The 72,089-nt window shown below is 41.5% G+C and overlaps 2 long non-coding RNA genes across 2 annotated transcripts; both read right to left on the reverse strand.

Moving 5' to 3' along the window:
- Window positions 1-47,067: 47,067 nt before the first annotated feature.
- LOC117546841 lies at window positions 47,068-47,644 on the reverse strand. Its single transcript, XR_004569080.1, has 3 exons — window positions 47,621-47,644; window positions 47,419-47,516; window positions 47,068-47,328 (listed from the first exon to the last, which is right to left on the reverse strand). It is a non-coding gene; the product is annotated as an uncharacterized LOC117546841 (long non-coding RNA).
- A 3,770-nt stretch (window positions 47,645-51,414) lies between these two features.
- On the reverse strand, window positions 51,415-52,062 carry LOC117546844. Its single transcript, XR_004569082.1, has 3 exons — window positions 52,002-52,062; window positions 51,578-51,740; window positions 51,415-51,478 (listed from the first exon to the last, which is right to left on the reverse strand). It is a non-coding gene; the product is annotated as an uncharacterized LOC117546844 (long non-coding RNA).
- Between the last annotated feature and the right edge of the window lie 20,027 nt (window positions 52,063-72,089).

Raw genomic sequence — 72,089 nt, forward strand, 5'->3', positions numbered from 1 at the left:
TGTACATTTCATGACAAGAATCTGTCTAGTTATCAATCTAGCTTTTTGCACATGTATGCATCAGTTTTTGCACTAGCATACCATTTTCTAAGGGTTTGTTGTACAAAAACACCAAGGTGCATTACACCCATGTGCATTCACACATTTCATGCCCTCTGAGGTCTTCCCGTGTGTGTATCGTGTTTCTTTGTAGCTTGCCAGCTGTCAAATGCGAGGCAAAGATTCAATACACCTCTTTATTTTACCCCCCCCCCCCCCCCCCGCAGCTCTCTTACACTGCTGGCCCAGTGTCTTCCTCTCCAGCTCTCTGAACCCAGATCCCCTCTCTGGGGCTGGGCTGTCAAGGTGAACTGAGCCTGGCTCCACTTCTCTCTGCCTGAAGAAGCTGGAAGTTCCCTGAACACGGAAAGCAGGGTTAGAAAGGCTGAAAAATTATTTCAAAAGCAACTTGGGTATAAGTAGCATAAATAAGATGCTACCTCTCCTAACCTACATGTTTTCTCCCTCTTTCTCTTAATTACAGGTCTTGGCTAGGTTAGGAGAAATAAGTTAGAATACGCAGGAATGTTATTAGTTGGTTTGTCAGTGGTATATTAAAGTTCTGGGACAAGTTTTATGAAACGTTTATTTTCGAGATTTGAAGTTCATTGGATTTCTTTGTGGAGAGTCCACATGTTTCAAAACAACAAAGTTACTGTTGAAAATACTATAAATGTATATCTGTCAAACTCTGCTCCAAACTGCAGTCCAATAGGTGGCATATGCCCTCCAGCTGAGGAAGATACCACATTGTTGATTGGAGAGGTTAAATGGAGAAAAACGAGTATGACAGTTATGTCAAATACCAACCCAGTCTCACGGCATTTCGTGTAATAGTCACAAAATTTATTTAATCTATTGATTCGTGTTCACCATCACCATTTTCCCATTTTTTTCGTGTCACACAGAACGACATTAAAAGCAATGTATTTCTAATAATATAATAGTATTATAATATAATACATTGGTTAGGAATACATATTTGGCCTCACATTTTACCTTGTAGTTTTACACAATCTTAAACAAAACACAGTTATATGAATGTTTTAAATGTGAGTGGTCTTGTGGTGTGCACATGCAGGGTGGTCTGAGCTAGAGAAATCCCAGATTGAAGAGCATAAATGTCCGTGTTTTTTTGTTTTTTTTGCATGTGAAGCAATGGCGTGAAAGAAAGGTAATATTGGTTCAGTCAGTCTGTTTATCTAGCGGTCTCTTAAATGGGGAGTAGTGCTATAAATGTAAACATATATCTTACATTTCTCAGTAAGGTCCAACTCTCCACGTCTGTGTGTAGCCTACTGTATGAAAATATGAAGGATAACAGCATTTTGCAGAGGTTGCATTGACTAGCAGTAATGACAACTACCCACAATAAAACATGGAATTGAGAGTGAACTGACTATATCTGCAGCTCACTCTGTAAACTAGCTGGAGTGCTTACTTTTCAAGAAGATCTTCTTAAAAATATACTGTGATAATGTGTAATTATGACAGCGTTTCAAATTAGAATGGTTAAAATGTGAGTCACAATGTGAGTCACAATATGATATATTATTATAATAATAGTATAATAAGTTTAGTCAGAGATGTCTATGTATTGTGCTGCAGAGATCTACTGATTTGATCATGCTAGCGGACTGTCTTGTAATACCAAGTGTTCTCTAGAACAGTGGTTCTCAACTGGTGGGTCGCGACCCAAAAGCGGGTCGCGGACCTGTTTCGAGTGGGTCGCAGATGTGTGAGTGGAAAAAAGTCAAACTTTTATTTTGAAGGCCCGATTGTCTAACGCTGTGCATGCAGTAGGCGTTGTACTGGAAGTACCGGAGACCATAAACAGTTTTGAAAACTTCTGTCACGTAGTGAACATCTTCTCAATAAAACATCTTTGCTGATGTTTTTTCGAGTCTTCTGGCCAATCAGAATCAAGATTGTTGCCGGAAGTCCCCACGGAGAATAACTTTCCGGTAGAACTATTCTTTATACACCCATGGGTACAACTTCAGATCAAAATGAACACATAATGAAATATGCCCCCCGGTTTGATGATTGACAGGTCACAGAACAATGGGAGCTATCTACCCTAACCCACAATGTAAAGTAATTCACACAGACTCTCTCCTCTTTGCTCTTCTCTCTGTGAGGAGCAGCAAGCTGTCAGAACAAAGTGAAAAACAAACAATGGCATAAAATATTATTAATATGTCGGGTAGTAATAGATTTATTTATTTTCTTCTCAGAGTGTACCAGAATGCGTAGTTTATATGTTAGTATTTCTAAAAATCTCCGGGGGAGAATCCCCCCAGACCCCCCTTCTGGGGTTGGGTTTTCAGCATGTGTGCCTTTTTATGTTATACAGTTCAGCTTTCATTCCATCATCTCATTAAACCTTTTTTAAAGTATACTTTAGTTCTGCTAAGGGATATAAGGGATCTATGCACTGTACTTCACTTTAATTAATATTGTATGCTGAAAAGCGTATATATGACAGTAAGATTTTTTTGTTGAATAGATTTGAGTGTTTCAAAATGTCGGGTCGCGATTTAGTGACAAAGGAAAAAAGTGGGTCCCGAGGCCTAACCACTTGAGAACCACTGCTCTAGATGTGATAGTAAGTCATTCTGGAACCAGTCGGTGTCTGATTAATACTGATAACTGGAATTAAGGAGGGTGGGGCTAAGAGGCGGGCAGCATTTAGTTTCTGCCACTTTGAATTCAGTCCAATAAACACATTGTAAAAATATAAAAGAACTGTTCAGCCCACAAATGTAAACTTGAGTCAATTAGTCTTTTAAAAATGTTTGTTTAGGTACATGAAACAAGGTCTGTGGTTAACACCAGCTAAGGAGATTAAAAGTGTTTTATTTTGTAACATAACATACATAATTACACGTGGCACACTTTTAGCAAATTGCAGAATAAAATTAATTGAAATGACTAACAACCAACTACTTTTTTTCAAGAAAAATAGCTAATTAGCAATTGACTAATAATGCAATAATTTGCTTTATAGAGTAGCATTTAGCTAGTATTGGGTTCAAAGTTTACCTAACAACATTGACTATGTCAAGGGTGTCATTTACCTATGCTGACGGCGAGCTTGTTACAAAATTATAATATGCATACTCCCCAATCACAGAGGTATAGCTTGAAATACAAGCAACATTTGCACATTTACACGAATGATACAGAAATCCCAGCTACCTCCACTGCATTAGGCTTCTGATGGGAGCCGTCAGAGAGACACAGTGTGTGAGTGTGTGTTGCTTCACATTTCAGTATTAGCACCATATCCCCATGTCTGCTCATTAGCAGGCTGTTAGAGCACTCCCAGCCAGCGCTCACATAAACAAAGTTGAAGGGGTTCCAAGAAGTGTGTAATTGCATGCAGAGCGAGGGACTGCGATGATCCTGTCAACACACTCCACTGAGTATATGTGTGTAAGACATACCATTGACTCTCAAGATGTTAAAGATGTAGAAAAAGACTGTGTTCCTGCTCAACAAAGCTGTGGCCGGCCACTGTGACTGCTGTTGAATAAATAGTTGCTCCCACTGTTTCATCCAGGAAGCTGAACTGTAACAGCATTTGATAACACTCAAATCAGTACATCCAGTTAAACTCTGCAGTTAGACTGGGGAAACTGTAACGAGATTTGTGAATTGCCAGAAACGTCAAATTAATGTCAAATGCGTTCTTCAAAGCCATATCTTGCAGTCTGCCCTGCTAATAATCTTTATTTGTGACATGAAAAAATGCAAATAATGCCAATTTTTATAGAAATGGTCTTGTTTGTTTACACTATAGACAGTTAACAGAGTACACAAAGGATGTTACTTTATATGAGAAAAGAGAAAAGTATGAAAATAGGGCATGTTCTGTTGGAAAAGAAAATATCAACTCAAGGTCCACTTATCAAATAAGTCGAGCTGTAGTTGATCACTTCAGCAAACATTGGGTTTGTTTGAAGCCAAGCTAACTAATGCCCCTTTCACACCAACGCGGTTCCATGGCCGGTTCGGAGCTAGAGCCTGATAAGCACCGGTTTTTCCTGTTCACACTGCAGCGGAGCCAGCTCTTTTCCCCGAAAACCGGTTCCTACCAAGCTCCAAAAAAATGGTCGGTCTAGAAGCAAGAACCGCATATGTCACGCTTACGTGGGAGGCGGGGGCAGCAACAGTTTATGGCGAGTACGGCAAATGAAAGTTGTAACAAGCAGTAGCGTTGAGCAAAGTAACTAGAACGCAACCACACACTTTATAAAGTCAGGCAACACTAACCATGCTTCGTGTGATTCTGTTTATTTGTGCCTTACTTTGACCATCCGTTCTCTGTTATTGATCATTGTGGAGAGCAGGCAGACGTTTTGTTTTAGCAGCTATCGGATGGAATCAATACATGGGCTGCACAGGTTGTCATGTCCGAAGGGTTGAGAAGTAGTTATTTAATTTAATCTAGCTTCGTATGATTAAAAGTAACACGATCATCGACCCGACGCAGTCCCCCATTGTTGTTGTTGTGAGCGCCGTTGGGGGGGAAATCAGCAGTGTTGTGCTAGTTACTGAAAACCAGTAACTAGTTACCATTACTAGTTACTTCATTTCAAAAGTAACTCAGTTACTTTACTGATTACTTACACAAAAAAGTAATGCGTTACTGTGAAAAGTAACGTTTTCGTTACTTAAAAAAAGGGCTCCCATTAATGCCCTTATAGCCTTCATTTCAGTACTGTTATTGCATTGGAGAATAATACAATCTGTTGATCAACTTGACATGCATTATATGCAATCTGGATTGCATCGATGTTAGCTGGCTTTCCATTTTTGTATATTCTTTCTCCAGGTAGTTGGAAAAAGTTTTCCGTCCCATATGCCGTGTGCCGCCCGGACATGGTATCATGCTAACTAGCTCCCTGAAAGCGGGTGACTCCACTGTAGCAATAGCCTGCATGTGTTCTACAACATACCGTGCAATGGCTTTATCGACTTTTCCCTGGCTAGCAGTCCCTCGGTTAAAATCCAGCCGCTGTTGCTTAGGTCGAGGTGGAGTGGCGTCGGCTGAGTCTCTGTGGTCTTAGCTACTAGCTTCGTCCCAGCATGTTGTTTTTGCAGATGTTTTAAGAGATTTGAATGACTGGTTTGGGCAGTAGATAGGATCTTTGACCCGCCAAGACACAACTTACATTTAACTAAAACGTTATTTTCTTTGTGCTTGACAAAAGTGAAATAGTGAGAATATCTCCAGGTGGAGAAACTAGACTTGAGCTCCGCCGCCGCCATGATAGCCTTGTTAGTAAACAACATAAACACGCCCACAGCGCGTCTCCGCATGTGACACAGGAAGTATCTAAGTACATTTACTCAAGTACTGTACTTAAGTACAGTTCTCATCTCTGTTCGCCTGGCTGTTGACTATATAAAAAAAATTAACGGAGTAACGCACCATGTAGTAACGGTAACTGAGTTACTGAATTTAAAAAGTAATGCGTTAGAGTACTAGTTACTGCCAAAAATAACGGCGTTACAGTAACTTTGTAACGCGTTAGTCCTAACACCGAAAATCAGCAACGTAAACGGTTACGTCATCACGCAGCCGCGGCAGCACCAGTCGGGCTCTGGGCGGTGTGAACAAAAGGGGGGCTGAAAAGAAAAAACGGTTCTTAACCAGAAGAGCGCAAGCACGGAGCTAGAACGGGAACCACGTTGGTGTGAAAGAGGCTTTACAATAGTCATTGCTAAAACATGTGTAGTTTATCTTGATGTATCTGCTTGGTTAACTTTAAAATATACAAATGTTTTTATTCATTTGCATATTTTAAAGTTAACAGATATACCCTAATGTTATAGATGTCTCAATTTGCTACAGTATATTAGGCAGCACTTCATATACACATTGTATGGCTCATGCCGCATATACAGTACATTCTCAACTTTAAAGGGTCTGAAACAATGTGCACCTTTGAGTTGAATCACTCTGAATGTGAAATGTTTTACTATCTGTTTAGGAGAAATGTAAAGACAGAAACGACTTGTCTGAGGAGCCCGCTGAATCTAACTCTTCTCATATGAAATATTAGTCTTTGACATTGAGCTGAAACAGATATGAGTTGCCTCCGCACATCCAGTTGAAGCAGCTCTCTTTTGACAGCAGTAAGAAGTTAAAGACAAGGAAATGGTAATATGATATGCAGACTCTCAGGCCCAGTAATCCCAGCTGACTGCCCCCCCAGGGCGTTTCTATCTGAGTGTCACTTTCAGATCAGGCTTTGTGTAACTCAGGACCTTCAGGGTTGCAACAACTTTGGTTGGCATTGAGGGCACTAAGGCCACGTTTACACGGAGACGAACCTTAGTCGATATCAAAAAAGTATTTTTTTGTTAAATATTTGGGGGTCTGGGTCCCCCTCGCAGTGATGGAGTAGCAAGCCGATTGGCTGACGCAGAGTGAAGATCATGTGCTGGAGTGTGTGGTTGAAGCAAGGCCTGGATGTAGGAAGGAGCTGTTCCCTTCACAGCTCGGTGGGCCAGCTCCACCAGTGGAGGGAGTGAAGGAGGGGTGTAGTGAGGGAGAACCGGGGAGGTTGAAGACCAGTCTGGCTGCAGCATTCTGAATTAGCTGTAGTGGTCTGATGGCATTTGCAGGGAGACCAGCCAGTAGGGAGTTGCAGTAGTCCAGGCACGAGATGACCAGAGCCTGGACCAGGGCCTGCGTTGCCTCCTGGGACTGTAGGGGACGTATCCTCCTGAATGTACTATTAAAGGCGACCTTTAACAAGAAACATAGAGGCAGCACACACAGGCTTGCCATGGGATTACTGTGTATAGAACTTGGTACCATGTAGTCTGTATTTGTCCCTGATGGCTCCCATATGAGCACGCTGGTGATGAAAGATTGAAGGTAACTCAGTTGTGACAGCGCAGTGGCTCAGGGGAACTTTTGATTGGTTTAGCTTCCACTAAATACCCGTTCATTTTTACGTTCATTAATAGATTATGGCAAATACAGTAAGTTCAACAACATTGACATTTTAAACCGGTCTACTACTCATTTGCACTCCCTACAGCAAAACTGCATTTTAAATCACGTTTCCAGCGAATGTCCCAGATTATGGTTGCAGTTTTAAATACGTGGTGCACACGCAACAAAACTACTTGGTTAGGTTAAGGAGGAATATCCTAGTTTGCTTAAAACAAGATTTTTTGTTACAACATTGGAGTGACATAAGTGAAGTTAAAAAGTAAACAATGACTTCTGATGTTTGTTACTGCAGGGGCATTTTATACTGTACCACAAAAAATGTAATTCAAGTTGCAGAGAGGGGCGGGCCCTCGCACCGCTGTGCAGCTCTGTGTTTGGTGCAACTGTTGGTCCATCAACGCAGATCTGAATTTTCCTGATTATTGGACTTTGTTACACATGAGCATGAGACCCTTATCTGAAATTCATTTTTGCCAATTCTAAAGCTTATGCCAACATTTTAAAAAGCCCAAACAACCCCCCTTTGTTTAAAAAAACATACATACATAATCATATTAAACAATAACAAATACATAGACTCAGGGAATTAATGTCATCACACACACCCACACATACACACATAAATATATATATTTATATGTATTGTATAGGTATGTCCATGTATACAATTACATACAGTATGATGTAATTGTGGCCCATGTGAATTACTACATGCTGCGATGAGGTACAACACAGACTGGAAAAACTCAGACACTCTAATGTGGAAACTCCTTTCACACACACACACACACACACACACACACACACACACACACACACACACACACACACACACACACACACACACACACAACACACACACACACACACACACACACACACACACACACACACACACACACACACACACACACACACACACACACACACACACACACACACACACACACACACACACACACATCCCTAGATGCAGCTTTAATCCCTACAAGATCATGAACTCATGATTTCCCTCTCCACAGGCCGACCGCAGCCGGACCTTAGTCTCCGGGCTAATTATGTACATACTGTATTTGACACTCAGATGCCAAACCCAACATTACATTAAAATATGATCTGTTCCTAATCATACAGGGATATCAAAATAGCAGTGGAAGACCAAATATCCTATTGTGTATATAGTGTACTTTACATGTGGGACAGGCCAAAGGGGAAAGGCAGAAATGTACTGGGAAATAAGGAATGTCTTGTTATAAAAGCCTCCTCATTTCGTAATTAATAACAGCATAACTTTATACTTTTGATTTTGGTACTTCTTTTCCTGTGTGAGGGATGGCTATCATGCCTGACAACATACTAGTCTGTGCATGTTATCAGGTTGCAGAGATGTTATGGGACAAAAACAATCATGCCTTGTATTAGCACAATAGTTCCCAACGTGGGCCTTGAGGGAAGTAAACAGATCTTGAAGATCTGTTTACTTCCATCTTTTTTTATTGTAGGCCCAGATTTATAATCACATCATGAACAGGTCAACATTTATACTATCACCATTTCTTAATAAAAATGGAGACTGAAATTAAAATGCAATCTGCAGCACAATCTGTGCTGTTGTATTTGCTGTAAAGTGTCTCTACTGTAGGCTATTTTTTATTATATGTACAGCACTTTGGCTCGACCAAAAATCGTTTATAAATGTGCTATATAAATAAAACTTGATTTGATAAAATAATATATCATCAAATATAGCAGATATTAGACTGTACACTTGAAGTAACTTGGTATACAGCTTTTCATGAATTGAAGTAAAGATCGCTGTCTCACAACACAATCATTAAAGATCAAAAAAGATGATAAATCCGTAGCTTTGTTAAGCCCCAAGCCTGTTTTTGAGGTCTCAGGCTCGAAAATGACATTCCCAGAACAAATGACCATATCTTCTCTTCTAAAAGGGGTAAATGAATAATCTTTTTTCTCAAAGCAATGATAAACCTGTGAGTTGGATGTAGAAAAGTCAGAATCTATTTAGATTTTTTTTTATTTTAAAGTATATTCAGATTGAACATGGTAAAAAACGTTTAATTAAAGTGTCTGTCCAAAAATAAAACATTACTTATAGTGAAAACCACCCTTGAATGATGGGATAGTAGACTACAAGCTTTAGGAATCCAAACTATAACACATAATAAGTACCCTGTATCAGGATTGATGCAAAACAAGTGACATTTGACCTTTTAATACGGCTTTCACACCAGCGCTTTTCCCTTTCTAGCTCAGAGCGGGAGCTTTTCTGGTTCAGCTCCGGTTTCCCTTTTCTGCTCCCGCTCTGTTCACACCGCCCAGAGCAGCCGCTGCTGCGTCATGACGTCACCGTTTACGTGCCTGCTTCATAAAATCCAAACCGTGCGGAAATCCCTCACATCGAACAGTTTTCCATCGTTGTGTACAAACTGGATAAAACGCAGGCATTTTGTTGTTGTTCAGGAGGTTGATGCCCATGTCCCTGCCCATGCCCCTGCCCCCACCTCGACGTAAGAGAGACGTAAGCAACACCGCCTCTTAGCTCCGAAGCTCTTGCCTCTAGACCGACAATTTTGAAAACGCGTTGGTGTGAAAAGGGGCATTAGAGAGCTTTAGCAACAACAAAAAAACACTTCTGGCCCCTCTTGGTCGATTTTGATGATTGACACCTCTTTTTAACCGTTAGAGCCAATAGAATCGAGGGGAAGTTCCTAAAATTCATCTAAACATTACCCATTGGTGAATGAGTGATGCGTAGCCAGAATGCCCAAAACCGGAAGCTGTCATGCACTCTAGTAGCTATCATAGCAGCTATGAAAACTCCGTTATTGACATAAAAATGGAATGATGGATTATCAGTAATCATTTCAAAGTGACACAGACACATTGGATTAACCTTCAGCCGCGGGGGCATGGGGCTTAACAGGTTGGCACAGGGGTGCTTTATTAAGCTACATGCTAATTTCAGCAAGCTAACATGCTCACAATGACAAACATGCTGCTCACAATGACAACGCTGATATGCCATTAATTGTTTACTAGTGCGCGTGTACCAACCAAACACGCAGCCTGTTGCTTCTGTTAGACCGAACTATTTTCAACTTTACGCATATCTTTTATCATGCTTATTTTTTATCTTGCTTATTTTTTATTCTATTATTAACTTAACGCTGTTGAGTTGCTGCTGTTGTACATTCCCACAACTCATGCGCAGGCCATGACTGACTTACAGCAGGGATCGGAACAACGGCTATCCCCACTAAACATCTGGTGAAGGACACAAAGAGAATACTGGGTAAATATTTGTAGATCATATTTCATCATGGGCAACATAAGATCACTGGTTAATGGGAATGGACGAGCTAACGCTAGCAAGAAATCAGACGGAATATCTGAGTGTAGTTTAACGTGCTTTACAGAAACATGACTGCACCTGCTGACAACAGCGTTTCCTTTGATGGATTTCGTGCTGTTTGGGCTGACAAGGATTGCACCGATAGCTTCTCCATGTCTTAACCATGCGTCTTCAGAGGGTCTCTGTGCTGTGGAGAACGTCCTGCCTCGTTCCTTTGCCAAAGAAGCTGTGTCCCAGTGGCTAGAAGAACTTTGATTGCACATTTTTACTTCCACTCATGTTTATATAAAATATGTATTTTTATTTTATTCGTATATAAAACATGAAACATTATCCTCCTGGTACTAAAAATCTATTTTGATTGATTGATTTACCATCCCTTAGCTTGCCATCTAGCAGAAAACACAATGTACAGCTGAGGCTGATGTTAAGTTTGCAGATCATAAGGTCATAAATCTAAGTTTTGAACAAATAAATATACGTCAAAGAACTGAGCAACTCTTTTCTAGCTTTATTCGAATCAACAGCAGCACTTCGGCATCTTGCGACCAACATTTTTGAAATTGAATTCCCCCATTAAGCCATTAGCCGCTATTTACTTGTCTTTGCACTTGCTCCCAGTTTCATTAAAACAGCCGTAAGTCTGAATACCACTCAATATTTTATTCTCCACTCCTTTGTTCCAGCTTTCTCTTTCTAGGTCAGTTTGATGTTGCCTGTGGGTGATGGTGTGTCAATAAGAGCCATTGCAGTTGTCTGTTTAGAAATTGACCTGCGTGGGAGCTTCTCTGTTCTTTACTGAGATCCCAGGTGACTCAATCATGTGTCTCCTCTCTGGAGCTGCAGGGGCTGTGCTTGTTGTTCAAATGGAGATGAAGATGCTGTATGTGACTCGGCCCAAAAGAGTTGATTCTGATTAACCATAGCCGTGTGTTGAAAAGCCCACCCTGCTTCTTCTCATGTAGCCACAGATCATGTCCAACAACCTAGAGAATGTAGAGCCAGGTGCCAGGACTGGAGGGCATCAGAGAGTCTCATATCAGACTTAGCCAGTCAATATGTTGCCTTTGGTTTAGCAGAGTTGTGTTAGCAAGAGCTGCGTGTTCATTGACGCAGATAGAACTGCACGTGTAGAGGTTTGAATGTATTTGAAGTGGAATTAAGGGTTTAATGGAAAGGAAGTTATATTATACTTTTTAAAGGCATAGGTTTTAAAAAAAAGCTTTAGTCATACAGATTAATGGTACAGGGAAGTTTTTCCCCAGCCTGGAAATATCTGGTGCCAGGCGCTAGGTCAGGGTTGCCAACTCTCACGCATCTGGCGTGTGACACACACTTTCACTCTCAATCTCACGCTCTCACGCTGCCCAAACTATTCTCACGCCAAAAACAAGATGAATCGGCGATCGTTTTTGGTTGGTTATTTACAATGTTGAGTTGACAGCTGCTCAAGCTGTCGATCCGCTCCCTCCCCGCCCCCACCACTCAGACAGCAGAGCAGTGGGAGCCGGTTGGTCAATCCCCGACCCGTATTGCGCATGCACAGATATAAGATCCAGTGGAAATGATAAAAAAGTAAAAGTCTGCTGCTTATTGTTCTACTAGGCCAACATAGAGTCAAAGAGTGTATGAGAGTGAGTGTGTTAATTAATATATTTGGCAGTTTGGAGTAAGTCTGTAGATTTGTTTGTGTGTGTGTGTTTCATGTATAGGCCTCTCACGATAATTATTTTAGTTGGATACATTTTCCCGGAAATTATTGCGATAAACGATAATATTGTCGGCACCGTTGTATGACCATTTTAGACCACTGACATAATGATATATATATATAATAATAAATCAAGTACATCCTTTCAAACTGCTAGTCACATCCTCATGTAAATGGCAATGAATCGAGTTCATTTTGATTTATCGTACGATAAGTCAATTAATTGCTTATCGCGACAGGCACACAATAAAATAGTGTGTTTGACTTTCATTAGTGAATGAAACTTTGTGCCCTTTATAGTCTGTGTCCAATATTGTGTATTTATATATATTGTATATATATGCTAAGGTCCCGCTACTGACACGATAGCAGTCATTTAGTGATCACCCATGATATCAAAATCTCACTCCAGCCAGGTACACAAAGTTGGCAACCCTGCGCTCAGTGAGTGGTGGAACTAGCATGTTGGTTAGCTACTGCAGCTCGCAAGCTAACTTTTAACCCATTATGGTGTGTTCACACCGGACGCGATGCAATTTCGGGGGGTGGTGCAATTAAATGTAAATTCAATGCAAAGACGTGGACGAATGAAGTGGTTGATGCGAATGACGCGGCGTCATTGAGGCGATTGAAGGGGGCTGCGACAACCGCGAGAATTCAATTTGTTCAACCCGAGCGTCAAATTCGCATGGCTCGTTCTCGCGGTAGCCAATCAGCGGTAGGGATGCACCGAATATTCGGCCACCGAAAATTATCGGCCGGAAATGGTTAAAAAGGCCCTTTCGGCTTTTCGGCTTTTTTAACAAATCGTATTAAATAATCTGATGACAGACTGTAAACAGAATAGCTGAAATTTTAACAAACTAAATAACTCAGTTTCCTCTAATCATTAACCCATGTTTGTATAATGTAGTTAACTCCGTGTGTTGCTGCTAGCATAGGCCTACATAACACCTGACGTGGAAACGTTACTCATGGATGGGGCTACAGAGCTGCTAGAAAGACGGTCGAACCCGGTACATTCCTCCGTCTGCATGCGGTGCACTTTTGCTAAATGTTTAGACAAATTGCTCGTGCTTACATGCTAAACTCTTATTGCACTTATGGTAACAAGTATTCTCCACATCGAGACGGGTAAAGTTTAACCACACCTCGGAGCGCGTTCTCTCCGCCATCTCCGCAGTGAGCTCCGCTGCATGTAGGAGCTGCGTGTGTGTAAACTGCCCCGCCCCCTCGCACACAGACGGGGGAGAGAGATCTCGTCTGATCGAAAATACATCATAGACGAATTTGTTGTCTTTGCATATTAGAAACGAGTTGGCGACACTAAGACTGCGATATAATGTTTTTTAGCAATAATACATGACATATATAAATGTACTGTATGCATTCAAAAGTGCTGAATAAATGTTTTATGGACCCATAATAGTGATTATTATTTAAGTTAAGTTTTGCCATAATCATGTCTATTTCCATAATCAGGTAGCTGAACAACATTGGTAAAAAATATATACATTATATATATATATATTTCTATTAATCATTTTCGGCCTTTCGGCATTCGGCCAACTGTTTCCTATTTTCGGTATCGGTTTCGGCCAAGAATTTCCCATTCGGTGCACCCCTAATCAGCGGTGAGGATCTCAGCCTGCCGTCGCTGACGTTGAATCAGAAAACCAAAACATCAGCCGTTAGCTGTTAGCACTCAGAGCTCACAGCTCCTCATATTCAAAAACTGGACAAAAGTGAACAAACCACAGACTGTCTGAGTGTTACGTTCCCTCCAAATTTAGGGGTACGAAGGGGAGTAACAAAACACAAAGATGACCAGGCACGAGAAAAAAGAGGAAACTGGTCTCTGAAGCCACGAGCAGTTCTTTTAATGGACAAAAAGAACACAGGCTCACCAGCAATTTGCGAAAACAAACTTAAAGTAACTAGTAAGAACAACTTTCTTCTTAAAGAAAGTGACTAAATTAAACAATACACAACAAGGTCAACTGGAGCACATATCCTAACAATTCACTACAACACAGGCCTCACACCGAGACAGAGGCATGCTGCACACATGCAGCCAGAAGAGGAGGAGAGAGGCCACTGCAGTCTTCCTCAGGTCCTTTATGGAGGCCATGATTGCGGATTGGGAGCACCTGGGGGAGAGAGGCTGCACCTGGAGACAATCAGGGAGAGAGAGAGAAACACACACAAAAGCACACACACACAAGCACCAAATACGGCACGTAATACTGAGTCATGGCGAATACAGTCACTGTTGTATCTGTGTCTGTAGTGATGGCAAAATGAAGCTTTGAATGCAGCGTCGAACCACTTGGACAATTGTGTCGGAAATAGGTTCATTTCTCGAAGCTTCAGTTACAGCGACCTCTCCTGGCGAAGTGCAAGGCTGCAGTGGGTTTAACGTATCTTTGCCTTGAAAAATATTCGACGTACACACACACTAAGACTGAATATCATGTTCTATTTGCAATTAAAGATTGATAATTGTGTGTATTGGGTTATTGAGAAGAGACTAGAGAGTGCTGGACATGTTTTTGGGAGGAGGGGGCCTTTTAACAGTTATTAAAGTATTAAAGTTGAAAAGCAATGATTAAAAGTTGAACTATTCCAGGCTTTGAACCAGCTGCACAGAGGACATCGCCGCATCATGGCCGCCGGCTCTATCCACTGGGCTATCTATTCCTCTTACACCATTGAAGTGTTTTTATATTACTCATTTTCTTTTTGTTCACAACTTCTCCACATTTCGAAGTGTTTCCCGAGCCAGAACGACCTATCTTTCTTCCTGGCTTGCTCTATAATGATACTACAATTCAAATGCAATACCAACAACAACTCAACAGCAACAACGCAAACTACGACAACAACCCACACATTGCGCATTGTTTAGAGCGGTCATAAAGTGTTGAAGCACTCAAATTTGAAACTGTTTCAACCTGTCAGAATCGAGACGAGGCAGTGCATTGAATCGCGTGATTGGACCGCGAACCAGTCAAGTGATTCATTCAGTTTTTGGATTGAGCCGATTTATTTTCTTGCTTAGAATTTCCCCGCATTTTGAAAACACTCGCTCAGATGGAACCGATGATGCTGGCATGCATAACAAATTGTTCGCCAGTTTGAACAGATTGGGACACACATTTTGATGGTCCAGTGGGTCTTTCGATCTTTTCAGCGGTGAATCAGTCATGTACCGCTGCACCTCCACTGTAGCATCTGCTGTGGCATTCCTTGCCGTCCTCGCTTAAGAAGCATCTCTGTCCAGAGTTTCCCAATAAGACCTGAAAGACAAACATGACTGTAATCATCAGTACTGAAAGGTTCCAATGTGTATCCTTTTTTACTTGTACTTATTTTGTCCTGCATTTTATCAATTAACTATTTATAATATTACCGGTGGATGATGAATTGTCAACATTTGCTGGTGCCGGTTGAGCTGATGTGGAGGGCTGTTCTTCTGTAGGTGTGTCAGGTTGTGCGTTTTTCCTCAGTTGTGTGCAAAATGCTGTCAGTCGTTTAACTGATGCCGCTGCCTGTACTTGATTGTAGAATCCAATAGTTTTGAATCTAGGATCCAGCAGTATTGACAGGGTCAATGCAGTTTGGCTCTCGGTGGTGTCAAACTTGTTTTGCATATTTGACACCATGTTCTGTCCCAGTAGTTTTGCTGCGTCGTGGCTTGTTTTTCCAATTGTGTCATACAAGTAGAGCATTAACATTTTCGTCATTGGGATGATCTTGGACCCTGAGACTCTCTTCTCCTCGGAGAGTTCCACTGTTGCCTGGAAAAAGGGGGAGAGCAATTGCAGGCATGCATCTGCTGTTTCATAGTCCTCAGAGGACAGAGGTCTCACATCTGTTTTCAGCGTCGCAAGAGCTGCCCCCACTGACTGCCTCTCTCTGAAAAGGCGTTGTAGCATTAGGTAGGTGCTGTTCCAGTGGGTGTCCACTTCCTGAATAAGCTTCAGCACAGGGTGATTCATCTGCTCCTGCACTTCTCTGAGCTTCTCTTTTGCTGTTGTGCTGGTTTTAAAGAACGTGACTACTTTTCTAGCCCTTGTGCGTAGGTCTTGTAGGCCAGGAGTTGCATCCAGAGATTTCTTCACCACTACATTTAGTGAATGAGCAAAGCAAAGTGCATGTCTTAGATTTAAACTTCTGACAGAGGCAACCATATTTGCTCCTGCATCCGTCACAATTGAGGTCACTTTGCCTTCAGTGCCCCATTCCTCCATGAGAGACCTCATTGCAGCAGTGATGTTAACCGCTGTATGAGCTTCAGGGAAAGGCAGCACTCCCAAAAGCACTGTGGCCAGCTTCGCAGAGTCATCCACATAATGGCAGGTCACTGCTAGATATGCGTCCATATTAATTAGGGATGCACCGAATGGGAAATTCTTGGCCGAAACCGATACCGAAAATAGGAAACAGTTGGCCGAAAACCGAATGCCGAAAGGCCGAAAATGATTAATAGAAATATATATATATATAATGTATACATTTTTTACCAATGTTGTTCAGCTACCTGATTATGGAAATAGACATGATTATGGCAAAACTCAACTTAAATAATAATCACTATTATGGGTCCATAAAACATTTATTCAGCACTTTTGAATGCATACAGTACATTTATATATGTCATGTATTATTGCTAAAAAACATTATATCGCAGTCTTAGTGTCGCCAACTCGTTTCTAATATGCAAAGACAACAAATTCGTCTATGATGTATTTTCGATCAGACGAGATCTCTCTCCCCCGTCTGTGTGCGAGGGGGCGGGGCAGTTTACACACACGCAGCTGCTACATGCAGCGGAGCACACTGCGGAGATGGCGGAGAGAACGCGCTCCGAGGTGTGGTTAAACTTTACCCGTCTCGATGTGGAGAATACTTGTTACCATAAGTGCAATAAGAGTTTAGCATGTAAGCACGAGCAATTTGTCTAAACATTTAGCAAAAGTGCACCGCATGCAGACGGAGGAATGTACCGGGTTCGACCGTCTTTCTAGCAGCTCTGTAGCCCCATCCACGAGTAACGTTTCCACGTCAGGTGTTATGTATGCTAGCAGCAACACACGGAGTTAACTACATTATACAAACATGGGTTAATGATTAGAGGAAACTGAGGTATTTAGTTTGTTAAAATTTCAGCTATTCTGTTTACAGTCTGTCATCAGATTATTTAATACGATTTGTTAAAGGCTCAGGGCAATCTCGATGACAAAGGTCAATGTCCCCCACCCCAGGGGCGGCGCCAGGGGGGAGCTAGGGGGTGCTGAAGCACCCCCCAGGGTTGCCAAAGCACCCCCTAAGCACCCCCAAGAAATATGTGTTTTTTTTTAATTTTTTTAATTATTATTTTTATTAAATTAAATTAGAAATATTATTGATTACATCAATGCATATGTGAAACAAACACATTTTTGACCAAAAACATAAAGCCAACACAGGTGATATGATTAGGCCAATGGCCAGCACCCATTCGATTTTTGACCTACCCATAGGCTAAATTACTTTGTGACACTTGAGTGACTTCCTGTTAGCTAGAGCGCCAAATGATTTGCTAACAGCAAAGTGAAAAATTGATTGATCGTTTGTTAGTCCTTAAACGTCCACGTGTGGACACTCAATCAAAACCAACTGAAAGCGAGAGGGATTCTGCACATAATAGGCCTCGTGAGTACAAGTAGCTTACTTCTGGGTCTCTGTGTTTCATTCATGCCCTGCTCTGTGTGTGTGTGTATGTGGCACGAGCCATTTTGTGTGCGTGCGTGCGCGAGCGAGCGAGAGAGCTCGCCTCGCGCACCAGTGGGTATCTACCGGAGATCGTTGTGGTTAGCATCTGGTGCTAGCTAGCCAAGCTAATGGATATAAGGAGCTTTTTCAACAACAAGGTGGAGAGAGAACTCTCTCCTGTCAGACGGAGAGTCTCAGGTAACCTCAACTCAGGTGAAGTAAAGGACTCTCTCAGTGTTTAGATAGTTAACTTTAGTCTAGTTATCTCAGTGGGTCTCAAACGGTTTGTTTTAAAAGGAGAGTGATTTGTAAAATGTCTATAAAGAAATAGAAAATCTGTTTACAGTTCTGTTTCATATGGGTGATGAGAGATGTATCCATAGATCTCTTAATGTTGCTTTCAAAGTGCACCAGATTGATGCTTTTAACTTCAATATTTAACAAAAAATCTTCCCGGGGGAGCTAGCCCCGGACCCCCCTAGAGGAGGTGAGGACCCTCCTAGAGGAGGTGAGGTCCGCTCCCCACTTGTAAAAATAGCACTTTACCCCTGCCTATATGCCGTGAGCTGATTATCGAGCCTTCATTGTAACAGTCGCAGGTGCACTGTGTGTGTGTGCGTGGGGAGTGTTGCAGTAGACAATTCAACTGTAGCGCTGGTGCATTAATGGGAAACCCTAAATGTTTAAGCACCCTCTATGAAACGTCAAGCTACCCCACAGCACCCCCTAGAGAAAATCTCTGGCGCCGCCACTGCCCCCCCCCCCCCTGTGAGCCAGCCGCGAGCATGGTCGCCGCGTCTTTATTAGGTCATCACAACAACACGTTAGGTTACCAACGTAAGCCTGTTCTGACATTCGGTGATATTTTTTCGGTGCTAAAACCCTTTCGGCCGAAAGCCGAAAGGGCCTTTTTAACCATTTTCGGCCGATCATTTTCGGTGGCCGAATATTCGGTGCATCCCTAATATTAATGGAGGTCCACATATCAGCAGTCAGGCTCACAGCCTCTACTCTCTGCATGACAGCCTTGGCCTTCGTCTTCTCCTCCTCATAACGCTTGACCACCATCTCCTTTAGAACCCGTCTGGATGGAAGAGTGTATCTAGGATCAAGCAAGGCCACAAGCTCCTTGAAGCCACAGTCATCCACGATGGAAAAAGGCTGTGAGTCTTTCACCACCATATTCACAAGAGCCCCATCCAACTCTCGCTTCCGGTCCACTAAGACAAATAAATAAACACATAAAGAATAAAAACAAAACCCAAAAAAGCAAATAAGGATTTATGTGAAATTGCACTCAAAGGAAGCAGACTTGTGAGTCATGGAATACAGTCATAGCATATTGTGTTAGTGTTACTAGTTAATAATAATATAATACATACCATGTTGCTGGTTCACAGCAGCTCCATGTTTGGCAGTGAAGTGCCTAATCATGGAGGAAGTATTCCCATGATACTTCAGTTCAGTTGAACACACCAAGCACTGGACCTGTAGAGAAAAGCCTTTGTAAATAAAAATGCAATTTCAGTCTATAAAGCTATAGCCTAATGGCTACATTTATCATATACATAATTGTACTTTAATGCTACTTAATATAGATTTGAGATAAACCATAGCTATAATACTGTAGTTGACCTACCTTATCATGCGCAATCAGATTGAAGTGATCCCACATCTCAGAACGACCTCTCTTCCTGGCTGGCTCCATATGATCCAAACGCAATACTAGCAACCATGGCCGTATCTACCATTGAGGTCACCGAGGTCCGGACCTCGGTAATATTTTCCGAGCTGTGTATATAACAAAACTTGTGAAATAATTGCACTAAAAGGGGTTCTTTGTAGTAAAATGGGGGCGCTGCATAACTACGTAGCCTCGATTAAAGCAAACAGAAGAAGACGACATTTATCAACAAACCACCGCAGCCCGGACTTGTATCGTTGCAGCGGAGGAGTGATGAGGTATCTAGAGATCTGAGTCCAGCGGGCTTCTTGTGTTTCTTTTCCTCAGAGGACATCATAGGACCAGCAGATCTTGTGTGAATGCTCTACGTTAGTCAGTGGACGTCCGACAACATGCACACTAACTTATATTGCAGCTATAGGCTATACTTTGGTTTAAATTGTGTGAATAAACTAGCTAGAGAGCTACAGTTAATTACATCCATCCAATGTCAGAAGGATTACCTTTTAACAAACGTTGTAATGCTTTTCTTTCATTTCAATTTGAGTAAAACATTGGAGATATAACAATGTATTGTTTTCTTTTTACACTGACTCAGATATAATGAAAAGACTACGTCAGTCGAAGCTCAGCTTTGGTAAGGAAGAGACAGGACAGGCAGAGAGAGAGAGAGAGAGAAAGTGATGGAAGTCAGGGAGGAACTGCAGGTACAGTCACACAAAAGAATGTAGGCTTAATAACCCCATCTATTTATCTCTCTATATATCTATAACAATAGTCTTCATTTATAGACAATAGGCATAATTTTAAAACAACATATATCTATTGCCGTTATGATGTCATAATAACATACAATTGTATAAAACACCATTTGCTTATAGCTTTGTTCTTTTTTGAGAATCAAACAAAACAGATTTAAATTAAAAAAATAATGCAAACAAACAAGTGAAATGAACTAAATTGCTGAATTGCTTTGAATTCACTGGCAGGAGCGACAAGTGAGGAGGAGCAAACATTTAACAACGAGGGAGAGATAGAACAAAGAGAAAGAGTAGAGGACAGAGAGAGTAATGAACAGGAAGAAGACAGAGAGACTAAAGAAGATGGAAGAGAGGGTGCAGGTTATGGAAAGGAGAGAGACATGGAAATGGAGACTGAGGGAAATAGCACAGGAGACACAAGGGGACAAGAGAGACCATACCAATACTAGAGTAGACCAGGCCAGAAGAGAGGTGGCAGGAATAGATGAGTGAGAGATGATAACGGTAAAAGAGAGACAATTCTACATGAATTTGATCCAGCCAGGTATAAAAATAAAGCACTAACTGATGAAGAAAAGTACTGCCTTCTCAAAAATAAGTGGTTCAAACATGAACATAATTACTCCAAAACAAAGTTTGGTGAAAAGCAATTACGCTATAACATGAAGTGGGAGGAGAAATATCCTTGGCTAAGATATTCTGTTTCAGAAGATTCCACCTATTGTTCCATTTGTATGTCATTTAGTAAAAAACAAAAAAACACAATCTTCATAAATGACGGATTTCGGGGCATAATTTCTAACCACAGTTGTAGTCCAGCACATCTACATGCCTCGGAGCTGGCTGAAAATGTTCTGTCAGTAGCCCAAGGGCAACAGAAAAGCATTCATTCTGTTCTGAGTGATGCATATGCAGAGAAGGTTGGAATGAATCGCAAAGCTCTACTTTCCATTATTGATGTTATCATTAATCTGTCAAAGAGGAACATAGCACTGCGTGGTGGTAACTGGACAGCAGAAAGTGAAAATGGCATTTTTAATCATTTCCTCACCTGGAAGTCTGCATTGAAACATCACCTTGAGACAGCAGCAAAAAATGCCAAATACATTTGTCCAGGGATTCAGAATGAATTAATTGCATGTTGTGAATCTGAGATTCGGGAGGACATAGTAAAAGAAATTCAAAAAGCCAGGTTTTTCACAGTCCTTGCAAATGAATCAATGGATGTGAGTGGGATAGAACAGCTGTCTATATGCATTCGCTACATTAACCATGTTAATGGAGCCGAAATCTGTGAGGAGTTCTTGGGTTTCTGTCCTCTTGCCAAACAAGATGCTGCTTCAATTACAGAAGCAATGCTCTCTCAGTTGGAGAAGTGGGGTCTCGAGATTGACTATCTCAGAGGACAGGGTTATGATGGCGCCAGCGCAATGAGTGGGCATGTGAGTGGAGTACAGCAACGCATGAAAGAGCTTCAACCCCGGTCCCTTTTCACACATTGTCGAAGCCATGCACTCAATCTTGTGGTAGTCCATGGATGTTCTGACATCCCCCTTGTTAGGAACACCATGGCTACCATTGAGAATATAGCAGTGTTTTTCTCAGCATCTGCTGTCAGAAAATACATGTTACAAGAAGAACCAAAAGGAAGCATGGAAACACACTCAAGTGTCAAAAGGAAAACAGGAGGTATACCACTCATGTCGGACACACGCTGGGGCTCCAGAGGGAAGACGGTGGGTGCTTTCCTGGATCACTTCAAATCAGTCCACTCTGCACTCACAGATTTGGAATCAAGAACATCATCAAACTCAAACAAGGCTAACAACCTACGACTTAGTATGGAGTCCTTTGACACAATTGTCACGGCTGTCACAACTAACAAAATTCTGGGCTACATCCAGCCGTTGACTAAAGAGTTACAGTCACCTAATATTGACCTTATGACCGCATACAAAGAGGCCAGAGAGGTGGCTCAGGTCATTTCTACTCTAAGGAATGAGGAAGGATTCTGTGATATTTATGCACAGTCAATAGAACTGGCCAGCACCATAGATGTGGTTCCATCAAAAAAGCGAGTTACCAATAGGCAGCAAAACAGAGCGAACACACCCTCACAGTCAATCGAAGAACACTACAGTACAGACTCAATCTGTTCTATCCTTTTATTGACCATGTGACAAGCCAACTGAACACCAGGTTTGTGGAAAACTCTGAGCCAGCCATGCTTGCTACATACCTAATTATGTCAGCTTTGTCCAGACTCACAAAAGATAAGCAAGAAATGATGGTGTCATGGTACAGAGAAGACCTACCTCAGCCAGACTCCATTGACCAGGAGATTCACAGATGGAAGGTAAAGAACCAACCTCCAACATTCTTTTGAGCGGTTATAAAGTGTCACTTACTAAGTGACGCTCAAATTCAAACAGTTTCAACCAGTCAGAATCGAGACGAGGCAGTGCATTGAATCACCTGATTGGACGGCGAACCAGTGAGTTGATTCATTCAGGAAATGAAGCAGTTGCTGGTTCGGACGTCACATGTCACGTGATTTTAAGCAGTTGCTGTTTCGGACGTCACATGTCACGTGATTTGAAGCAAGCTTCGAAGCACTGCTTCTATGGAATAGGAAGTCCAGGGTTGAAGCTCCGTTCGAAGCTTCAGTGTCAAACTGCCATCACTAAGTGTCTGTATGTTGTTTTGAGAGAGAACGGAGCAGATACAACGTTAGCTTAGCCTCATCGATCCGATCTCCATTCAGAAAACATGCATTTTAAAAGGTTTGTCGCCTGCTGTCTTGTCTGCACACTTGTCAAAGCATTAATTCATGGTTTTTACTAACCGGTATCAGTATGATGTTACTTCGGCATCATTTTGAAACGTGTATTAATTAAATCACGGTAAAATATGTTCATTTTGTTGTAGTTGGTATCTACCATAGTATTTGCATGGATATAAGCCCCGCCCCCTGGCCAGTGTGTCTTGTTTGAATGATGCGAGTAAACACAGCTGACAGCCGCGGTGAAACCTTTATATATACAGTCTAGGGTTGCCAACTTCCAGAAATGGAAAAACGGGACACATGTATGTGTCCCACGCGTGCGCGCGCGCGAAGATTTTCGGGTTTCTGGCGGATTTAGTTACTTTTTTTTGTTACTTTATTTCGGTTTTAGGGTTAGGTTAGGGTTATGTTATTTAATTATTTTGGGGGAGCCAGCCCCTAGGGTTCGAAAATGTTTTTGGGGGTCAAACCCCCCAAAACCCTCAAAATGCATAGAAAACTATGGAAGTTTTTCCTTATACGATGTGAGGGTCTAAGGACAGAGGGTGTCGTATTGTCATACTGATATTTTGTACAAACTGTAAAGTCCACTGAGACAAATGTAACATTTGTGATATTGGGCTATATAAATAAACATTGATTGATTGATACCTATAACACAATACAAACACAATGGTCTTACACCTGCATTAGGCTACTACATCACATTGTACATCAGCATGTTCAAATCGGATAGGTGGGCACTAGGGACATCTGGGCACCTCGATGTACAATTGGCTATTTTGTCCAAAATGTTAAAAACTAAAATATTTAAAAAATGGTATTAAGTAATGCAAAGTATACATGTGAACATGCACGGTACATCATTATTAGACTTAATGTTATCCTTCAACCAACCATTGTTGCTTGCTTGTGCAGTTCTGTGCCAGCATGCTGTTTCAGGTCGTTTTCTCCACCGTGACCTATTGAAAACTCCCTCCGACACAAGGTGCAGAAGACCCGAGACAGATCTCCACTCACGGGCTTTACCCAACTGTAGTTTTCTTCCCACTGTGTGTTGTAAGACACAAGTATTTTCTTTTTAGAAGGGCCAGGGCCCAGAACCACATCCTCTCTCTCTTCTCCTCTTTCATTATCACCTCCACCGGCAGCGCTCATTTTCCCGCACAACTGAACAGGCTGACATGCCACACACAAACAATGATGCTGCGCCCGCGAAAATCTCACACACACGTGCGAGCATTGTGCCTGCCCTGTCAACTGAGCGGTCCTAGCGCCCTTTGCATACGGCACACAAACACACAGGCACGCAGCCAGACACACTGCATTGCGCGCAAACAGAAAAATATATATATTTTTTCCCTTTACCGGGAATCCGGGACAAACAATGTCCCGTACGGGACACGCCCCTTTTGGCTCAAATACGGGACGTCCCGGCTAATACGGGACGGTTGGCAACCCTAACACAGTCTATGGGTGAAACCCTTCGAATATTCGCATCGTATCCGGTGTGAGTTATTTAAGCAATAGCTCACGACAGGCCGTGGTATATGCTCATTATATCACAGCTAAGGGGCGTGGTTCAGCCCGACGCGAAACGGTTACCAAGTGTGGCAATATGAAAGAAAAATACACACTCTAATTTAAATAGTTTTTATTAGTAAATAATGATGTTCAAAATAAAATAGTCCCTCCGTTGCCTTCTGCACGAAACATAGTGCGAGGTGGTTGCTATTAAAGCACCCAGATATTGTTCTAAACTGTATTAAAGTGAACAGGTATTATCTTGAACTGTATTGAAGTGAACATGTATTAGTTGGGACTGTTTAAAGTAATCCTATATATCTAAACCTTCTTACTTACACTCCATGACCCAGAGACCCTGACACACACACATACACCCCCTCCTGTCTTCATGCAGCACACACACATAAACTCCTCAACCCAGATATCAGCAACACACACACATATGCCTCTGCTTATCAGCATGCACACACACACACATACACTTTCCCTCACTAACACACACACATGTTCTTTTTTCAAGGTTCCTTGCTGGGAATAATCCGAAGCACCAATATTTCTGTGTACAATGTTTGATTGTTTTAAAAGAATAGTTTGTGTGAAATCTTCCCTGGGAAATTAAAGGAGTTAACCCAGGTATAAGATACAAAGTGATTCTGACCTTGTATAGTTCCGATGCTGTCACGCACTGTTCAGAAGAAAGATACTTTTTCCCAGAACTCTAATTCGTTTAGGAGTAAAATGGGACGGAAGAGCCGACACATCTCCACCCCCAAATATGTCCATATATACTGTTGTTTCTTCATGCAAAATGCCCCCTGTTTCTGACTGGCTGGTCCCGATACCTGTATCGCACAGCAGTAGAACTGGGAGTCCGGAGTACTCTGTAAACTTGTATTGGTGTTTTTTACCATTAAAATCAGATTATTGTTATAACTTTATGCCGGTGTGTTGAACTCCCTCTTTTATCAATCTGACCAGGCTCATCTAACGGACGGCGCGGAGCACAGGTGGGCTTTGAGCCACCACTATTGTGTCTGATCCTACACTATGCAACAACACTAACAGCTAGCGAACATATTAGACAGAGAGCGTTGATCCATTATTTGGCTATTTATTTACATTCATTTGTATGTTGCCGTTTATTGTGCACCCACTGAAAAACTGTCCAACATCAGTAGAATGGCTTACGTGGTTACTTGTATAGGTTGAGGTTGTTCTAGGCTGTTGCTTGGCGTGGTGAGAATATTGCTCCACTTTCTCCGGTCCCCGAGATTCGGCTTTCAGTAGCTCTGGAGAGAGCTTTCGCACCTGTGGCCACTACGGTCATCATTTATCTGCTTTGTTTCAAGACCCGCATCAGAAAGCTTTTGAATGGTGCTACTTTTCCAGTTGGTCTACCTGCTCTTCACGTTGCTCTGCATTTCGTCGTTTTGGTGCTTTTTTTTTCTGGAGATCGCCACTCGTCAATCCACTCCATAGTAAGACCCCGCCGGAGGTCGAAGTTCATCTTAAATGTTTCCATCTTGTGCTTTGTAAGTTTGTTTCGTAACGGAAGAAATGTAAATATATTTATAAAACGGACAAGTCAAATCAAGCAATCTGATTGGCCGATAGTGTTTTTGCGGACCTCTTTGATTACAGATTTGAAAACATCGTTGCCTGCTTTAAAAGTAGCACCATTCATTATGTCAAACCTTGGAAAGTATCTAGATATCCCTGCCCTAATGCCAAAGGAACTGCACACTGAATATGTTTTGCCGTTTAATGTCTATGTCTGGACCGCTGCGTAAAAAGGAGGGTTTCTGCCCCGTTACTTCTCCGCTGCTTTCGTGTTCCAGTTTGAACAGCCCAACGGTATACTGTTTTTCTCAGACGCGGAGGGATACTGACTTGTTGTGAAAAGTAACTTACAATTCTACCCGTGATATACGCTCAGTATATCACGGCTAAGAACCAATCAGATTGCTGGATTTGACTTGTCCGTTTTTATAAACAAATGTACACCCGTTGTCTTGAAAAGGGAAGTTAGTGGGACCTGGCCGCGTCTATCGTTTTTCCAACCCAGTTTAGATTTAACCACGCCCACTTCCGCATTACGCAAGGATCGACGTAGCTCTACGCGATAGCGTCATAGACGCGGCACACCTGCGAAATCTGAATCTGACAAGCGAAATACCGTCCTTTTAAACGCCGAATAATATACAATATAATAGTGCTTCTTTGTCAATATGACTGACGACCACACTTATGCAGTGCTGAGGTAATGTTAATTCATCATTTAATATTAATTCCTGATGGATATAAGAGGGATACATTAGCAAACATCTGTATATATAGCCTATAATGTTTCGTTTTTTTGTTTGTCATGTAACATATTAAGGTTGTTACCTTCTGTTTAGGATGTAAAGGTATCTATTTAATATTTTATTTAAAGATAGACATTTATAATATGTTATAAATGTCTATTTTGTTATATAATACAACATATAACATTTGACATTAATAACAGGCATGATTATTACACAGTCAACCCTTATTCAGAGTGTCTAATAAATGTATATATTTTTTTACAGTGCAGATTTTGGCTTTTTTGGGACCATCGCACATGTATGTAAGTAACAAGTATATGCTGTATAATCTGCAACAACTGTCAGGTGGTGTTATTGATTATCTTTGCAAAAGAGCCCCCACCGATATTGATTTTGAAAAATATATTTTAATTGAAATGGAGCAAAAACAAAAGGGTAGAATTGATCATACCATATTATGTTATTATTGCAACTGTTTTTATTATATTGTGTTGTTTTGTTTATATATATATATATATATATATATATATATGTATATGTGTGTGTACAAATTAATTCATATAAAGTGTATATATGTGAGTATGTGTATAAATGAATGAATACATCTGTGTGTATAAATGAATAAATACATGTGTGAGTACATTTATCTGTGTGTTTATATATATATGTTTATAAATGAATAAATGTGTGTATATATATATATATATATATATATAAAAAATAGTATCATTAAATAATGCTGTCAGATAAATGAAGTACACAGTAATAGTCAAGGTTATATTCAATATTCTGCACTTACACCAGCTGATAAGATATTTAAAACGTCTTTTGTTTGTCCTGAAAACGACATTTGAGGATACACACAGGCTATTTATAGATGATAAAACACCAGTAATACAATCTCAGGACTCTTCGATATGGCTTTGATTACAGGATCGTTTACTTTCAGTCAACAAATCCTTTGGAAAGACAAAAAACAACTATTCAATATCCTGCTTTACCGCAACCGCTATAACTGCCGAAGAAGAAGTCTATGACGCTATCGCGTAGAGCTACGTCGATCCTTGCGTAATGCGGAAGTGGGCGTGGTTAAATCTAAACTGGGTTGGAAAAATTATAGACGCGTCCTGCCTGGCCTATAGTTTACAACCAAAAAAAGAAGAAAATGTCCGTCTGAGAGCAGACGAATGTTAGCTCAATTAGCTAGCAGTGAGACTTTCTAGGGTCTAGCATTATTGTTTGAAAAATAAATACGTTTAAGTGGTACATTTGTCAGTTAACATTTTAACCGCATAATGTGCCTAGAATAGAATGCTCAATAGTAATGGAGAGGCGAAGTCACGCCCATCTACTTCCGGACCATGGGACCCCGGAAGCGAAACATTTACATTGAATTCAATGGAGAGAGAACACATATCTTTTGATCCCGTTTGAATTGTGCCACGAACTACACATATGATGTTTGTCAATCTTAAACAATCATTTCCATGTCAAAAAAGTCACATTTTGTCGTAAAACTGCTGAAATATAAGACTATGAAAAATACGCTACTACAAAGACTACAAATCCCAAATCCCATTCTGGGTCGCGTAAGTGATGTCACAAGCATGCTCGGTGATTTATAATAAGACTCGTAATTAAAGCGAAGAAGAAGAAGATCTCATAACTGATTTATTCCCTCCAATAAATTATAGATCGCTAAAAATAAATTCACTTTTACAAGATGCCTGTGTGCTTTGTACCAGGTTGTAGTCATAAAAGTGATCATACCACTTGCTCCTTCTATCGATTCCCGTCTGATGAAAGGACCAGGAGTCGCTGGATCAGACATATCAGGTAATATCATAGGTAATATACATGTTGTGCATGGAACATAGTCAAGTTAGCTACCTAGCTAGTAGCGACGAGTAGCGAGCACGTTAGTTAGCATTACATTACTTAGCCTTGTCATTTTTAGTAGCCTTACCATGAAGTTATTATTTTATTACATGAAGTAAACCAAAATGTTAAACAGTAACCAAACATGATGGTAAGTATTTCGTGAAACATTTGAAGAGTAGCGTTCTGCGCCCTCCACCGGGTGCTAAGGAAGCAGTTCAGGGAGAGTCGAAGGCAGGCATGGAGCTTTGCATGACATTCTTCTGGACGTGTTTCATTGTGATGACAATCTGTTTGTTGGAAAGACAGTCGTTGTGTGCTTATTGAGAGAAAATTGTTAGAAGAGATAATTATTCAAAGTGTTGTTACTGACCTTTTTCTCTTTTATTTTCTTTACCTCACCTGTAACTGCTGAGACGTTGAGGAACATGCACACTGACCTGCTCTGGCAACCTGATTTCCACTGTACGTAATAGTATTTGGTTATGGTATATTATTTATATACATCAAAGGCACAATGCACCCCCCAGAGACACACATGTATTGAGTGTGATATTTTGCATAGGTCATGTGAAATCATCTTTACATACTAGAAAACTGTAGGAGCGGCAACTTGTTTTGAAATTGAATTTTTAATATCCGATAATAAAGTTGATCTGTTTTCTTTATTCTTCTCTCTTCCCAGCTCCATCCATCACCGTTCTCTGTTCCTGCAGGTCCTGCTTGCTAATCAATGCTCATATTTTTTTACACAATTACAAATAAAGTCATTGTATTGTATGACATGAAGTTGTGCTTCATTCGGAGTCAATAATAAATTCATTCTGCCTTCAACTGCGCAATGATTGTGGACTGCACCGACATCCATGTAGCTGCCCCCCAGTATGATGAACCAAGCAAAGAGGGTCACCATCATGCCCAAGGACATCCAGCTGGCCCGCCGCATCCGCGGAGAGAGGGCTTAGACTGACCTGAGACCAGCACACCCAAACACAACGGCTCTTTTAAGAGCCACCTACATTTTCAAAGAGTTGCAATCCTACGTTATTATAATGATTAAACTGGTTCATGTATCACTTAGTTTACTGAACTGTGATGAATGAAAGAAATTAGTGAGGTAGTGGTTTACTGAAGTTACAAAGACATTAATATATGAGTAACAGGTCAGTGTAAACACAAGCTTCTGTCAATTATGGATCATTCAAACTATTTATATACAAATATGTAATAAAGTTCTAAAACAAGTATTCGGTATATTCCTTGATAGCTTTTGGAGAAGGTTGTTTTTAAGTTTACTAAAATCTATCGTTTCAACTGTTTCACTTTATAAAAAAGGAACAGGTGAGTAGAGCATCATTGAGTTTCTTATTCTGTCAGTAAATTATCCAAATGAATGTTTTTCATTATTTTAGTCAACCCTAAACAAATTGATTGTACCTTTTAATGATGACCTTACATGGTCGGCAAAGTTAAATTAACTTCAGAAAATCAAATCTGTTCTGAGAAAAAACTAATAAATGTTTAAAGATAGGAACTTGCCATCCCACTGAAAAACAGTCCGTAGAGATTTAAAGGCGTAGTTGTAGTTCAATCCAACGTTTCATTTGACAACAGTCAACTATTTTCATAAAGAATATATATATATTTTTCAAAGTCAACTTTATTGTCAATCTTACTCAGTTTGAGAGATCAAAAAGACGTTTAAATAAAATTATACAATTTACAGATATGTATACAAATATATATATCCTATATACACCATCATGTATAATGATGGTGTATGATGTAGAAGGAAGTGTGTTAGATAACAAGTAAATATAGAGTTACATACAGATCCATGTTACAGCAAAAGATGGAATAACTCAGAAGCACGCAGTATAATAATAATTACATGCAACAATTAAATAACTGCTCAGCATCTCCACCACAATCCCAATCTGCTGTGTCCTGTTTTCCTCCCCTCTGCATAACACCCTATCACACATACGAAACACAACGCAGAGTCCGAGGGTGTTAAGAGTATGTTTATTGAAATGTCCTCCTCTCTACTGGCCAACACAGGGAGCATATGCTGGGTGTAGAATTGTTCCAGGAGGAGGAGATGTCCATGCCATGCAGGGTCTTTGGGGATGGGGATGATGATCGCCTCCTTCGTGGTCCACACAACAAAGTAGCAGAGACTCCGGTCTGTGATATGCAGCTGCCCTTGGACCTGGTGCCAGTATGGGTGATTCTCCTTGAGAATATATGACCCACCCTCCGCACGGAGACAGAAGGATGGTAACTGGACTGCCTCCGCGATGGTCATGTTCCTCTGGCTGTGTGGACACTTCACCTCCAGCAGGGCAGATGGCTGCACAAGTCCATCGGGTGATGCTCCCAAAACACCCGACTCACTCACAAAGAGACCAGACTCGATTCGAACACTGTCACTTGATAGGCCTCCACAAAAGCCTCCACAAAAGCCTCCACAAAAGCCTTCACCCCTTCGGCTTCGTTTACAACCCCCCAGTTGACAGTTGGCGATGTCTCTGGCCAGTGGGTTGTATGTCTCCTCTCGCTGTTGGTAAAGTTGAGACACCGGCTGGACTACTTTTTAAGTGCCAGGCTTCCTCCACTGGCACTCAACATCTGTGGAGCTGATCTGCCACATGGTAAATATTGCCAATGCTGCAGCGTGGCTGCATTTGTACATCCCCTGTGCACAATCACAGACAGCGCTCTGCATCGCCCCATCGTCTCCCATGCAGATCTGTAAAAATAAAGTAAGTACCATTTGTTAGCATGCTATAATAGATTGAATGAGCAATAATACAAGGATGGTCCGGATCTGGGGGTGGGAGGGTTTATTTTTCCATAGTTTTGTCCTCTTGTCTGTTGTTATTGTTTGTTTTTTCTGTATTTTTTGTAATTTGTGTTGTATTGGTTGTGATTGTACATTGTATTTTTCTAAATGTGTATGAATACATTTTTGAAAAACATTTGATCAACAATAAAAAAGGATTTGGTCAGGATCTAGACTCAGTGTGTAGTTTATTAATTAATCAATGCTCTCTACATTAGGAAAACACATACCGGTGTACCAGAGGGAGTCACACACAGCTGTGCCTAGATAACCAAAATCCTTGAATCTACACACAGCAAATAAACTCAAATGACACAATGAGAAAAAGGAGATCACACATACAGTATAGTCGATATAAAACTGGCCGCTTCAATCTGAAGAGCAACTAAAACAAAACACGGGAGTGTACCTTGTTCTTGTGAACACTAATGTTATCCACAGCATACACAGAGACCACGAAGTTCTTAAGAAGAAAACTAGTTGCTAAAACAAAACACGTTAGTGTACCTTGTTAGCTAATGTTAGCTAGCTGACATTAACGTTAAACATTGCACTCATATTACTCACCGAAACCTTGTAAAGCCGGTCCCGCATGCTGGCTCTCAACGTGCCCAGACTTGTAGTGATTTTCACCTCGTAAAATAATGTTATTCTCATTCTGAAAGAATGTGGTGAAATGTGCTAACGTGACGGCCATCTTTATGTTGGTGACGCGTATTGTGCGAGACCAGAGACTTGTAGTTCACTGAGCGGTTTCACACAAAAAAATGTGTAACTTCACAGTTTTACGACACATTTTTATTTTTTTGACTTGCAAAATGTTCTTTTAAATTGACAAACATCATATGTGTCATTCGTGGCACAATTCAAACGGGATCAAAAGATAACCTTTCTCTCTCCATTGACTTCAATGTATAATTTTCCGCTTCCGGGGTCCCATGGAGGCTTTCGGAAGGGGAGGGACTTCGCCTCTCCATAGCAACAGTAACCAAGGGGGACAGGGGGGAAATTGAATCGTTTGAAATAGTAACAGCTACCAAAACATAAAGCAGATTTATTTAAATTGCATTAATTTAAATCACAAGTGAGAGATAATCTGGTTGGAACAAACATGGATTGTAATTCCTCTACGAAGATGAAAAACTCAAGGAATCCCACTCATCATCCAATCAAAACATCAGGTAAGTGAAATATGATCTTATAATGAATATTTCAGATAGTTAGACCGTCAATTTGGTTAGCTAGTCGGCCTATTTAAAACTTCATCAAACACATCAAAGTTCCTCTTGGAACATTGTACCTTGTAGGGTGGTGACCCAATGTGTGTGACTAGAGCTAAAATCACATTCAACAACAAGCTTGCGTCATTACAGAAAATATATTGACAATAGTGTTTCAAAGTTTAAAACTACCCTCTGTTGTATCATCATAAAACAACAATATAGTTTAAAAAAAACTCCATTATGAAATCCATCTCAAAGAGACACATACACTACCTTTAGCTAGTTAGGAAGTTATAGGGATATTTAAGAGCTAAATATGTTTGATACAAAGCCTTTACCAAATTAATCTGTAAAAGGCTCAATGCAGTTCCATTTTGATTTCCAGGAAAACACACTGAAGCTGATTCCAGTGCAGCAAAACAGCTGGATAGCCCTGACCAACTTCTATCAACAAAAAAGCCTGGACTCTCTCTAGAGGTAAAGCTCAATAAAGATTGTTTCAATTTAACTGTATACCTTTGGGCCGAAAAGCAAACGGCATGCAGTTTGCTTTTCGAACTGGGACATGAAAAACAGCGGAGAAGTAACGGGGCAGAAACCCTCCTTTTTACGCAGCGGTCCAGACATAGACATCAAACGGCGACACATATTCAGTTGCTAGTTACTTTGGCATTAGGGCAAGGATATCTAGATACTTTCCAAGGTTTAACATCATGAATTGTGCTACTTTTAAAGCAAGCAACGATGTTTTCAAATCTGTAATCAAAGAGGTCCTCAAAAACGCAAGCAGTTCCTACCGTTGGCTTTTCAAACTGAAGACAAGAGACGCTCTAACTGTTTTTCAAATGTAACAGTTTGAAAAGCAAGCAAACTGTCTGATTGTCTTTAGTTTTTCGCTGTCGTGTGATAGCAACATGGAGGATTTTAACATTCATTTGAATATATTTAGAGAGCACAGTAATTTGAAGTAATGGTTAGTGGCTGATGAGTCCCCAGTGAAGAAAATAAAAAGACAAGAGGGACAAGAAAACAGCGGAGAAGTAACGGGCAGAAACCCTCCTTTTTACGCAGCGGTCCAGACATAGACATCAAACGGCGACACATATTCAGTGGGCAGTTCCTTTGGCATTAGGGCAGGGATATCTAGATACTTTCCAAGGTTTGACATAATGAATTGTGCTACTTTTAAAACAAGCAGCGATGTTTTCAAATCTGTAATCAAAAAGCTCCTCAAAAACGCTATCGAAGCGGTTCCTGCCGTTGCTACGTTAGTTCAAACGGTAACAACGGACTATTTTTCTTAGCGGATGCATGTCAATTTAAATCAATACAACTATTTTTTAAATCAATAAAATAATTTTCTAAATCCATAAAAGCATTTCAATTAATATTGGGATTCATAACGTTACTTTGTTGAGAATGTGGCCATGTAATAAGCGGGATAATGTGCAGCGACTTGGTCATTATGGGGAAAAGAACACCTTCATGCCGATCTAGATCCCTCCGCTTCGCGTCGGGCTCATGATCAGCCTGTCGGTGTTATTTTCCCCATAATGACCGCGTCACTGCACATTATCCCTTACATATTTACCCAAGACAGTGTATGGCTCAAGAAGACCTAGGGAATATCTCGAGAGAGAGAGAAGAGAGAGAAGAGAGAGAGAGAGAGAGAGAGAGAGAGAGAGAGAGAGAGAGAGAAGAGAGAGAGAGAGGAGAGAGAAGAGAGAGCAGAGAGAGAGAGAGAGAGAGAGAGAAGAGAGGAGAGAGAGAGAGAGAGAGCAGAGAGAGCAGAGAGAGCAGAGAGAGCAGAGAGAGAGAGAGAGAGAGAGAGAGGAAGGAGGAGAGAGTCGAATGCTCTCTATGGTGCACCTGTCGAAGGTCAGGACGCTCTCTAATGTGCACCTGAAGAAGGTCAGGAAAGGGAGCTCTCTATGGTGGAACCTTTAAAGAAGGTCAGGACGCTCTCTCTATGTGCACAGGTAGACAATGTCAGGACCCCTCTCTATGGTGCACCTGTAAAGGTCAGGATGCTCTCTATGGTGCACCAGGGGAGGGGGGGGTGTGAAGGTCAGACCCTCTCTATGGTGCACCTGAAGAAGGTCCAGGACGCTCTCTATGTGCAACGCTGTAGAAGGTCAGGACGCTCTCTAATGTGCATCATGTAGAAGGTCAGGACCCTCTCTATGGTGGCACCTGTAGAAGGTCAGGATGCTCCTAATGGGTGTCACCTGTAGAAAGGTCAGGACCCTCTCTATGGTGCACCTGTAGAAGGTCAGGACCCTCTCTATGGTGCACCTGTAGAAGGTCAGGACCCTCTCTATGGTGCACCTGTAGAAGGTCAGGACCCTCTCTATGGGGCACCTGTAGAAGTTGCAGAGTATCCTGGAGTCCATGTTGAACCTCCTCAGCCTGCGGAGGAAGAAGAGCCGCTGTCAAGCTTGGTGTTGAAAGCTGAACTGTAGTCAATGATCAGCATTCTCACATATGTGTTCCTCTGGTCCAGGTGTGAGAGGGCAGTGTGGATGGTGAGGGCTATGGCGTCGTCTGTGGAGCTGTTAGCTCTGTAGGCAAACTGCAAGGGGTCCAGAGAGTCAGGGAGGGAGGAGGTGATGAAGGTTTTGACTAACCGCTCAAAGCACTTCATGATGATGGAGGTGAGTGCTACTGGGCGGCAGTCGTTGAGGCTGGTGATTTTAGACTTTTTGGGGACAGGAACGATGGTGGGAGGCGTGTGGCGCAGTGGGTTGACCGTTAGTGATCAGATCAGGGGGTCACAGGTTCAAACCCCACTGCAGTCAGCATGTCGTTGTGTCCCTGAGACACTTCACCCCAAATCGCTCCCGTAGGGATTGCCCACAGTATTGAGTATGTAAGTCTCTTTGGATAAAAGCGTCTAACAAGTGACATGTCATGTAATGTAATGGTGGAGTGTTTTAAACATGTGGGGACTACAGACTGCAGCAGGGACCTGTTGAAGATGTCTGTGAACACCTCTGCCAGCTGAACTGCACACACCCTGAGAACACAGCCAGGGATGCCATCAGGTCCAGGAGCCTGTGTGTGTGTGTGTGTGTGTGTGTGATGAATGAGGTTGTGCCAAAAAAATAATGATATTTATTTGTTTTGCTCTTGTCACTGAGGGCCATCTCTTGCTCAAGGGCCCCTGGGCACGTGCCCAGTGTGCCATTATGGTTAATCCGGTCTTGTGTATTGGAGTCACATATTTCCCTCTAAAATGTAGTGAGGTAGAAATATAATGTAGCATAAAATGTAAATCTCGACAAAAGTGTTTAAAGTACAGTACCTAAAAAATGTACTTTCCACTATACTAATTGATACTAGCACAATTTTACAAGTTTACAAACCTGCTAACTACACTTTCATTAGAAAATCATTGTTGTAATTGGGAACTTTAACTTAATGTATTTGTTTTTTATTTCCATTCAGACAAAAATTGAGCTAGAGAAGCGGAAGATTAATGTCCTGATCAACGAGCACAACAGACTCAAGTTTACAGTGAAGGAGAAAGAAGCCAGATTGAAGACGCTGCAGAAAACCCTGCAGACAATGGACGCCCAGCCTGCAGCTTCCAACACTGAGGACGCATGTAGGCAGGTGAGTGTGTGGGGGGGCATCACAGACTCACACCCAGACACAGCTGTGGGAGAAAATGGTCCTTTGGTGCACCATTAATATAAAAATGTTGATTAGTGCAGCACCTTTATCTTAAATTATAGACTATAATGCACAAAACATATTGCACTGAAGAATATGTCATTAAAGGTCCCATATTATAAATAGTAATATTTTTGATGACTTTTTTATTATAAAATGGCTCTAAGTCTTATTTAAATACTGTAAATGTATTAGCCGTTCAATCCCAGTTGCATGTATATAACATCAACTGACAGGAAGTAAAAACATGAACCCAAGTTGCTGCCTAGCAACAATTTCAGTTGAAATGTTCTATACTGAGCATTTTATATAGATGGTGAATACAGTTTATTCAAAAGGACGGTATGAGCAAAACAAATCATTTGAACAATAAAGCATGTTAACATGTTCTAGTGAAATCCCATAATACAAGTATGACCCTGAAAAGAGAAAAATAAGTGACCTTTAACACAGCATCTGTTCTGCTAACATTTATCACTATTCTTCAGGTTTATGGCAAACAAGTGGTTCATTACCTGAAACATGCTTCTTTTTGTATTATGTATAGTTTTCCAGTTTTAAAGTGTTTCCTTGGTTTTCATTTGGGGTGTGCTTTACTATGTGTGAGTATTGCTGTGTCTGTCATAAAGTATTGTCTTCATATTCTATCCTTACACCATCTTAGGGACTGCAGTGTAAATGTGACATAGATGGTCTCAACACAATTGGGACCAATAAAGTATAGATCTTAAAATTAAAAACCTTTTTTTTTAAATTTCTGTTAACTTTCAATTCTCACTGGTATCCATGTTTTACTGTATTTCTTCTGTTTTGCTTTTATTTGACTTTTTTTATTTTAAAAATTGGTTTATGTTAACCTATTTTAATTTCTTGTCAGCTTTACTTCAAGGGAACTTCATTAGGATCACTGTTGATGTTTGATCTTGTTCTCTATTTATTTTAATATTGTTGGTATGTTTTCTTCTTGTTCTGTAAAGCACGTTGGGCTGCTTTGTGCATGAAAGGTGCCATACAAATAAAGTGTTTTATTATTATTATTATAATATCCATCCATCCATCCATCTATCTATATATCTGTCTATTTATCTATCTATCTATCTAAATGTATTAATGTGTACTGTTATGAACACAAGTGTCAATTATTTGCACCATAGACAGGAACAGCTAATGCTGGATGAAGGTCATCATGTCTTCTTCATTCACCCTATACTTAAATGTTGTGCTTCTCTCTCTAATGTCAGCGTATACGCCAGCTTGAGAATAACCTAGACAAGATGAAGGTGAAGATCACTGAGGCTAGGAAAATCCAGACCGCCTATGGACACATTCGTGAGAACCTGCAGCAGGTGAGCACTGAGCAGTGCTTTTATTACACTGTCAACCACTGTGTGAATCAAACCTTTACTTTTAGCAGATACAATAAGAAAACTAAAAGGGACACAACTGATGATAACTATCAGTAGCTACCAAAAGACTCCATGAAAGCAGTATTTTAACAAGCAGCAAAACATAACATAATAATCAAAAAGCAGTGTCTCATTCAGCCGATGTTTGGAATGTGTTGTGAGATCAGGATGTCCGTGATGCATACGGAGTGGCGAAGCAGAAAGAGCAGGCAGTTGCTGTTGGACAGGCAAAGTTGGACAAAGCAAGCAAACAGTCCCAGACAGCTGCCGCTGCTGCAGGCTGCACACTGGTAAACAAACACACACACACACACACACACACACACACACACACACACACACACCACACACACACACACACACACACACACACACACACACACACACACACACACACACACCACTCAGCATCACCAACACACACCTTAGGCCCTGTGTCCATATAGCGTATTTCTTTGTCTAGAAAACGCCTTCTTTGTATGCACTCGTCTTCTTGTCTTTGGTTGAATGTTTTTTCGTTCCCCCCCACGGGACCCCTCTCTGATAAAGGGATTTGGTTTAAAATCATAAAAAGTGTAACTTTAGCATGTAAAGGATTTATGATCTCATATGGATTGAAGGGAATGTATAACCCTACTTGACTTGATGTAGCCTTGTTTAAACATAGTGGATTAACTGTAAATCAGTCAAGCAGTGTTGAATTCCTAGAGGTGCTCACATTAAAGATTTTCAATGTGATCTTGTTTGTTCTTTTTTCCTAACCCATCAGGGCAGGGTGCTTCAGATGGAATGTGAGACAATGGGAAAGAAAAGAGAAATGGATCTTGAGCTGTGTGAACTGAGTGCAGAAGAGAAGGAGCTGAAAAGGCAAATGGATACTCTGGGACAACTCGGCACCCAGAGGCTCCGAGAGCAGGTCAGAAAGAGAGGGGACTCATCTGAGAGGTAGAACAAGTTGCTTTTGGTTTATTAGTTCTTGTCATATTTCATTTTCACATGTAGGACATTCAAGAAGAAGAAAAAGAAGTAGAGGAAGAAGAAGCAGCACTTCCTGCCGCAGGTAATGTAACAAAGACCTGCCGCTGCATCGATGCTATAACATGCAGAAGATGATCTTATTACTATCAACCAAATGTCTGCTGCAGTTGTTACATACATTTGAACGATTTTGGAAGTGAAAAACTGAATTTGGTCACTGCGTGTGTATAAAGTATAGAACATGACATATTAATAGTGGCAAGTAGGTGAGATTGACCAAGAGCCTTTTCAGTAATCTGGTCTGAAACTGAAGCTACGATCTACAACTAGATCCAAACTATACCTAAATCTAGATGTAAAAACTATACTACAACTGCTGAACCTCCCTTATCCTCATAAGTATTATGGTCTTCCAATTTCTCCATCATGTTGTTCATTTTATGTATTATTTAAATGGCACCAGTGAGGCAGACTCTGGGCTCAAGCTTTTTAAAAAGCTAAAAGTGAAACATGTGGATTCTCCTATTACATTACTATTATTATTACATGTTACTTGTTAGACGCTTTTATCCAAAGCGACTTACATACTCAATACTGTGGGCAATCCCCACAGGAGCAATGTGGGGTGAAGTGTCTCAGGGACACAACGACATGCTGAATGCAGTGGGGTTTGAACCTGTGACCCCCTGATCCGAATACCAACTCACAAACCACTGCACCACAGGCCTCCCGTACATCAATCTTTTGCAGCATTTTTAAGTGTTATTTAACACGCAAATATTTTATAGTGTTGAATAGTTCATTAGAAATTCTTTACTTGTTTTTCTTTGCAATTATTAATCATTTTCACAATCTATTGCAAAATAACTCAAAGATGTGTCACAAATCTACTGTATATTCAAATGATGTTCTGCTATGCTGAACATATTCATATCTTACACACTGAACATGATTCAATTTGCTATGGTTACTTGTGGGAGGGGGTTTCGTCTGGATGAATAAGTAAGACTCCGTTCTGAGTAACAGTAGCAACCATAACTCTTTGTACCAAGTTAGTCTTTTGTAAAAAACAAATACACAGAATTACAAATAAGAAAACATATCTGGTGCGTGCTCAACTTTTCTATCACTTCAAATGAACATAGAAAGGCCTGTTCTGTTCAGTTCAAAAAGTAATGAGGTGTTTTTCTTGTTGCTCTGTGCTCCACCCTGCAGACCAGCAGCGTTACGACGTCTGTGGGGCCTCTCGGAATGACATGAAGATGATGGAGGACATGGAGGCTCTGAGGGAGGCTCAGGGCTGCGCTGACGTGCAGGTACAAGTCCAATCACAATCACTGAATCCTCTACTTTAGGACAGAGCAGGCTAACTGTTTCCAGTTTGAAAGGGTAATGTTGTTATGTACATTATCCTGCTTATTATAGGGCTACTTACTGAATCAACTACTGTATATGACTTACAATATCAACATAAACATGTTTTTTTATATCTATTTAAAACTCATTATATTGCCCCTGATAAGAAATTAAAAGAAAGAAGAAAAGTGTGTGGATATATCATATCAACTTAAGTAAGTCTTGCTTCTTTAAATCTTTTGGATGCTTTTGTTTTGTAACTCTTTGTTCATCTATTAAGGCAAGGCAAGGCAAGTTTATTTATATAGCACTTTTCAACACAAGGCAATTCAAAGTGCTTTACAAAAAACGAAAGACATTAAGAAAATGGCATTTAAAATCAGTCATTAAAAAGAAAAGCTAATAAAATAAACATTAAAAGAAAAAGTACATGGATAAAAGTTTCAGTGCAGTCTAAGATATGAATAGTTCAATTAAAAGCAGCGACAAAAAGAAAAGTCTTCAGCCTGGATTTAAAAGTAGTCAGAGTTGCAGCGGACCTGCAGGTTTCTGGGAGTTTGTTCCAGATATTTGGAGCATAATAACTGAACGCTGCTTTGCCATGTTTAGTTCTGACTCTGGGGACAGAAAGCTGACCAGTCCCTGAAGACCTGAGAGATCTGGATGGTTCATAATTTAGCAGGAGGTCAGAAATGTATTTTGGGCCTAAACCATTCAGTGCTTTATAAACCAGCAGCAGTATTTTGAAATCTATTCTTTGACACACAGGAAGCCAGTGTAAAGACTTCAGAACAGGAGTGATGTGATCCACTTTCTTAGTGTTAGTGAGGACTCGAGCAGCAGCGTTCTGAATCAGCTGCAGCTTTCTAATAGATTTTTTAGTGAGACCTGTGATGACACCATTGCTGTAGTCCAGTCTACTGAAGATAAAAGCATGGACAAGTTTTTCCAAATCCTGCTGTGACATTAGTCTTTTAATCCTAGATATATTCTTTAGGTGATAGTAGGGCTGATTTAGTAACTGTTTTAATGTGACTGTTGAAACTCAGGTCAGAGTCCATGACTACACCTAGATTTCTGGCTTTATCTGTTGTTTTGAACATTGCACACTGAAGCTCAGCGCTAACTTTTATACGTTCTGACTTGGCTCCAAAAACCATTACCTCAGTTTTATCTTTGTTTAATTGGAGAAAGTTCTGACACATCCAGTCATTGATTTGTTCAATGCACTTACTCAGTGTTTGAATTGGAGCATAGTCTCCTGGTGAAATTGTTACGTACATTTGTGTGTCATCCGCATAGCTATGGTAACTTATTTTGTTGTTCTTCATTATCTGAGCCAGTGGTAGCATGTAGATGTTAAAGAGAAGAGGCCCCAAGATGGAGCCTTGAGGAACCCCACATGTCATATTTGTCAACTCAGATGTGTATTTACCTATAGAAACAAAGTTGTTTCTGTCCTTTAAGTAGGATTCAAACCAATTTAGAACTGTTTCCGAAAGTCCCACCCAGTCCCAGACTTCTCATTTGTATTGTGACACACTGCAGATGTGACTGTTTTCCACAACAGGTGCATGGTGAATGAAGTCAAGGTCATTCCTATAATCAACATTATTTTGATCGTGGCCTGTGCTCTGCTGTCTGGCTGTATCATGTCTGCCTGTCCTAACAGGAACTGGTCAGCAAGGTGGTGTCGCAGCAAGCCACCCAGCAGCTCCTCCTCTCTGAGGTGACCCGCTGGGAGGAGCTGACCCAGCAGGAGGACGCAGCTCTGACCCAGCTGCACCTGCAGCACGCTGAGCTCAAGTTCAGCAGCAAACCTGCAGCCAGCAGGTACACAGGGGTCAAAAGCACCAGGCATTAGTGTATTATTTAAGTCCCATATTCACATGTGTGTCTTTAGTGTCATATTTAAGGGTCATATTCAAATGTCAGTCCTTAGTGAGAGAGACTTCATTCTGCCCATTTAGACATTACTACACTGGATGTTTACATTGAAAACAGTGATCTGCTGTTTCTCTGGATACTTTATATAGAACCTTTACATTTGTGCTTACTTGCAATGAAGTCAGTCAGTACAACGTTGTAGAAATTCAAAGGCTTTATTGTCATATGCACAACAATGCAACACAATGAATACATAAGACACAAAAACAAATAAATAAAAATAAGTAAATAAAATACTGCAATATAAAAATACTGTATACATTACAGTAATGACATTATTCAATGTTCAGTGTTCAGACATGTTGCACAGCGATTTTACTGCCATGTTTTTGTCCCAGGGGACGTGTGGCTGTCCTATATAACGGACTTTTTTTTTGTTCAAGGTTTGACGGGCTGAAGGGAGAAATGGAGGCCGAGCTGAATCAGGAAGTGTTCCGTGTCAGACGCCTGCATGGCACTCTGCAGCAGTCCCAGGACCTGTTGGCCACTGTGGAGCGGGGGGTCAACAACCTCTACTTCAGAATGAGCTGCGTGCCCGTCCAGGTCCTCTCTAAACTCATTGTTTAAAGATTGTTTAGTACTGTCTTTAAAACAGTGTTGACATGGCACCTGTAATCATTCCTCCTCTCCTTTCTTAACGAGGGACTGCACGTACAAGCCAAAGCTGCGCTACATAATATATCCAGAGAATACATACTTATCTCAACAAAAAATCAACATACCGAAATTATTCAATATGGATATGAAAAGCTATTCTCTCTTCAGAAATAGAACATGTTCTTTAGAAATAAAAAAAATGTCATTCTCACTTCCAGTCACAATTTATTTGAAAAAGTTCAGCGGTGAAGAACTTCTGTAAAGTGTCCATCGAACGAACTCTCCAAAGATCAGCAGTGGTTGGTGTACACACTTTGAGTCAGAGCAGGATTTATTATATGGATTATATGTCATTTAGACCTACAGTATCCTAATGCTAATGTCAGCATGCTAACATGCTCACAAAGACAAAGTGAACAGGCTGATGGAAGTCCTTAGCTCTGCAGGTACATTATTAAGACGTAAAAAAATTGACCTTATGGTCTGACAGGACTGACAAACATTTAATATAATTGCTTAAAAACAACATTATGGGACTGTATGTCTCCATGTGTTTCTCATCACCTTCTCAAGTCAAATTTGTTAGCTTGTCATTTATAAAAAAATGTCACATCACACATTTTGACCTGTCACTGCAGAGAAAGCACAGGAGAAACAAACTGACGTGTTTAACAAATGTGTTACTCCTCTTTAGGAACTGTCCAGTGCATCCTGTGCTGAAAGCTTAGACAAAGTGAAGGACATCAGCAACCGCCTGCCAACCTTACTGCAAAGAGCATCGCAGCACAAAGCTGTGATCAGCGACCTGGACCAAGAGAGGGTGCCTTAATCCTCTCATACTTTCCATCTATTGTCATCCTTTCTCCTTTGTAATGTTTCAATGCCCGATGTTTCCCTCACTTGTCGGCTTCCAGCCTCATTGGAAGTACTTGCCAGTAGTTTGATAAGTGATGTATGTGCTGAATGTGTTAACCTCTGTCTCCTTCCAAAGGTTCACAGTTTGCTTGAGCAGCTCAACCAGATGGAGTCGAGGAACGTCAAAAGACCAAGCACCCCGATACGTAAGTAGCAGGTTTCTATCCTCTTTCTCCGTTAACTGTGGGGTTCCTTTGGTCGTTTTCCTTGTACAATGCTAGGGTCTAAGGACAGAGGGTGTCGTATGCTGTAATCACTATAAAGACACGTGTAATTTGTGATATTGGGCTAAATAAAAAAGGTTTATTGATGATTGATTGAATTTGATTGATTGATCCGGAGCAGGCGTAGAACATGAACTTGTCTTGGAATCGGGAATTTGACTAAGAATCTTCCTTTGTCCCACAGACTCTCCTGAAGTCAGCGATGATGAAGATGAGTGCTGTCCCCTCCCGCGACGAGATCAAGAGCAGCAGCATGAGACTGGTGGAATCGGAGCAGAACAAGTCGAGAGGCAAGAGGAAGCAGTAGACCTGCGCACCACAGCAGATATGTTGCCAAGGCAATAAACAAGAGAACAGATGTTCTGCTTCTGATTGTCCCAGACCCTTAGTGTAATATGGAACCCACTTTCGTTCCTTTTCTATTCTGGACTACATTACCGCGACAGAATGCGACTGGGCCCAACAGAGTTCATTCTATGGAAGCAAACAAGAGACAGAAGTATTTGAATTTTATTAGACACCGAATTTATAGCATTGCATGGCTTTGCTGTGTAAACTAAAACACAAGGAGGAGAGTCGTGCTATTTGGTGCCTTAAAGCTACAGTACCGACTTTTGCCACTAGGGGGTGCCAATACACTATGGTGTCAGAACAATGTCTATCTAATTATGAACTTGCTTTACTTTCACGGAACACATTTTTGATGATAACAAACAAATGTAACAAAGTAACATATTTACCAACACATGTTCTACGCCACTATATACTTACATTTAAATGTGTGCTGTGTCGGTTCAGCAATTCTCCACAAGGGTTTTTGAAATTGGTCCGTGCGCAAAGCATTGTGGGGATTTTAAGGACGCGAAGTCTACCCATGTGCAGCCTCGAAATTTCCCCCAAACCAAGGACGCGGCCTCGGTGGAATTCCAAGTATGCTGGAGATTGGAACAGTCCTTCGGCGGCACTCGATGACGTAGCATCCTTGAAATATTGGCTTGGAAGCCAGAATCCTCGAGATTGAGAAACGGCCAGTGCTTCGAAGCTTGCTTCAAATCACGTGACATATGACGTCCGAACCAGCAACTGCTTCATTTTCTGAATGAATCACTTGACTGGTTCGCGGTCCAATCACGCGATTCAATGCACTGCCTCGTCTCGATTCTGACAGGTTGAAACAGTTTCGAATTTGAGCGCTTCAACACTTTATGACCGCTCTAAACAATGCGCAATGTGTGAGTTGTTGTCGTAGTTTGCGTTGTTGCTGTTGAGTTGTTGTTGGTATTGCATTTGAATTGTAGTATCATTATAGAGCAAGCCAAGAAGAAAGATAGGTCGTTCTGGCTCTGGAAACACTTCGAAATGTGGAGAAGTTTTGAACAAAAAGACAATTATCAGTAATATAAAAACAGTTCAACGTTTTAAGGAATAGATAGCCTAGTGGATAGAGCCGGCGGCCCGGATGTGGCGATGTCCTCCGCGCAGCTAGCTGGTTCAAAGCCCGGAATGGATGTACTTGTAATCATTGCTTTTCAACTTTAATACTTTAATAACTGATAAAAGGCCCTCTCCTCCCAAAAAAATGTCCAGCACTCTCTAGTCTCTTCTCAATAACCCAATACACACAATTATCAATCTTTAATTGCAAATAGAACATGATATTCAGTCTTTGTGTGTGTGTGCATCGAATATTTTTCAAGGCAAAGATACGTTAAACCCACTGCAGCCTTGCACTTCGCCAGGAGAGGTCGCTGTAACTGAAGCTTCGAGAAATGTGGTTTGATGCTTCATTCAAAGCTTCATTTTGCCATCACTACCTACAGTTTGCTGCATTGGGCTTCACCGCACTCTGTCCCGGTGTCAGTACCAGATATGTTCGGCCTACCAAATATGTTCGGGTGTATTTCCGTCGCATCCGTCATCCGTCATATCCGTCATATACTCACCTCCCTCTGCTCCCAGCGCTATGCTGCCACACACCGGCCGTCTGCGGAACTGCAGCCGGAGGAACTCGGTACAGCTTGTTATGTGTGTGTACTTAATTATTTACAATTAAAAAATATATATATTCTGCGTTACTTTAGCCAACACTTTTATAATATATAAGCCTGATCATGTCGTTGAAAGCAAGTACAGATGTTCTCCCTTTTCCACAGTTCTGTGTGAACTTCATCTAAGGTAGATGCTTTGCTTCTGCACCAGTTTAGCAGAAGTCTGTTTTGTAAGACTGGTTTTGTTGCAGTCTGTTCATGCTATGTGTTTCTTGCGTAAGACTATATACACACGGAACACATGTATTACAGGGCTGTACCCAGTGTGCTTCATAAAACATTTTTGAAGCTTATTTTTTTAAATTAAGCCGTTTCCATGTTATAACAGCATCTCGTTAAATCAATATCGGAAACAATAATTGTCTTTTTGTGGTTATTTAAATGTAATTTATGGTGCTATTAGAGTGCTTATAGACTGACCCGTTAATACAGATGCCCCCCCCCCCCCCCCCCCCCCCCCCCCCTTTGTGTGCGGTGAGCTGGAGAGAAGGCAGTCTATTTATTTTGGTGAAAAAAAAACCCCTAACATATATGGATTGAATCAGAATATTGTGTTGGATCAAAACATATTGTACATTTTGAGAATTCTTACATCTATTACAATACATTTTGAGCTTTGGACAATGTTTGGATCAAACGAGCCAGAAACAACCTTAAGCAGCCACCACTGGAATATTATTGCAGTAATATCATAATACTAGTAGCCTTATATTAGTGTAGCCTAATATTGATCGACAAATATTTAGAAATAAATCTGGTTCTGCCTGCCTGCCTCATCGCACTATGCCCTGCTGCATTACCATGTATAGTATTTACATTCATAATGATCCTTTTTTGTTGCAGAGCTTTAGAGGCTTTAAGAGACGAACTGTCAATGATGCCAACTTGGCGACCTACAAACTAGATATAGCAATCTTGGAGCTATTGCGGCTAGCTACTTTCATTGGAAAGAGTCTCTAATTTTTTGTATGTATATATTTCATATATCCATCCCAAGCTTACCTACCCAACTGAATGAATTCACACATTCAAGTAAATAGAAAGACAGCACAGCATTCAAGTGTTTATTGAGAATTTGAACTTCAACGTTAATGGAAAAAGCTCCAAACTTTTCTCTACAGCCCTTAGTATCAAGAAATCCTTCTAGTTCCTTTTACATGTGGATAGGAAAACAGCACAGATTGTTCAGAATATATGAGGAAGCCATCAGGGAAGCAGCATGACCCAAGGCAGGACTGCAGAGACAGGTTCAGCCACGACCCGAAGTCCACGACCCGAAGTCCACGACGGGCAGCGTCCGGGAAAACCAAACTTGAAGGTAAGATATCAAAGGATGATCTTCATTAATTGCAGTGACAATTTAGTCTATTCTGACATTTGTTTGTGTGAGTTAATCTTTACCTATGATATCTGGTTGCAGAAGGGACTGCAATAGCCTGGATGTTGGTCATCAGAGTAGATGCCCTGCAATTCTCCTCTTTTACCTTTCCCAACATATCCTATGAATAGAAAAAGAAAATATTGTAATTGAATCACACTAGGACCACAACACACTAAATATGTAATGACACATAAACATTATTATCCAGAATAAGAAGTCTACCTGGTTTGCAGTTTTTGTAAGGCTCCAAGCATCCACGGCAGGTGTCAATGGTGTACATGACGTTGAAATCCTGCTTGTATGAAGCAGAGAACAAACTCCATGTAGCAACACCTGTGTAAAACAAGCATTTCAATAGAGCCATTAAAAATATGCATAGACACCACAGCTGTCGTATACTGCTGCACCTTCACTGAATCACTTACTCTCAAGCCAGCGAAAGTGGGCCCCTCTTCTGAAAGACACAGTGGACATTGTGTCTCTGAAGGTGGTACACACTAGAGTGAGTGATGAGTACGCTTTGTCACCTTCCTGGAGAACCACTTCCATCAGAAGGTCCGAGAGAAGACAGTTTGGCAGCTGTGAAGTATTGGTCAGACTAGATCAAACATATTTAACAACACATTGACTAGACTGTTGCCAGCACAATCGAAATACCAAGATTCTTTGGGCTTCAGGTAGCAAAAAGACACATTTTTAATATTAATGTTGAATATATCACACACATTTTTCTTATGTTTTGTTATTCTTCTCCTTGAGGTAAAAAACAGCTATCAATAAAGTTAAAAAAAGCAGTGAGACATAATAGTTGGAAATTCTGCCGTGATCACAGGTCGTTTTTTAAACAAAAAACAGTTACTGCTTCACTGAAAAGATATTACCTCCAATATGAAGCACATGTCGGACTTTTGAAACTGGACCTTTGAAGGAAAATATAAGGTGTGGGTCATGTGATTGTTTAATTACATGTGTATACAATTATCAATATGTATGCATGTGTTAAATAATCTGGATCTGTCCGTGGCTATAAAAATCACATAATATCAGGATGAAAATGTAAATCAGTGTCAAAGAAACTGTTGTCTATAAAGTAACATTTAAAATGTATGATTTACCCTTCAATCTGGTACCGTTCCATGAGCATAATGCACCACCATTTCCGGATCTGTGCTATGTCCCGCTAAAAGAAAATGTAACAATAATAAAGTTGAAAATGAATGGAACCTCATCATTTGTCTACTCAATGTTAGCCCCCTCTTCCCCCTGAAATACTAACTCAGAGGATAAATACTGACCTCGGTAAACCAAAGTAGAGCATCTGTGCTGAAGTTGAGTGCATACTGTGAAAGGATAAAGATCTGTTAAGTTATGAGTTTCAAAAACTAACAAAACCCCTTAAAAAAAAGTGTCAAGGGAGGAATTTACCATCAGTATGAAGACACCACAGTCATTGCCCGTGGTTTGGTGAGGCTAACCCTGTAAGAATTTGGAATATAACAGTGATGTTCATGGTCAAATGGAAAATAAAGACATGTGAAAGCAGGTGTATGAGATGGTGGAGAAATGTACCTTGACGTCTCTGCCGAACTTTACTGTCCACTGACCTGGAGCAATGCGGTGCGCTAGGTCACTGTCAAAAGAAATGATAAGACATGGGAATTGATTTGGTGAAGGAACGCTATACACAATATAATTCATGTTTTTGGATTTCCTTACATTGAACTATTGCATGCCTTAAAAGAGGAAAGTTATGAAAGCCACTGAACGGGGCTAAAATAAAACAAACAAAAATACGTTTACCAGCCGCTGAACAAAGCTGAACTTGAAAACAACCTTTGAACAAGGCTTATAACAAAATGAACATTATAATTCATAGCATCCTGTTGCAGACTCTTTTTCTTTTGGTTCCACTAAGGACACTCCAGACTTTGTGGAAATGGAGATATATTATAAATGAATTTGATCAGATTCAGACCCCTGGTCTACAAGATGGTTACTGCAGTATTAGAATACTATAAACTATTTAGAACTCCCATACAAGCCACAGAACGGTGAGGGGGTAATCATGTTACAAAAACCTAAATATGTCCTTGTAGGAATTGTCCCCAAAGCCATCTGGCTTAAGAGGGTCGAGCAAATATAACTCTCTCTTTGCTGGCTTGATCACCTGTCAACCATTGACAAAATAGCTGAAATTAGACATAATCAAACACCAGAAGAAAACCACACAGCACAACTTATGTTCATTTTGTACATGCTGGTGAGATCATTTGGAACAGACTCACGCAAAGCAAATAGTGATCTGCCTTTCCTTGCTGCCGACTCCAGGCAGGGATGAAAACCATGTCCTTGGTGGCCAATTGGTCAGCCTAGTATTTTAAACAAGGGATTTTAAGTTGCTGTATATCAATTTCAAGAAACATAGGTCTCAAGCAACAGGAACTTACTGGAAAACTGGCCAACACGTCAGCTGTTTTGGACTTCCAGGTAGGAACCACATACATATCCACGATGTATATATCTTTGCCCTATATTGATAGTTTTTCAAAAAAATGAAATCTTCATAGAAGTATGTTCAACAACAAGAGACAACCACACTTCACGAGATTGGAGTTTCACCACTAAACAGCTATTTAGAAAATATGTGTTATTCAAAAGAAAAAAGCAGGCCAATGATGTCTGTTGAAAACCGTACATGTCTTTGGGTGGCTTCTTGTACCATCTTCAGGCACGTGTTTCCAATCTGAAACAGTAACAACAGTAAGTTACCTGTGCCATTTATTTGAGACAAGATGAAGTTGGGAGGAAAGCTCAAGTATACCTACATTTGACTCCATGCACTGAGGAAGACCCAGGCTCCAAAAGTCCTCTCTGGTCAGGCACACATCACCCTCCTTCACAATGACCTCTGCTCCAGGCCTATTGTGGTCTAGCACATAGCTGAGCTGCAAATAACAGATTGCAAAACATACTTCAAGCCAATAGAAAACATAGAAAAATTAAAATCAAAACAATGCACCTCCATCACTGTGCATGAAGTAAACATATATCTACCAGCTTGTCTTGAATCGGATGTAGATCCTTTGCGTATTTCGCACCAGAGAGGGCATACTGGTGGTCAGCAACTGACCCCTCCGAATCCAACTTCGGTTCAGCTGTTATTAGATAGACACAAAATAAACAGTATTATTGAAGTACCACACATGAAGTATACCTAAAATGTGTCCTTGTATTGATAATCAAAATACCTCTCAACATAGGCCTGATAAAGGGCTTCAGCTGAGACACATTCACACTCTGTCTCAGCTGAGCTCCTGTTGAGCTCAACAGGGTTGCCACACCCTTGTTGGTGATTGAGGAAACCACATAAGGGCCAAACCAGTTGCACTCCAGTTTTCCACCTTTTCGGCCCTCCTTCCTCTTATTCGCTCTTAGGACCTCATCTCCAACGTTAATCAGGAAAGATTTCACATTCTTTCCCTTGCGTTTTTCAAAAGAGATTTTCTGTCTCTGTTGTGCTATTTGGATGTTCTGGTAAATCTGAGAAAGATATGTAACAGTTATCATTTACAGTCCTTAACATACGCTTGCATTTTTTAGGAGTTATTATGTTTTAAATATTGCCATTTTATTCTCACCTTCGAGTGCAAATCTGCAATGGTTGCAGCCTTTGCCTCAAGCTGCTGTTCTGCCTCATCAGCAGGCACCAAAACAGAGGTATCATCCCTGTCATTGACTGTAGCATTTATAACACCCGGGACGCGAGGGTGCCTCCCAAACTGGGCAAAATAGGGCGTGCACTTGGTTGACCTCTGAAAGCATAAAAATTCCTTTTAGTATCTCTGTTGAGTATTGTTTCCATCTGCATTTGTTACAACATTGTACCTGCTTTGAGGTGTTAATGCTCGCCACAATGCCCCTCAGATGTAAATCCCAGTCATTCTGGTCCTCTCCACAGTACTTTGCAAGTGCTTTTTTTATGTTTTGGTTTGTACGCTCATCTTGGCCATTGCACTGGGGATGGTACGCTGAAGTGATGCAGTGTTTTACACCCAGTGCATCAAAAACACCACGGTTGACCTGCAGATGGTTTAGTGTACACCAATTACCAAATTACCTGAAAAATCGTATTACATTGTTACACATAACACATACACTGTATTAGATAGATTATTGTACCTCATTGACAAATTCCCGTCCTTGGTCGGTAATGATCTTCTCGACAAGACCGAAATCGAGAAGAATATTTACAATCTTTTTTGAGACCTCAACAGCTGTTTTGTGGTAGAGCGTTTTTGCTACCACCCACTTCGTGAACAGATCAGTCGCTGTTAGAATGTATCTGCAATATAAAATGCAGAATGTTGTAAATACATACAGAATCACTGTAAATGATTTCCTTTCTTTTTTAAACCAGATTCTTCACGTTTAGAACCTTTAAAGGAGGTTACACATGCTTCAGCCCATCATGATAGTACCTTTTGCCCTTAGCAGTGGAGGGAAGTGGGCCAATGAGATCCACACATGTCTCACTCTGTTTCAATGTACACATACAACACATTTCTGTAGATCAATAATCAGTCAGTCAGTCAAAAACTCCCACCCATTTCTTCACGTCCTCCCGCATAGTGGACCAGTGGTACGTTGCCAAAACCTTCTCGGTGGTGCGCCTTCTCCCTGCATGACCTCCGGAACCCAGGTTATCATGGCACTCCTTCAGGACATTGATAATTTGGTCCTTGGTGCACACAACCATCCTCTCATTGTCCTTGTATGTGTAGTACAAATCTCCAGCTGGCACAACAGGAACAACAAAACAATCATTTAGACATGTGTAGAGATGACATTATGACTAAAAGCTGTTCAAGAAATCCAGTGGCAAATGTGGTTTAGACGTAACAACTACAGTAATGTAAAGTGTGTATAAAAAGAAAAAGGAGAAACAAGCTGTGGAGTCCTTGCGATTTACTGAAAAATGTTGGAATTGCAATATGATAAACCATTAGAGGTATGATCACTTTTGCACCAAAAAACACCATTAGATAAATAGATAGATAGATATATACTTTATTGATCCCTATAAGTAAAGGGATGTGATGATGTCACATGTACAGGGGGTTTATACCTCATAATAAAAACGTATGTTCGTGACTTAACCATGGTCTTATTCTGTTACTTACCTTTGATCAGGTATTGTTTGGATGCCCTCCGAATTAACGCCTTCCTTTTATCATGCTTTTCAGCGGCGATGGTGAGATTGTGGTAACCACCATTGAGCACGTACTGCTTTATCTCAGCATAAAAGCTCTCCATTTCTGTCATGAAAGTTAAAATGGTCGCGGTAATTATGGGGAAGCGGAGGGATCTAGATCGTTCACACATAACAAGCTGTACCGAGTTCCTCCGGCTGCAGTTCCGCAGACGGCCGGTGTGTGGCAGCATAGCGCTGGGAGCAGAGGGAGGTGAGTATATGACGGATATGACGGATGACGGATGCGACGGAAATACACCCGAACATATCTGGTAGGCCGAACATATCTGGTACTGACACCGGAGTTCACTGCTTGGCTCTGATAGGCCAGAAGTCGGTTTGATTGCATTCGGGCTCGATTGCTTATCCTGTCTGAGTAGCCCGGATGATGTGCATCGCAATTTTGGATATCGAATTTTAAACACCGACATTTTTTACGTCGAATTTTTTAACACCGAAATTGTGCATTCTGATTTTTTTCACTTGAATTTTTGGGATCTGAATTTGACTATTCAAATTGTTTTTACTTGAATTGTTACATTTTTATTTCACATAGGTAAATTCGGAGCAAAACAATTCAGATAGGCCTACATGATTTTCAAAGTAATTATTTTCAATGCTATAAATTCGGTGTCTGATAAAATTCAAATACTTCTGTCTCTTGTTTGCTTCCATATAATTCTGACTGACCTGTAAGTATAGTAGTATCTTGTTAAAGACCACCCTGCTGCTTCAGGTTCTAGTCATATATCCACAGCTCCTGTCCAACAACCAAGAGAAATGTAAAGCCAGGTATCAGGACGTGGAGGACAGAGCTTTTATTTTTTGGAGTCTCTTATCAAATGTAGTCTGTCAATATGTGAAACTGCATGAGATGAGGTTTGAGCTCAAAAGTCTACATATATACCCTACAGAGGTGAAGTGTTCATATTTTACAATAGAAAGGAAGATAAGGTATAATTATGGGAGGAACAAGGACGTGCCCCCAAATTAGTTACGGCCACAGCATTAAAACAACATTTGTGGCTCACTTTGTCACCCGCAACATATATTTCAAACACCAAACCCGATAGTGTTTACAAAAATATGATATATTTTACATTTTAATTCAAACTAACTTAAATGATACAAGCCTGGAGGACTGGCAGGAAGGAACAAAACGATTACAGAAGCCTGGGCCAGCCAACCAGTGGCCGTAGGACCCAGAACTTCGTCCCCCCTAAACTACCTGGCATAATACTGGACTACCAGGTCCTCCATTACATTGCATTTAGCTGACGCTTTTATCCAAAGCGACTTACAATAAGTGCGTTCGACCAACAAAATACAAACTTGAAGAAAACAGAATCATATAAGTACATCAGGTTTCATAGAGCAAAAACATTTAAAGTGCTACTCAACTGGCTTTAGATAAGCCAGCCCTTTATTAGTATATAAGTGCTTTGTTAATAATTCTAACGCTCGAAGTGGAGTCGAAAGAGATGAGTTTTCAGTCTGCGCCGGAAGGTGTGTAAGCTATCTGCTGTCCTGATGTCAATGGGGAGCTCATTCCACCATTTAGGAGCCAGGATAGCAAACCCACGTGTTTTTGCTGATGGGAACTTGGGTCCCCTTCGTAGCGAGGGTGCAGCGAGCCGTTTGGTTAATGCAGAGCGGAGTGCACGTGCTGGGGTGTACGGTTTAACCATGTCCTGGATGTAGGAAGGGCCAGATCCATTCGCAGCATGGTACGCAAGTACCATTGTCTTGAAGTGGATTCTAGCAGTTACCGGAAGCCAGTGAAGGCAGCGGAGGAGCGGAGTGGTGTGGGAGAATTTAGGAAGGTTGAAGACCAGACGAGCCGCTGCATTCTGGATGAGCTGCAGAGGTCGGATGGCACATGCAGGTAGACCAGCCAGGAGGGAGTTGCAGTAGTCTAGGCGTGAGATGACGAGAGCCTGGACCAGAACCTGCGTCGCTTTCTGCGTCAGCTGGGGACGTATCTTCCTGATGTTGTAAAGCGTGTATCTGCAGCAACGGGTTGTAGCAGCTATGTTTGCAGTGAAGGACAGGTTGTTATCTAGGGTCACACCCAGATTCCTTGCAGTCTGAGTCGGGGAAACAACAGAGGTGCCGATGTTGATTGTTAGGTCAAGAGTGGGACAATCTTTTCCCGGGAGGTAGAGCAGCTCAGTCTTGTCAAGGCAGAGCTTGAGGTGATGATCAGACATCCACTGAGAGATGTCAGCTAGACAAGCAGAGATGCGTGCGACGGCCTGGGTCTCTGAGCGGGGAAAGGACAGAATTAATTGGGTGTCGTCAGCGTAGCAGTGGTAAGAAAAACCATGCGGGCTAATGACTGATCCGAGCGAGTTTGTGTACAGGGAGAAGAGGAGGGGACCAAGAACAGAGCCCTGAGGGACCCCTGTAGTTAATTGACAAGGGTCGGACTCGGACCCTCTCCAAGTCACCCTGTAGGTGCGGTCTTTGAGGTATGAGGTGAGGAGGGAAAGTTCAGAGCCTGAAACTCCAAGTGCTTGGAGAGTGCGAAGGAGGATCTGATGATTCACCGTGTCGAATGCAGCAGACAGGTAATACTAATAGAATATACAAAACGACATGATACATTAAAGAGCTAAATCCTTACTAAGGATAACTGACTGCTGCAGTGTCAGGCAGCAGAGGGACAGAGTGTCAGAGAGCTCCTTCTCCTCCAGCCTTCAGGAACACCTGAGTAGAGGCAGAGCCAGGAGCAGATCAGGTGCAGGAGGAAAGAAAGGGAGGGTAAATCAAATTTGAAAGGGACATTTTAATTTCAAAATATCAATTTGGCTGGCATTGCATTGTGTTCCAATTAACATAAAAATGACTTTTGCAAAGTTTTGAGGAATTCCATTGAGATTTAGGGGTGCCAACTAAGACATGAACTTTTGTGAAATTTCGAAAAATGTGCAATTTTTAGTCTAATTGCCAAAAGGTTGACCTGGAAATGTTGAGTACAGTGAACTTTTATACAGTAACATGTTCTATAGGGTTATCAAAGTAAAAGTTGTTTGTTTGCCCTTTGGGCAACTTGGGCATTTCTCAGAATTCAACTTTCAAGATTCTCCATTCATTTGTCCTATAGACATATAAATTAATGGAGCTCAATGGGACATGTTCACGTTACCCTGAGTTTTGTGCAGCAGTGATGGATGTCGGACACACATATAAAGTTTAATTGACTTTATTGTTAAACACAAGGGGCGATACTGACACACTTAAAAGAACAAACCCTAACTAAACTTCAAACTGAATTGCTCAGTCTGTGCCAGAGTCCGCTCCACTGAGCAACATCACCAGGGAGAAAGAGAGAGGAAATGGAACCTGAACTCTGAACCTAGCCCGTGCGTCTCCCCCCAGATATGTCTCCCCACCCGCCACCCAAGAGTAATCGTCCTATTGCAAGCTTGTGATTACCTTGCGTTTGCAGCGGCGAAGGTTTGGCTGTTGGCTGCAGTCATGTTCAACTGCCTGCAGCACATTCTGCAGGTGCTGCTCCTTCCTGGCCACTGCGACGAAGTCGGACGTGAGCTTGACGCCACGCTCGGCACAGTCATTGACCACGTTCATTGCACATACATTGACCTCACTTTTTTTTAACGCAGCATTGGTCGCCCATTCCTTCACATCGAGAGACATAAATTCTGGATCAATGTGCAGCTAGTGCATCCCAAACCAGCAATCCTTATTGGTGAGATCAGCCAAGCTGGTGGTTGGCAAGAGGGTGGGGAACTTTGGCTTGCCAAAGCCAGTGCCAAAGTGCTGCCCAGGGATGTGCATGGGGAGATCAGCAGGCTTGTGCTCCAAGATCGCACTGGCAAGTGCACGCTTATCCTCATTGGGCACCTTGCTGCTGAAGAGAGCCATGGGTAGCATCTCACCTGTCAGGTACCAGCGATGCTTCTCCAGTGCCTTGATCGCTGATGCTGCAATGCCCTCATCTACAGCCTTGTATGCCTGCAGGTGGTGGTCGAGTGTCAGGTCATTCCAGGCAGCATCTACAGATTTCTCGCAGGTCAACCACCACTTTGCATAGATGTGTGTAATGAAAATGGCAAATGCCCGAATCTTCGGCACCTGCTGCCGTGTGGTAATTGTGCCCTGGGGAAGCAACGCGATGTGCTGCTTCATCAAAGCCAGCTTGAGAGTATAGAGCAGCTTGGCCATCCATCGTGCCTTGTGGAGCGCTCCCGGTCGTTGGAAGGTCACTGCAGTCTGCTCTTCACCACCTGCATCCAGAAACACAAGACACAGCTGCACAAACTCACGGTAGTCACCTCGCTTGTGGTCATGCAGAGAGATGTGTACATTCACCGCCTGACTCTGCAACCAGGCCACGCTTGAAGGCAGCCTGTTGCGTTGGTGACATCTTCAACCTTGTAGCCAGTGACACAACACTTGGTCGGCTAAGGATGTCATGTGGAATGAAGACGTTTGTTCCAGTCTTCTTACGCTTGTGGGATGGTTCGCCCTCAGATGTTGGACAGACTGTGTTAGTATCCTCCTCTGGCTCCTCATCACTCTCCGACACCAAGCTGGACATTGCCGTCATCTCCTCCAGCTCCTTTTCACAGCGGGACTGCCTGGCTGCTGCAGCAGCTTGACGCTCCTCTCGCCGCTTCACCTTGAGCTGCAGCTTTTTGTCCAATACACCAAATGTGGCCACTCTGTCGGTCTTCATGCTGGCCAAGAAAGCTAGGTCTTCTGGGTTATCAATCAGCTTTTCAACATTTGGAGGCCACAGCGGAAATGTGGCATCAAGTCTGCACTCAATTTTCTCCAATTGTTTCGCTGTAGTCTCACTGGAGCGCTTGGCCTGGGAGATTTTCCGCAGCTTGTTGTTAGCATTGACTAAGTCTACCATTTTGTGGCAGGCACACTTGTCGCTCACCATTGGGATGTTCGCTTTCTTGTAAAATGGCCGCACCTGCTCCAGGACACCCTTGGTTGCCTCGAACTGCGACAACGCTCCGTTTGCACCAGGTTTCTTGGCAAGCATGCAGCGTAAGATCTGACGACCAGTTGGCAGTTTGGCGCCGGTGATGATGCCATCCTCACTGGTGATGCTGGGGCCCAGACCAAAGACCAGGCTGTGACTGCTAGTCTGGCAGGGACCAGTTTGTGAGGGCAGCATCTTAGGAGAGCTGGATCCTGGGGTGGGTTGTGTTGTGCAGTGCCTGGGAATGAAAAGGACACAAGCTCAAGGATAGTGTTTAAAATCATATCTTAGCATACTTAATATCACTCAATTATGATAAACCATGCTGTATTTTACATCATCCAACTTCATCATTACAATAATAACTTACTCTTATGGCACGTTTCCACTGCAGCGGGGTAGCCCCGTTTAAGCGTTCCTAAGCGTCCTCGCTCTGGCCTCGGGCTGCCTCACTGGCCGTCCGAGGCCGTGGCGCATTTCCATTACAGTTTAGGACCTGTGCTAGCAACGCAGTGTAGGCGGGGCGATCGGCTTTGTTTTTGTTCACATTTCGAGTTGTTCCGTCGAGCTCCCGCTGGATTTTATCATCCCCAATGAGATGAAGGAACGTCGTCACCTCCTCGGTCGACCACGGTGTGCTTTTCTTAGAAGTAGCCATTTTTGTAGCTCCTCCGTTTACAAAATGCTGTGTATAAAAATGCTGCAAGCTTGCTTCTAGATATATATGCGACGCTAGGGATGAACTCGCGCGCAATCTTGTGACGATTCTCTCTGACCAATCAGCAGTCGAGAGTGTTGACGTCACTAGTTCAGCCCTGTCCCTGGTCTGAGGAAACCATGATTTTATGAGGCCGGAAAAAGAGGGAAAAAGTACCCGCTGGCCGGTACTAGGCTATATGGAAACGCCACCAAAAACCGGCCTGGCCGCTTGAGGACGGTTAAGGACGCTTAAACGGGGCTACCCGCTGCAGTGGAAACGCGCCATTATATCACTACCAGAGTAGCTAGCTGTGCTTGCAAATATATCTTTGTTTAAAATGTTAATTTAATATAAGGACAAGGATAGAGTTTAAAATCATATCTTGGCATACTTAATATCACTCAATTATGATAAACCATGCTTGCATAAGCCTCACATTTTAGCTGTACATAGTCTAACTTCAACATAACTTACCGTTACTACCAGAGTAGCTAGCTGTGCTCGCAAATATACTTATATTTAAAATGTTAATTTACTGTAACAACTACAATGCTACTCTCAATAAACATGAGACATCAATACTCTGAATATGACATTGTCCACTCTAGAATAGCTGCTACTGTTGATGTTAAGCTTAATAGCTTAGCTAACATAGATAGCTAACTGTGGTTAGCAAACTATTGCTAGCTAACGTTAGCTAGATGTAATGAGCACCAAATACCTATAAATATGACTTAAGTATACAAAGACACAACTACAGATATGACAGTAATATGTAATAATACATACCAAACACAAAAACAGAAAGATCACCTCAGTTTTCTTGAACTGCAGTCTTGTTTACCTCAGATCTCCATGGCGCCCATTGAGCACTGTTTACCACTTTATCCAACAAAAACAGATGTGCGGTGGCACCCCTAAATCATCATGTATTGGAAAAATATTTTGCATGTGTTGTTTCTACATATATTGGAACACTTTTAGAACCCAGACATATAAAAATTCAAGAATTGTGTTTTTTGATGCACTCTAGGAGCTAATGGTTTGTTTGAGGCTCGAGTCATTCTTAAAAGTGGAGTTTTTCCCACAGTGGTTAACTAGCGCGTTGATTAGCTAATGTAGCCAGCAAGCTAACTTGCTCTGAACCCATTAGCCAACCATGGTAGGTCATTCATAACATCAATTATTTACTAGACATGTTTTTGTTTTTACCATTCCTTCCCTATCATAGCTATCTTTTGTGGAGCAGTTTATCCTTGAGCAGAGCAGTTGTACTCATTGACTGTATAAGCCTATGTGAAGATTCTGCATGGCTCTAATCCATATATGGGTAAAGAGGTGGATCTTCATGTGGAGTTCAGGCGGCGGGGTGATGCAGCAGAGCAGCAAGAAGCAAACCTCCTGTCAATCAAAAGGATGAGTTGTATACAAGTGCACCCCCTGTACAGTTGTCATGTAAAGGAAATATATAGACCAAAACTCTTAAACATATTTTTATTTATTTACAGTTGAGAATCGTAGCATTGCCCTTGTTTTTTTAGCCTCAACTAGCCATTGAAGGACCCATGTTAATTTGTCCTCATGCAGCTTGTTGTTCTTTGGAGGCTCTCATAGCTTTCTCTGTTTTTGGACGGTCTACTTGTTTTTGTTGGCTTGCTGTCAGCAAATGGAGCAACTTTGTCAGTTTGTGGATTTACTTTGACTCCATTGAAATGTTTTATTTCTCACAAAGACTCTTATGGCGCTTTTCCACTGCAGGGCCTCGCTCGGCTTAGTACGGTATGGCTAGGCCTCGTAAGGCCTTGTTAGGCCAGGCTCACTTTATGCTGCGTTTCCATTACAGTTTAGGAACTGGGGTAGTAACTATAGTAACGCAGTGTAGCCGTGACGTCATCTTCAATGTGTCACGGTTGCTGTTTGTCTGCTCCCTAATCTGCCTGTGAGTGTTTTCAGCTGTGTGTGTGTGTTTATGCAAATGAGCTGTGTGGTTGCTCCAACATCCTTGGCTGCACATCTCCTGGTCCGCCTCTGAAGATGGTGATTGGATCGACGTCGTCCAATCTCAGCGCACAGCAGGCGCACACCTGCTGGGGAGGAGTACAAAGGCTGCGGACAATCACCACTCTGGAGGCTCTGCTGCGATCAGACGCCTCATACCTTTTTGCTCTTGTGTCAGGGACACTACAGACTGTGCTAAGTAACGAGTGTCAATATATGTGTTCAGTGTCGAGTGACAACTTAGTTATAGTGTAGAGTAGTTTAGTTAGTGTTTAGAGTAGCTTAGGATTTTGTGACTGTTGCCTTTTAGTTTAGCTGTGTGTTTTGTATATATCTCCTTTATTTAGTTGTACCACTTTTAAAGTGAGGTTTTGTTTCCTTTTGTATATTAGTATTTATTTATTGTGTATGTACACAGGCTCCTTTTTAAGAGTCCTCCCTTTGTTTGGTTGGTTGTCAACCAGTGCCCTTTTGGCCCTTTTGTTTGTGTCAGGCTGCCTGCCGGCCATTTTGTTACGCTTTGCTTTATAATAAAGCCACTTATAATTATACCAATTCTACTCTGGTCGTGTCGTTTCCCTTTTGTTCCCCCTAGCTAATTGGGAACGTAACAAATGCGAAACACAAAACCATCATCAGCCATTAGCTGTTAGTACTCAGAGCTCACAGCTCCTCATATCTATTCAGAAACTAGACAAAAGTTAAACAAGTACAAACCACAGACTGTCTGTGTCATGGCGAATACAGTTGCTGGTTTATTTATGTCTGGAGGCCGTTGTTGTGAGTGTGGACAGTCGGAGCATATACTGCGTTAGATTGCCAATCTCCATGTGTCCAGAAAACACGCATTTAAAAAGTTTTTCACCTGCCGTCTGTCTGCAGACTTGTCAAAGCATTACTTCATGGTTTTTACTAACCGTTATCAGTATGTTGTTACTTCGGCATCATTTTGAAACATGTATTACAATTAAATCACGGTCAAATATGTTCATTTTGTTGTAGTTGCCAGCGATTCTCTCACTAGTTTAGCATACTCAGCCCCAGTGGTGTAGTGGGCGTTGGACGCGGGGGTACGCCGTACCCCCACTTATTTGGAGCATGATCTTTTTTTTAAGTCTAATAAATATAAAATCCTTGCCAGTGTAATCAGTTGCAAGTGTGTATTTGTTGTAATAATGACGAAAACATAATACATTTCACAGTAATTATAATAAAAACGATTTCCTTAAAAAAGTATGATTCATCATCACGCTCGTGGTCACTGACACACCCACGGCGAACCAGCTCGCCGCACCCGCCGATTTTGCGGCAGCTATTTCCCTCAAGAACGCTAACGAAAAAGCTCTATAATGGCAGGCTAACATGTTTTACTTGACTTCTTTTCTAAAAAGAAAATAATTCACAAGAAGAAAGAGGCTAGCAGCACCGAAGCTACAAGTGAAGCTGCTAGTAATACATCATCCATTTTGTGTGTGTGTGTGGTGTGTGTGGTGGTGTGTGTGTGTGTGTGTGTGTGTGGTGTGTGTGTGTGTGTGTGTGTGTGTGTGTGTGTGTGTGTGTGTGTGTGTGTGTGTGTGTGTGTGTGTGTGTGTGTGTGTGTGTGTGTGTGTGTGTGTGTGTGTGTGTGTGTGTGTGTGTGTGTGTGTGTGTTGTGTGTGTGTGTGTGTGTGTGTGTGTGTGTGTGTGTGTGTGTGTGTGTGTGTGTGTGTGTGTGTGTGTGTGTGTGTGTGTGTGTGTGTGTGTGTGTGTGTGTGTGTGTGTGTGTGTGTGTGTGTGTGTGTGTGTGTGTGTGTGTGTGTGTGTGTGTGTGTGTGTGTGTGTGTGTGTGTGTGTGTGTGTGTGGTGTGTGTGTGTGTGTGTGTGTGTGTGTGTGTGTGTGTGTGTGTGTGTGTGTGTGTGTGTGTGTGTGTGTGAATACAGGTAGTTTCTGTGGACCTGTCTGCCCGTTTTGTGAGTGCACTGCGCACTTGTGTGGTATTGTTTGGGATGACCCAGCGCCATATAGACTGAGTCATGTCATCTCCGTTCACTCCAATGGACCACTTTTTTACAGCAATGGCGGATCGTGGAGCCTCTCAATCGTTCCCCGGAAGTTAGCGCCAAGGCTAGCAGAGCTGTAGAGTTGCAGCATAATAGACCGTTCGTGACGGACTTTTAAAGGTAAGAAAAAGTTTAAAGATTTATATTGTGGATATTATCAGTACATCTGATTCAAATTAACATGTGGATTATCCCTAAATTAGTAAATTTATTGAACGTTTACAGATAACAGATTAAGCTAAAATACCGAAGCAAGTTGAACAGCCTTTTAATTGTAAATTCCGTTCTCTTAATGTCATTTCGTTCAACGTTGTTGAATTAGAGAAGAGGGGCTTCTAAACGGGATTGTATGCGGGGGTGGAGGGAGTTAAATATTAGATAAATATAACTTTGGTGCGTGTAAGAGTGAGTGTTTTTAGCAGAGCCATATTGTGTCCTTGTGATTATGTTGATTATTACCTGTCTGTATAATGTTGCAGCTCAGCTGATTTTGGATTGATGGCAAAGGGAGAGGGACTTAAGTGAGAGTGAAAACACAAGGTAAGTTTAATACTACTGTTTTATATAAGTAAACACCTTATCTCCCCAAGGCAATTTCCCATCCAATAGGTGTGCTATATAGGTGTGTATAACCCTTTCTCCTGTCTGTTATTCCCTCTTTCAGCACAAGAACCAGAGGGGGATTCAATGGAGCCTGAATACCTGCACTGAGACCCTCACCCTGCATCCTGAGTCTCAACTCTGTGTTTTTCAAGCCTTTCCCTGTTTTTTTGGATTAAACAAAACATTAAGCTTTCCCAATGGTGTGGTTTTCGTTTTGTGAAAAAGTGCAAATGCAGTGTTTGTATATAATTACATCACATATTTTTTTGCTGTTGGTCGTGAAATTGCTCCTGCTGACTTGAGCCAGCCATTTTTTCTTCCGCTCTCTGTCAGTGGGGAAGCCGTACATTCGTACTCCTTTCTCTGAGCGATTGGAGCATCCCCAGGCAGCACAGCAAACCATGGTGGCGACTAGGAGGCAGCACAGCAAACCAGGACAACACGGAGGAAAAGGCACAGACAAACTGCATGATATGCTATTCAATGTTTATTGAATTCCATGTATTTGCAATGGATGTTCCTAAAACAACACATTTAACATCATCATCATCATCATGCTGCTGCTGCTGCTAGTCCTTTGATAGTCACCTGTCGGTCTCCTGTCCTTTCTGAAAGCCATAAAGATGACATTAGAAAAAAAAAACTCACCTCTTCAATCTGGCTTTTAATGTGTGATTGTTTTTGTATTATTTGACTTTAACTATATATTTATTTGTTGTTCCTTCCTTTTCTTTTCCCTTCACTATATCTGTAAAGCATATTTGAGCACCTGTAAAATCGCTAACAAATTAAATCTATTATTATTAGTCATTTAGATAACTTGTGTCCTCAATTACCATGGGATTACTGAAACTACCATGAATTTAAGAAAATGGTAGAAATGAATCTAATCTGAATTTTAAAGCATTACTTTAGATCCCCTCCCTCTAAATATATCAATAAACATTAGAACGTGATGCTCTTGACTACCATACAAGTTTAAGAAGATAATATTGGTTTTAAAGAATTCAAAGCTATAAATAAACAGCAACAGGCTCTTTAACCAAGGCACTGTTAGCCTAACATGTAAACTAGTTGTTCACACTAATCCTAATATTATCACTTAATATTAGCTAATTCTATTTTATTTTTTAAAACATATTGATGTAAATACATACACATATTGATTTGTTGTATAAATAGCGTCCCCCCAGTAAAAAAAATCCCCACTACACCACTGCTCAGCCCGGTTGTTGGCCCGGAAAGAACCTCGATTTTGGAGGGCCAGAAAACTGTGAAAAAGTACCCGCTAGCCGGAACTACGCCAAGTGGAAACACAACCAAAAACGGGCCGAGCACGGCACGGCACGCTTAAACCACGCTCCACGCAGTAGTGGAAATGCGCCATAAGACCAATTTGAAATCCTTAGAAAACTAAATGTTTTTATCCAGTCACCGTGAGAGGGAGCTTGAATGCTCAAAGCTATCATTGTGTGACAATAATGAAAAATAAAATAAAGAGAAGCATTTTTCCCTTCACATAATACTTCTTTTTTTTAATCTCTTCTTCTTTCTGCTTTATGTGTTCAGACAGTAAAATTATCAGGTCTTTAGACACAACCTCAGGTGATAGTTACATAATTTAATATTTACCTTTAATTGTGTCACTCATGTTTGACACACACAATGTAGAAAATGCGTCCTGAATAAAAGTAGTATGTGCGCCATCACATCATGATAGTTCCCACAGTGTATCAAGGTGAAATATCATTGTATGTGTTCATGTGTTCAACAAACGATTGAGTGTCCGAACAAGATTTCAATTTCAATTAGATGTTAACTTGATTTATTTTAATCTGTTTTTTAAATAAAGAGATTCTTCTCTTATAGGAAAAAGTGCACCACTAGGTTCAAGGTTCTTAATTAGTCATACAAACATAGCTATAGTGTAGTTATGCCGATGAAAATCTTGTGTCACAGGCTTCTCCAACAGAGCAACACAAAACACAGATAAACAGAAAAATATAGTGCAAGGAAATACAAAAAGAAAATAGTTTTAAAAAGTGAAATAGTGCAATAAGAGTCTATATGCAAGTTATTGAAATAGGATATGTAAATAGATCAATATTTTTTAAATCATTTTTAACACTAGAACCGCCAACGGGGTCAATTTGACCCAGAGCTGTTTTTTATTGTATGTAACTTTTTTTCAATAACATATTAAAGTCTCCCAGTCCGTGACTTTTCCTGAAAGTGTGTTATGTAGCACCCTACTGTATGTTGTTAAAAATTGTCAATAGGAAGTCAGATTGAAGAAATGTATACCTATTTCCGCCAAGCGGGTCATATTGACCCCACCTCTTTTCGCGCTATTGATTTTGCGTGTAAACAAACATGACGTGTTGCTATAGCAACGCCTTTTGTCTACTGCAGTTCCTTATAGATTGAGAGATAGATTCAGAGAGAGAGAGAGAGATAGATTGATAGCGACAGTCTGTAGTGAAGGAGCGCGCTCCCGCTCACGGGAGACTGCTTACGCTGCGCTCCGCAGCAAACAGCTGTTTGCTTTTCACCCAACAACGACAACCGCCTCACGAAACCCTATGTTGTACCGTTAATAAACAAAACCATTTAACAAAATTGCTTGTCAAAATACCAATACCACAGGCCATTTTTTTTTTTAAAGCAATACTTTTACTTTGAAAATCAATGCATTCTAATGCTGGGTCAATTTGACCCCGGTGGCGGTTTTAGGTATAAAAGATCTCTGGCGGTTCTAGTGTTAAGTAGCAGCCAGAAGAATATTAGGGATGTTGTTTCAACTGTTCAGGTGTTTAACAGATTTTGCTTCAACAGTTCAGGTGTGTAACAGTCTTATTGCCTGCGGGATGAAACTGTCCCTGAGTGGTTTTAGTCCGGATGCTGCGGTATCGCCTGCCAGACGGCAGCAGACAGAACAGTTTGTGGCTGGGGTGATGGGGGTCTTTTATAATCCTGAGGGCTTTCTTCCTGAGCCGCTGGAAGTAAAGGTCCTCCATGGATGGCAACTCTGTCCTGGTGATGTGCTGTGCAGTTTTCACCACCCTCTGTAAAGCCTTACGATTGAGGGCGGTGCAGCTGCCGTACCAGGCCGTGATGCAGCCAGTCAGGATCCTCTCTATGGTGCACCTGTAGAAGGTCAGGATGCTCTCTATGGTGCACCTGTAGAAGGTCAGGATGCTCTCTATGGTGCACCTGTAGAAGGTCAGGATCCTCTCTATGGTGCACCTGTAGAAGGTCCGGATCCTCTCTATGGTGCACCTGGAGAAGGTCAGGATGCTCTCTATGGTACACCTGTAGAAGGTCAGGATCCTCTCTATGGTGCACCTGTAGAAGGTCAGGATGCTCTCTATGGTGCACCTGTAGAAGGTCAGGACCCTCTCTATGGTGTACCTGTAGAAGTTGCAGAGTATCCTGGAGTCCATGTTGAACCTCCTCAGCCTGCGGAGGAAGAAGAGCCGCTGTCAAGCTTTTTTGGTGATGGTGGTAGTGTCAAGAGTCCATGTCAGGTCCTCAGTGATGAGAACACAGAGGAACCTGAAGCTGCTGACTCTCTCCACCGTAGTCCCATTGATGGCGATGGGGGCGTGTCCCTCTCTCTGCTGCTTCCTGTAATCCACAATGAGCTCCTTTGTTTAGCTGACGTTGAGATGGAGGTTGTTATCCTGGCACCAAGATGTCAGGTTTCCGACCTCCTCTCTGTACGCCATCTCGTCGCCGTCGGTGATCTGGTCGATGATGGTTGTGTCGTCAGGAAACGTCACGATGGTGTTGGAGCTGTGTGTGGCCACGCAGTCGTGAGTGAACAGGGAGTAGAGGAGAGGGATGAGCACGCAGCCTTGAGGGGCTCCGGTGTTGAGGATCAGGGGGGAGGATGTGATGTTTCCCACCCGCACTGCCTGGGGTCTGCCCGTCAGGAAGTTCAGGATCCAGTCACAGAGGGCGCTGTTGAGCCAGAGGTCTCTGAGCTTGATGGCCAGCTTGGAGGGCTCAATGGTGTTGAAAGCTGAACTGTAGTCAATGATCAGCATTCTCACATATGTGTTCCTCTGGTCCAGGTGTGAGAGGGCAGTGTGGATGGTCTGTGCTATGGCGTCGTCTGTGGAGCTGTTAGCTCTGTAGGCAAACTGCAGGGGGTCCAGAGAGTCAGGGAGGGAGGAGGTGATGAAGGTTTTGACTAACCGCTCAAAGCACTTCATGATGATGGAGGTGAGTGCTACTGGGCGGTAGTCGTTGAGGCTGGTGATTTTTGTCTTTTTGGGGACAGGAACGATGGTGGAGTGTTTTAAACATGTGGGGACTACAGACTGCAGCAGGGACCTGTTGAAGATGTCTGTGAACACCTCTGCCAGCTGAACTGCACACACACTAGTTGCAGTTTGCTATGAGAGGGAACTTTAAATATCCAGATTCAGTGTGTCACCATGGCGATCAGTAGGCTTTAGCTTGAGTGCTCTATGTTAAAGTTCCTTCAGATCGGTCCTCTTCACTGTAATCACTGGGATTAGATGTTTGTTTCAGCGCTGAGTATTAAAACTGTTGAAAACGACCTCCAGGTTACCTGAAGTATGGCCTTCCACATTTGCTTCCTCTCTTTGGTACCTCTCTGGATCACCTTCCAGGACCTCAGCCTGCCCATTTATTCAGAATGTGAAAATAAATCATTCCTCCCTCCTGCAGGAAGAGCTGCAGAGGCGAGGATCCTGTCTGTGTCCCTGTCCTCATTAGCGCAGAGCTGCCTCAACTGCCTCTCTCTCTCTTTCTATATATATATAAATATATATATATATTTCACGCACACAGAATCTCCAGCTCTAAACAGGCTGACAGTTTGAAGATAGGCCCACTGTGCCGAGCCGAGCGCAGGGCTGTGAGATGAGAAAGCCCCTGAGTAAAGGAGAATGCAGGCAGCGCTTGTAATTGGGCCCTGAGTATCAGCTGCCAAATATCTCCTGTTAGTTCTCTGCACCTCTTTTTTTCTCGCACTATTACTATGCTAATACTATGCCATCTATGCATGCAAATGAGACAGGGTACACTTAGCAGAGTTCCTGCCCTCAGCTGGTCTCTGCCACAGGGAGAGCAGGCTCACTTCTCCTGCTGATCGCTGACACACACACACACACACACACACACACGCACACACACACACACACACACACACACACACACACAAACAAGCATTATGTTTAGCAGGTGTTCTCACTGCATTAATTATACCATGCAGTTATATTCTATACGTGCTGGGACACCCAACCGTTTCTATATGTTCATACTGCTTGAGGTCTGTTTAGTATTAGAATAATATTCTGTATATTTGTATATTTATATTGTCTTTTCTGTATATTTATATATTAATATTATTTATATTATTATACCTATATATAAACTGTATATCCTCATTGATATGTATATATTCACTGATTTGCATATTTTGTTTATCTTCCTGATATATATATATATATATCAATATATATACTGGATATATGTTTTTGTATTCATGTGCAATGTCTTATCTATGCTGCTGTGACAAAAACATTTCCCAAGTAGGGATCAAAAAGTATATCTTATTTAATCTTATTTAACTTTTTCAATTGAGTCTGTTTGAGTCAACAATACAATCAGTCTACAGTCATGTATTACAAAAGCAACAGGTTTCAATGGGGGTGTTTTCCCTTGGGATTGATATTCAGAAGATTACATTTTCTTATATCATATATTGTATTTGGGGGATTTTCTTTAGCATGTGGATGACCATACATCAGCTTTAGCTTCAAGTTGCTCTTCCTCATGTTTCAAACAACTATAATGCCTCTTTAAAACAGGAGTGCAGTCTCCTGTCCTCTCCTTGCTCTAACACTGCATATCTGCACATCCTGTGTGTGCGTGTGTGTGTGTGTGTGTGTGTGTGTGTGTGTGTGTGTGTGTGTGTGTGTGTGTATGTGTGTGTGTGTGTGTGTGTGTGTGTGTGTGTGTGTGTGTGTGTGTGTGAAGCAGTCTTGTTTTTAAGTAAATGATGACATGGAGTGTGGACAGACGGGACAAAGGGACAGATCTTCCCATGGTGTAGGATGCCTGGCCTGCAGGCTGAACACACCAGAGTTATGAAGGGCCGTGTAGGCCAACATGCTAACTAACCTCGCAAACACACTACTGAAAACATCTGGCCTTGCACACAAACTACTGAAATATTCTCACATTCACTCGTGAACACCTCACACACACACAACTGAACATTAAACCTCACACACATACTACTGAAAATTAACCTCACACACACAACTGAAAATTAACCTCACACGCACACTATTGAAATACTCTCACATTCACTTGTGAAAACCTCGCATACACAACTGAAAATTAAACCTCACTCACGCAACTGAAAATTAACCTCACACACAAAGCCTACTACTGAAATACTCTCACATTCACTACTGAAAACCTTACACACACACTCCTGAAAACATTTTACTGAAAGGTTCAACTTCTCAGTAGGGAATGTGCATGTGTTTCACCTATGTGTGTGAGGGGGATTCTTGCTGTAACGGAAGTCATTGTAATGAAACGGAAGTACCAAACTGCTAGTCGTCGCTCTGCTAGCTCCGTTAGCTCTAGATGCTTGGCTGATCCGGAGAACACAACTTGAACTCGGTCGTGTTTGTTGTGTTGATGCCTGGTGGAGTATTCTTCATTGAAATATCGGACTTATTTTATGGCTCTGTGGTTCAAACAGACCGCCCTTGAATCCAGTTTATTCGGTAAGTGAAATTCAAGCACTTTATTTCTTACTGGTGTTGTTATTCAGCTAAGCTTCATCTGTGCTAACGATGCTATCCGTAGCATCAAAGTTAATAATAGAGAAGTGTAAAACATTACGAAGGATTATACTGTAGAACAAAAGGCTTCTGTGTGAGGTTGGTAAAATAAAGTCATCCTCTTACATTAGATTGTTAGTTTGCTAGTTAGTGTTAGAAATTAAAATCAATGTTTTATGGCATTCGCGTCGAAAGGAGCCAGTTGAGGCAATAGAGTCTGGCTGCAGACCGCAGCAAGGAGGCGGATCCTATAGGGGCGTTTCCTAAAGGGTTATGAACCCCGCCCCCACGTATTTCTTAAAGGTATATGACGCTCTCTGTTTCTCATTTATTTTAATGCTTTGAATGAATCATAAACGAACTTTGAAAAATAATAATTATAATTAATTTGCATAAAGAATGAAGAGTATACAACCCACAGAGAAGACAAATTCATAAATTGTAGGCATATCATTTTTCAGTGTTTGTGCAGTGGTAGTAATTATTATTCAAATCAATCAACTACATTTTATGGAAGATATTGCTGTATATCATTTAACAACATGAGTAGAGGTTTCTGTACACCTAAAATACTGAAGTTTAAGTTACTGTCCTGATGTGTATCATTCATTTGTTCATGTTGTGTCTGGTGGTAAGATTAATAAAAAAATAAAAAATATATACAGTACATACAAAGAGGAAAGTCTTTATTAAACAAACATTGTATTCTTGGAAGGTGCCTCCAGCATCATAAAAACAGTCAATGCTGCAGAATCCTGCCAGCTCATCTTCCGAGTACATCCCAGAGAATTGTCCTCTGCGCCCATGTCCCCTGTAGCCTTCCGAGTCCTTGTACCGGTTGCGGCACTGTATGCAGCTGGAGATCTGGAACGGGATCCTGTAGGTCTTGGTGTACTCCACAGAGTACTTCTTCCAGGTCACCACACCTGATGAGAAAAGAAAAGAAGGACTCAATTGTCTAAAACGTAGGTTCAGGTTATTTTTTATTTAAGCCAGAAGCCTACAGCTGCCACCCAAAAAAAACCTTTGCGCTGGCCTTTCTTCAAGCCAGACAAGCAGTCATGTCACCTATAGCTTATTGTGGTTCTATAAGTGAGTGACTTTACCTGTAGCATAGAGATGCTGTGCACATACAAATGTGGGAGTCTAAATGAAAGCGTAACTATATACAGCATGGGCGGCCATGGCTGAAGGGTTAGTGAGCCTGACTGGGAAGCCTCCAGGGGGCCTCAGAAATGTGTCAAAGTGTCCCTTTACCACATTTCTGATGATGCCATAACTAATGTTACATAATTATAGAAGACACATCTGAAGTGTTATTTTTACATATTGATTAGCAGCCGACATTTACTGAAAGGATGCGTCCGTCTCTCGTCTGGTTCTTTACAACTAGTAGTTACAAACTGTTACAGTTACAACCTTAATCAGTACCGCACATCTTATTACTCAATTCAACCAACCAAGCTAGCCATGTTGTCTATCCGAATCCATACCATATTATTTGATTAAGTTACAGTATGTAGGGCAGGCCTACTTATATTTCCAAGATAATACAACAGTACACAACAGTACACTAGCATCATGCTAAGTGCTGGTTAGCATCACAGCATATACGCTAACCTTAGGTCAATTAGATGATCAGCTTTGGTAACACAAATCAGTATTGTTACCGAGCCTGATAATCTATTGACCTATCTAAACTTAACGTTATTACAACAGTAGAGTAGGCCTGGTTGCAAACGGGACTATAGGCCAACGTGTTTATAGCATCATGCTAAGTTAGCATTTAATACCACAAACATTTTTACCACATACAACTATTATTTACTTTATTAACGCTTAACGAGGTTGGACAGTCGATGTTGTACTTTGATAACGAGACAATTGTGTGTTAAGAAAAATGACATTACAATAAATATAAACATGCATCTCTGGAAAATACTATTACCGCTGTTTCAACTTGTTGTTCGGCCATCGTGAAAGAACGAATGACTTATTCTGCGAGGATTTATAAAAGCAGCTGGAATCCCTTAAATTGCATTACTGCCACCTACAGTATGTATTTCTGCTGAGTGTCATTATTCTATTGGATAAAAAAAGTTAGGAAACGCCCCTATAGGATCCGCCCCTATACGATCCGCCTCCTTGCTGCGGTCTGCAGCCAGACCCATCTCAGTTGAGGTGGTTCGGGCACCTAGTTAGGATGCCACCTGGGCGCCTCCCTAGGGAGGTGTTCCAGGCACGTCCAGCTTGGAAGAGACCAAGGAGTAGACCTAGGACCAGGTGGAGGGATTATATCTCTTCGC

This window comes from Gymnodraco acuticeps, unplaced genomic scaffold, assembly GCF_902827175.1.
Source record: "Gymnodraco acuticeps unplaced genomic scaffold, fGymAcu1.1, whole genome shotgun sequence".
NCBI lineage: Eukaryota > Metazoa > Chordata > Actinopteri > Perciformes > Bathydraconidae > Gymnodraco > Gymnodraco acuticeps.